Source organism: Anser brachyrhynchus, assembly GCF_964034855.1.
Source record: "Anser brachyrhynchus genome assembly, chromosome: 12".
Lineage (NCBI taxonomy): Eukaryota > Metazoa > Chordata > Aves > Anseriformes > Anatidae > Anser > Anser brachyrhynchus.
In genome coordinates, this window is record NC_137707.1 from 4,896,688 (window position 1) to 4,966,661 (window position 69,974).

At 43.5% G+C, this 69,974-nt stretch overlaps 5 protein-coding genes across 12 annotated transcripts; 1 reads left to right on the forward strand and 4 right to left on the reverse strand.

Moving 5' to 3' along the window:
- The first annotated feature begins 261 nt into the window (after positions 1 to 261).
- MPHOSPH6 (M-phase phosphoprotein 6) lies at positions 262 to 8,197 on the forward strand. The gene is made up of 5 exons (XM_080552497.1): positions 262 to 450; positions 3,946 to 4,058; positions 5,602 to 5,692; positions 6,730 to 6,827; positions 7,250 to 8,197. Exons 1-5 carry the CDS (start codon positions 400 to 402, stop codon positions 7,389 to 7,391), a joined length of 495 nt encoding a protein of 164 aa, XP_080408623.1. The 5' UTR covers positions 262 to 399; the 3' UTR covers positions 7,392 to 8,197.
- Positions 8,198 to 11,846: 3,649 nt separating this feature from the next.
- LOC308176565 (arylamine N-acetyltransferase, pineal gland isozyme NAT-10) lies at positions 11,847 to 14,079 on the reverse strand (the record flags this gene model as incomplete). The annotated part of the gene is made up of 1 exon (XM_080552494.1): positions 11,847 to 14,079. The coding sequence occupies one exon, from the start codon at positions 14,077 to 14,079 to the stop codon at positions 13,207 to 13,209; it is 873 nt and encodes a 290-aa protein (XP_080408620.1). The 3' UTR covers positions 11,847 to 13,206.
- LOC308176564 (arylamine N-acetyltransferase, liver isozyme-like) lies at positions 11,847 to 27,944 on the reverse strand. 4 transcript variants are annotated; one of them, XM_080552492.1, is made up of 3 exons: positions 27,862 to 27,944; positions 16,509 to 19,296; positions 11,847 to 14,084 (listed from the first exon to the last, which is right to left on the reverse strand). In XM_080552492.1, exon 2 carries the CDS (start codon positions 19,289 to 19,291, stop codon positions 18,404 to 18,406), a length of 888 nt encoding a protein of 295 aa, XP_080408618.1. In that variant the 5' UTR covers positions 19,292 to 19,296; positions 27,862 to 27,944; the 3' UTR covers positions 11,847 to 14,084; positions 16,509 to 18,403. The 4 variants fall into 4 exon arrangements, with proteins under 4 accessions (XP_080408618.1, XP_080408616.1, XP_080408617.1 ...); XM_080552490.1 differs by having other exon boundaries at positions 27,778 to 27,905; XM_080552491.1 differs by lacking the exon at positions 27,862 to 27,944 and adding an exon at positions 22,206 to 23,669.
- On the reverse strand, positions 23,809 to 31,679 carry LOC308176561 (arylamine N-acetyltransferase, pineal gland isozyme NAT-3). 4 transcript variants are annotated; one of them, XM_080552485.1, is made up of 3 exons: positions 31,576 to 31,679; positions 27,862 to 27,960; positions 23,809 to 25,834 (listed from the first exon to the last, which is right to left on the reverse strand). In XM_080552485.1, exons 1-3 carry the CDS (start codon positions 31,611 to 31,613, stop codon positions 24,955 to 24,957), a joined length of 1,017 nt encoding a protein of 338 aa, XP_080408611.1. In that variant the 5' UTR covers positions 31,614 to 31,679; the 3' UTR covers positions 23,809 to 24,954. The 4 variants fall into 4 exon arrangements, with proteins under 4 accessions (XP_080408611.1, XP_080408613.1, XP_080408610.1 ...); XM_080552487.1 differs by lacking the exon at positions 31,576 to 31,679 and adding an exon at positions 28,092 to 28,106; XM_080552484.1 differs by lacking the exon at positions 31,576 to 31,679 and having other exon boundaries at positions 27,862 to 28,064.
- Positions 31,680 to 58,841: 27,162 nt separating this feature from the next.
- HSD17B2 (hydroxysteroid 17-beta dehydrogenase 2) lies at positions 58,842 to 69,372 on the reverse strand. 2 transcript variants are annotated; one of them, XM_080552483.1, is made up of 5 exons: positions 69,143 to 69,372; positions 64,131 to 64,343; positions 63,645 to 63,830; positions 61,272 to 61,409; positions 58,842 to 60,227 (listed from the first exon to the last, which is right to left on the reverse strand). In XM_080552483.1, exons 1-5 carry the CDS (start codon positions 69,222 to 69,224, stop codon positions 59,869 to 59,871), a joined length of 978 nt encoding a protein of 325 aa, XP_080408609.1. In that variant the 5' UTR covers positions 69,225 to 69,372; the 3' UTR covers positions 58,842 to 59,868. The 2 variants fall into 2 exon arrangements, with proteins under 2 accessions (XP_080408609.1, XP_080408608.1); XM_080552482.1 differs by lacking the exon at positions 69,143 to 69,372 and adding an exon at positions 68,672 to 69,012.
- Positions 69,373 to 69,974: the final 602 nt, after the last annotated feature.

Consider the following 69,974-nt stretch of genomic DNA (forward strand, 5'->3'; position numbering starts at 1 on the left):
TAATCTCTCTCCTTTTCTGTTATAAACATCAGAAAAGCATGGATAAACCCATAAGCCTCCAGAGCGCACAAACACTGATAAGAAATCTAAGCTTCCCCTACTAATTTGCCATTTCATATCGCTTTATACCCTGCTCACGAAGGCACTCCCCCTCACCCCATACACCCAGCTCTATACAGCAAAGCTGCTGGTTTTTAATTGCAGGTTTTGCACCGGCCGTGCCCCCCTGACGGCTCCCGCAGGCCGCGCCGCTCCTCGGCCCGGGGCCCGGCCCCGTTCCCGGAGGGTGGAGCCGAGCCGCCGCCGCCTCCTCCCCCGGCTCCCCCCCCGGCCTGCGCGGCCGCGGCGCTACTCGAGCTCGGGGATCCAGCGCGGCCTAGTGCCAGCGCCGCGGCCGCCATGGCCGGGGAGGTGAAGACGAAGCTGTCAAAGAACCTGCTGCGCATGAAGGTGAGGCGGGGGGCGGCGGGCGGGGAGGGGAAAGGGAGGCATGAGGCTTGAGCCGCGGGGGGGCGAGGAGATGGCGGCCGGGCCGGGCAGGGCCGGGCCTGAGCTATGGGGCCGCCCTCCGGGCAGCCAGCCGCCGTGGCCGTCCCTCCGGGGTGCTCCGGGCCCCGCATTTGGGTCCCCCTTGCAGGGTTTGGGGATGTTTTCCCTTCCTGCACGTGGACACGCAGCTTCTGCCCTGTTCTGACACAGGCACGAGCGTCTCTCCTGTGTCTCGTACTTTGCACGTGGCTTTGTTTGCTTTTTCTTTACAGCTTTTTGCTCAAAATTCACTAGCAAGAGGCTGTTTTAATGAGCTGCTCCAGACAGGGTTTCATTTTTTGTCTGTGTCCACTAATAGCCAACAAAGTACCCAAGCACAACGTCAGTCCATTTACCACCTTCCTCCATCTTTTCCCAGTCACAAACACAAGGGCCATCTGCTTACTGGGTTCCGGTTCACGTTGCATAACACAACACCTAATTCAGTAAAGTACATTCTCCTGTGAGGGATGAGTCTTTATTGTTGGAAAACACACTAGAAAGTTGGATTGCCTTTTTTTTTTTTTAGTGTTAGTATTCATTAATTTTTTATAAGTGATTATCATGGGCCTTTGTGGCTTCTTGCTTGTGGTGTTTTATTTAACGTGTGGGGTTTTTTTCACCTATTTATGTGGGTCCATGTTTCAGATACTGTCTGAAAGGTGTTTAGCTGACCAGTTCAATCCTCATGTAAAGTGGACTCTGTTACAGTAAGATTGTGGAATATTTACCACAATTAATAGGTACTGCTAATGAAAGGCTAACTTGTACACAGGGGAAACAAAACGCATCCTGCCTCACTCTCAAAGGTAAGTAAATGATGGGCTTAGTTAGCCAGCAGTACAGGGCAGAGTTAAGTTAAAAGTTAAGACTCCCTTAACCTAGATTGCAGTATGATTGACTTTTGTTGTATGACTTTTTTATGTAATGCTCTCTTCTTAGGTGAAACTTATGCTGCAGGTTTTTGCCAGTTTATTAACCCTCCAGAGATTTCAAAGGCTAGTTTTCAGATTTTTTTCTTTGAAAGTCTGTGGGGAACCAGACTGAATGTGGTGCTGTGACATTTGCAAATTTAGAGCCCAAGCAGTAGTAACCAGCTTAGAAGAGATGAGTAGGTTTTGAAAAGGTCAGACACAGATCTTGTGCTTAGCACTTTGATTCTGCAGAACCTGTTTACAAATGTTTTAATTAATCTTTTAGGAGCTGCCTCCACAGGTAAGATGTATCATAACAATTCAGTAGGCAGGTGAAGGGGCACCCAAAGGTGGCATGTGGTCGGTGGTGGTGTTGTGAAAACCCTTTTCACCAAGATCCAGACTACGCACACCTCTTGATGTCAAACGGTGGCTCATGCTTTCAGTTCTTGCACCATTTGATCCAGGTCCCGTTGCTTGGGGGAACTTTTAAATAACCACGCAGTTACTGGCTTACATACTGTGTGTCTTCCACAGTTGGTATATTTTTAATTCATTCACGTGTGTTTACATTTCTGGTAAATACAATCATGTTTTTTTCATCTAACTATTCCTGTAGTAATCTTGAGGAACATAATCTTTAAAATGTAATGTGGAATGATTATTTAATTGCGTGCTTGTAGCAAAATTTCTCCTGTTGAGTTTTCTGACTGGCTAACCAATTTCCTTGAGCAATATGGTTTTCCACATGATAGATTCCCTTATTTTCCTCAAGTAGATACTGTAATTTTAATTGGAAAGCTTTGACATATTTTGGGTCGACTCAGAAAACAAAAGTCAATTTTTCTTTCGTTAAAGATCTTGTACAAATGGATGCAAATAGGAATATAAAAGGAAAATGAGACACTGTATTGGCTTATATGTCAGGGTTTGGTTTGTTTTGCCTGGGCATTTTGTAAAGACTGAGAAGATGTGGGTGTGTACACGTAATATATATTACATACATGTATTACCTATATTCTTTAAATAATCTCAGTAATGCGGGATTTTTGTGGGAGGGAAGTGTGCTGTGATGCCTTCTTGGGCTTTATCCCCAAGCCAAGCCCACTGTAGCTCGGACCAAAGCTATGACCGAGTCTCTGCTAATGTTTGAAAGACAGAAGAGCCCCACTGGTGTGTTATCTGTCAGCCTGCAGGCTTATCTAAACACAGAAATGATGCTGCTTTAAATGAAAGGGGTACGATTCGTTGATATAAAACTTCTCCGCAGTGTTGTGCCTGCAGGTTTGCTTTGATTGCCACAAGGCAATTTTTGTACAGAAATGTGTATAAACAGTGCTGGTAGCCTTGTCTCTTGCTGTGAATTATATCGGTATAAATGTGCACCTCTGTCAGAGGCAGTTACTGAAACACTTTCTGTAGGCCCAAAGGAAGGTCCCAGCTCCTAGGGACGTGAGAATGTAAGGATCGCTACTGTAAAGTCCTGAAGAGTTCTGTTTTCTCCCATGTATGTGCCTGGAGAAGTGAGTTAACTTTGTCGATACTTTTAAATTGTCAGTCAGTTCAGGCACCAGACTTGATACAAACGGAAGTATAAGGGACGTTGCACGTATCTCAGATCTGTAGTTTTGCACGCTCAGGAATTTGTCATGGGCCGTGACAAATGCCCTCTTCTATTCCCAGCTGCAAGAGAGGTTACAGCTCCTATCTGCCTGTTCCCATTCCCTGCCAAAGGCTATAACAGACAAAGCAATTGGCAGGAACGTCCTTGTATTAGGCAGAATTAGCTGTCTTACCCTAAAGTAATTTATTGATCTCAACTACCTCGGCAGGCTGTTCCTGAAGTGAGTTAGCAGGTGTTTACCATACTGCTTGACCAGTAGTTTGGTGGGTCATCAATGAGAAGTTAAGAGTTGGTAAAATCTTCCTTTAACACAGCTGGATGCAGAGGATTTCTTTTCGTAGCCTCAGTTACTTATTTCAAAGGCAGGTTCTAGCCTTCTGGGTTACAAACACAAACTAGTTTGTAACACGAAATATGAGAAAAGAAGATGGTTGAAAATACAGAAGTTTCAAAAAGTCACCAACCTGCTATGACCAACGTTTAGGTCACAGCTCCAATGCTGGTTTTGTGGGTGGTTTCTGACATACAGCAAAATCTTTAATTAACGTTACATTCTCTCTGGCCTTTGCTGAAACAGTAGAAATGTTTTAGCTAAATTGTGGATTTGTGACAACTCAGATCCATCAAAACTTTCTTTGTATCTAAGTACGGACGTGGCTGACTGTTGACTTCCAGTCAGTCCAGATGGTTGTGATCCACCGATGTTTACTTTTCCTTTGTCCATTTGCCCAAACTCAGATTAAGCCCAGAGAAGATCACAAAAAGCATTTACTTCTTAAATCAACTGTTAAGTATGTAATGGATAATTATGATTATGTAATTATTGCTTGTACAGAAGATACTCAGACTGAAGCTGTGTGTTTTTGTCTTTATTTTCAGTTCATGCAAAGGGGTTTGGATTCACAAACTAAAAAACAACTAGAAGAGGAAGAAAAGAAGATAATTAGTGAAGAACACTGGTATCTTGATTTACCAGATCTAAAGGAGAAAGAGTAAGCGTGTACTCTTGTGTCACCATTGCATTGTTGTGGGGTGGGGACAGAATTTGTTTTTTTCCCTTTAGCAAAAATATTACTAATAACTATTAAAAAAAAAAAGTAGTGACAGGCTAGCATTACAGCTTTTTACTTTCAGGGACATTCTTAAGGTTGCCAAGTCCGGAGTTTGACCTACTTTCATTTCTTGCACGCTTTGTCTTCTTTCACTCACATTTTCTTCTAGATGCATGTAATTACTTTCTTTCAGGCAGGGACCAATTCATTCATTGCTGCTTTTGCCATTCATTTGAAAAAAAAAAAGTTTGAAACTTTGTGTTAGTAAATTGAGCTCCAGTCACATGTGTAGGTCCATTCAGGACCATGTCTTCTTGAGTCCAGCGCACTTCAAATCCTGTTTTTGAAATAGAAAAGATAATGGATGAAGCACAAATAAAGGAAGGCTTAGCTAATAGGGAAGCAAGTGTCCATTCCCACTACTTAGAAAGGCGCTTTAAATAACGAGGGAACTACTTTAAAAATAGTTTGACTTTTGTCCTTTAAAAAAAGAACAAAAATTCTATTGAGTGAGAATGTATATAATTTATAAAAGCTGGGATCCAGAGAATTAACTGTAGTTGAATAAGGTCATTCATAAACTATTTTCCGTGACTGTTAGTAGATATGGCAAAAAGGTATTTGAGCTTCAGTTGCAGCAATGAAGGTTCAAGTTTGATATTGGAAGATTTTTTTTAACAATGAGGGTATTGAAGCATGCGAACAGATGGCCTAAGGAGACTGGTTTCTTCATCACTGGAAGTCTTTTGAGGCCAGATAGACTTCTGCTGTTCGTAGTTCATGTTTAGCTGATCCTACCTTGAGGTAGGAGAATGAGCTTGGTCTCTTCAGCATGATTTTCTATGCCTGTAGGAGTTTGTTTTAAATGAGAGATGAAGAGGTAAAGGGAAGGGATGCATGTGTGTGAGAGGAAAAGAAGGATGGAACAGTTCAAGGAAGTACTTTTATCTGACACAAGTGTTATGAACGCCTCAGGGTCATGTTTCTTTTCTTTCCAGGCTCATTGAAAGGAGGAAGAAAGGGGAAATCTTTCTCTGCTTGAACACAGAATTACACAGTGGTTTATATCCTGACAGACTCAACTAATTCCAGGTCTAACATCACAATGAAAAATTAATTAGAAGCTTTTGCTGGTATAGTAATGCCACCTGGAGAGTGATATTTATGTGGTATTTTTATTCTGGCAAAAGCATTAATGTAGGTGGAATCTTACCAGCAAAGAGTGCTTTCTGTCAGGAGAGTTAATTTTGCTTGTGGAACTGGCACAGCTTTGCTGGCAAACAGTATTCCTTTGCACTCCAAGCTCCTTGCATTGAAAGATTTATCAGAGCAATTAAGCTTCAGAAAGTAGTTGATGGTATAAAATACACTGTGGTTTTGTTTATTTGTGTGGGGGAAGACAGCAAATGCTTTTTGCATTTGTTTAATTTGATTATATTAAAGTGCACTGTTTGACAAATGCTGGGTTTGGGGTTTCATGCAGGAGCTTTATAATAGAAGAGAGAAGCTTTATGCCATGTGAGGATCTACTTTATGGCAGAATGTCCTTCAAAGGATTCAATCCGGAAATTGAGGTACTATTTAAATGTTCTCTCTTGAGGTGGTCTCACATTAGGATTAAAACCCTTGGGAACAGGGATTTTAGTGTTCACCCCCCGTGCTGTCTGGCCTTTGCAGCACCTTCAGTAAATTCTCTCATGTGCAGGAAAACTGCAATTCTAACCAAAATGTTGATCAATGTAGCATCTGGTAAGTAGAAACCTTTTATCTCCATGGGTTGATGGTCTGTAATTACATAACTCCTGCAGATTTTTCCTTCCTTGAGCTGAGAAGACTGTCCCACATACAGCTTATCAAAACAATAGCTCTCTGTTACTCCTGCCATTTAATTCAGAGCCCAGTCTTACAAATATTCAACCCTGTTTATTCAGCACTTACTCATATAAGTAGGGTCTTGAAATTCCAAAGTAAAAATTCTGGGCAAGAGAGTCTTTCATTTCTTTCTGGCATGATTCATGCTGATAGAACTAGTAATTACTGAAATAGTAATAAAAATGTTACTGCTGAACTGAAACAAGAGGATGAAAGTACAAAGACAAAGAGATGTGAGGAAGGCTATGCAAGGTGATTTAATGGGGCATTCTTTTAGTTATTTTGAACTTGCTTTCGCCGTGACTTGGCATATAATTGCTTCATGGTTTTTATTATAGTTTATTGTAAATTCTTGCAGATATTTTTCAACTGTAACAAAACCATTCGAAAGACTATGTGCTGACATCACAATAAAAAAATAATCAGGATCTAACTGTCTGGTCTCCTCAAGATGTCTGCCGTGCATTTGAGGGTGCTTGGATAGAACAGTTCACTGAAAACCCTGTTTATATCTTGTCTTTTTTCTCAAAGGCAAACTCTAAACTCAGCTTAGCATCAAGGAGGCACGTTACCTTTTCTTATAGCCCTGTGTTTTAGCCTGAGCAGAATACAGCAAATGAGGAAAATCGGGATTAAAACTGATCCTTAACTTTTATGCACTTTTCCTGCCAGTGAATTTCAGCATAGTTGACATTGTGTCAGGGTTATATGTTTAAGCTATTTCTTACTTCATTTTCAGAAGTTAATGGTCCAAATGAACTCTAAAAGCAAGAAAGAAGAAATTGAAGTGGATGATAAAATGGAGGCTGATGTGTCAGATGAAGAAATGGCCAGAAGGTACATTATTCCTAGCCAGTATTGATCATGTCTTAAAATATGTGATATATTAGGTATTACGTGCAGGAGAAGAAACACAAAAAGCAACAACAAAAAGCATTTAATACTTCAGTGATTTCTCAGGAATTTTGGTGTTTGTTCAGTGAAATCTCTATCACTTTGGGGGTTAAAATCTTGTAGATATTTTCTGCCTTTTGATACCCGTATATTCCATTCTAATACCTCCTAGCTCCAGATTACTAACAAACCTAAACTGTCAAAATGAGCAGTAATTTAATCCGTGATCACGTAGTACTTGTGCTTCGTAAAAGTCTAATGACAGGCTTTTTATACTAGTTGAATTGTTGATTAGATTTGTGGTTTTCTGCATTGAACTTGCACTGATTTCAGTAAAAGCTGACCATTTTTAATTATCTTTACAGATATGAAACATTAGTGGGAACGATAGGGAAGAAATTCTTGAAAAAAAGAGACCAGCGTGTTCTCCATGATGAAGATGAAGATGAGAATAGTAACACAAGACCTAAGAAAGCCAAGAAAATGTTCTTAAAACCTCAGGATTAATGTCAGCTGCACAACTGGAGCTAATAGAAATGTTATCTACCAAATATAGTACCATGAACTGAAGATTGTTTTGAGTTTTTGCTATTTAATGTAAAGGATAAAATTGTAAATCTGAGTCTGTTCTCATGGAAATTTCTGCCATCCACATGACGAACATTTTTAAAAGTGGATGTGTATATAATGGATGTCATACATCCTTTCCTCTCTGAGCAGCTTTTAACGTGTGGGGCATTAAGCCCATCAGTCATTTTTAATGTTGTGTATAACGAGGATGAGTGTCAACGTGCAATCAAGAGCAACAGTATTTACATTTTATGATAACATCTAAAAGAAATATTTGCAGTAAAGACTAGCTTTGTCCAATCCAGTAAGGCAGTTCAGCTTTCACTGCTATTTTTATTATGAAAATGAAAACCTTTGCTCTCTGCAATTTGAAAAAAAAGTCAGCAGAAACACGTATCTCTTTTTTTTAACTGTTCTACAAATAAGCTGGGAAAAGAACAGATATAAAATCCATTTTGTTGAATTTTCTGTTTTCTATAAAGCTTATTTAAAAATAGAGGGGTTTGTAGCGAAAAATCTTTTTTTCTAGAGCAAGCCAAATATTGGGCAACGTTTACAGTTTGACACTTGAGCAGATTGTGAGTCTTAATTTCTGTCTTCCAAAACAAGTTTGCTAATCTTGTCTCTTTTTCAGCCAAAAAATTCCAATCTTATAATTATCTAGGTCTTGTCATAAAAGCATAATAACAGCTTCAAAAACATGTTTGAAAAGTGAATAAAAACTGATTTTTTTGTGCATTTAATGATTGTGGTTTAGCTAATTTAATGTGAAAAAATGATACTTAATCCAATCGGATAGAAGAAATCCTGTTTTGTGCTGGCCACAGATGTCCCCACATACTAGTTGACTGAGCTGACTTTTTCTGTTCAGCATGTAATGAAGCCATCTGAAGCAGTGTTTGGACAGAAACACCATGGCCTTTAGTCACCTAGTGCCCTGAACTTACTGAAAAAGGTGACTGTGGTCTTGTCTAAAATCATAGCAGTTCTTTGTATTCTAGCTTTCAACAAGAAGTTCTTCTTTCTATTAATTTTCGCAGCTAGATATCTAAATTACTCATCCTTAATGCTGACTCTCTGAAGAAAGATTTTGTTAAACTGAAGCACGACATGAAACTCAACATAAAGAAAGAGGCAGTGTCTGCTGTAATGCATGTATGCTATATGAACTATAATTCATATACCAAGAGCACCTCATTAGATATTCAAGATGGATCACACATGGAAGGAAATACACTTTTAACCTAGTAAGAGAGCCTTGTTCAGGTAGAAAGTCTGATTCATGATCTGAGATAGTTTTTCAGAGCTAATTAAATGCTACTGGTTCAATTACTTAAAATTTGATCATATATTATCACTAGTTGAAAAGAAGTTAATGACGGCGAGACGTTTCTTTTCCCATGGAAGATGTGACCTGAGCTAAGAAATGATTTATTATTGGTCATCACAAGAAAAACTCAGAATATATCCCATTATTCTTTCTTGCTTATTAATAGGAAAATCATTCTCCTCTATATGAATACATTTCTTCAATGGAGGGAGAATTTCTGCATAGCTGTGCTGGACGGTTAAGGGAGGAAACCACCAGTAACCACGAGGTGTCACTACACTTGCACTTCCCTGAGAGAAAGTGGATTGGAGAAGGTTTCAGTGACATCATGTACAGAGATTTGGGGTAATTTCAGTTAACTACTAGCAGCTCAGATGACCTCTGTGAAGTCTTGCCTGATCAAGGCTCTATGCAGAGAGTTCTGTTGTATTGCAGAGTTTTGTTCAATCCGACGGGGTAATTTTGTGCAGCTGAAGTGTGTTCTGCCATATGCTGGTCCTTACATTTTAAAGGTACCCAAGTACCCAAAGTTACAAGGATTTAGAGTTGTGATAGGGTCTTTTGAAATGCCTGTCTGTATTTTCAGCTTTGGTGTGTGTGTGTGTTTAAGTTAGGCTCTAGCTTCCTAGCCAAGGTAGAAACATTCTGCTGTATAAAATTAGTGTTTAAACTACTCTTGACAGAGATACAAGTGTAGCGGTGAAATATTCATAATGCGAACCTACATTAATTCAAACTTTCTTGGCTCTGATAAGTCTCAAATGCAGATCTGTTTTCATGGACAACTTCCTAAGCGGTAGAATTTTAAAAGCCACATGTTTTTAAATGAAAAGCATTTTTTTTCTCAGAGCACAAAAGCAAGTTGGGATTTTTGTTCAAGTTTAAAAAATAAAATACCACCTGCAAAATTTAGTGGATAAAGAGTTGCCAGCCACCAGAAGTGTTTGTGTCTGTTACACTAAGGTAGCTATTAGAGCGAACAAGCAGTGCATTGTAGTTTGTGCTCGCTGACAGCTCGGTGTTAAGTCTAAGCATGCCTCCTGACAGGTGGAATCTTTGTCCCTCCCTTTGACAGGCTGACAGTGCTTGTTTCTGTAATGACTGCTGATGTTGGAAATGTGTGAATGGAACAACATCTTTGTTGTTGATGCTTCTTCTTTTGTTACTTTTATCCTGCTTTGAATTGGATCTTGAAAACTACTGGACCAGAGTCCAACCGCAGTGAGACATGCTGTATCTTCCCTTTAGTAATGCATGAGCTGCTTAAACTTTGATTCTTTAGGGAGGGGGAAGGCTGTGCAGTAGTGCCATGGAGTTTGAACTGCGTTTCTTCCGTTGTGTGTCGTGTTTTCTAATAAGACTCCCCATTATACAATTACACAATTGTGGATGGCTGTCGTTGCCATTGGGCATTGTGTGTATGTAATGGGCAGCTGGGCTGGGATTCTGGGAGTTGGTCCAGAATTCAGACTTAAAAAGAAATTCTCTGCTCTTTCTGTTAATTGGAATGCCGTACTTGTAAATTTTATTTGGAATTATAAAGGTCCTGGGTGGGGGGTTCTATATGTGCGTTCTGCTTCATTTGAACAACAATCTGCAACTAAAACTGCACGATAGCTTAGGCTCTCATTAAACCTTTCTTAAAGAGAGATCATTAATAAATAAGGCATAGTGGTGGTGAAGGATGTCAAACTGCCTTGCAGCTGTGAGATCCCGTGTTTCACTTCTGCATGTGGATGCAAGTTTCTCGAAGAGCTGATGCTTTAAGGACTTGGTTGTTGTTTTTTTTTATTATTATTATTTTTAGTCTAGGAGAGCATCTCTCTTCTCCAATAATGCCTTGCTAATGGAACCCCAGTATGAGGCCTCTGGGTTTGATTTTGTTTGCTGTTTACGCCATTCTCATCTCAAACCTCTGAGACGTTTTGGGTCTAACATTCACACCTTAATATCTTTGGGCTTTCATCAGCAGCTTTTGGGGAGCTTTAGTTAAACTGTGAAACTGTTCTTGTACGTGTTAACACTTCTTTGTGTGATTTGATGCTGCACAATGAGGAGCTGGTTATAACTGTTGCACAGAGAGGAAAAGCCCATCTCGGGGAGTAATTACCAACAGACGGAGTCAGAGAGAAGGTTAAAGGTTCAGTTGTTGGCAGCCCCATAGATCTTTGGTAAGAATGGAACACTAGAAAGGGGTACCTGGGTTGAGTCCCATCTTTCCAGGCACAGTTAAAAATGTGGTTATGAATCCATAGAGCTCTGCTCCAAGAACCTTTACACACCACAACCTGAGCAATTACCTGGGAGCAATAGCAGGACCATCTCTAGAGAAATACAGAGGCAAAATAACCTGTTCATGGCTGTACTCAAGGCAAGAAGCAGCAGCACCAGGAAACAGCTGTAGTTCATTGCATATGAATGGTGACCTGCGTTGAATGCAGATGGGAATTTCTGTCAGCTAAAATGGAGGTGGTAAGTGTCTCCAAGCTCAGAGTGTTCCTTGGGGTCCTGAGGAACGGCTTATTTTGATCAATCATTTAGAAAGAAATAAAAATCCTTAAAGAGACCTTAATAAGTACAGTAATAAGAACACATTATAGAACAAAGTCCTTAGTTCCATCGTTTATAGAAAAACTGTATTCCCACCTCAGTAAGATCTTTAAGCATCCTCTGTCACCTCCCACTTGGTCCTTGGTTCCTTGTCCCTGCGCAGGCACATGTGCACCCAGGCCATCAGCTGCCGCCACCACCGATGAGCAGGGAAGAGCCAGCACACCCCATGGCCAGCCCAGAGCTGTTGGCTGCTCAGCCCAGCAGTGGAGGAGTTGGCTACGGGACCTCCTCTTCAACCTACAAGTTCTTTTTCCTGGAACTTGTAGGAATTTACCATCTCCAACTCCGTTGTAAAATTTGTTCAGTATCGGTGTGTTTGGTTCAAGAAGTTTGTGGTGGGGAAGGCTGACCAGCAGATGATAGCACAATTGCACAGACCTCACTTACTCAGCTAATGGTGCGTAAAAGAATCGTGCAGTTTCTTGGGGAAAGGCTCAATTTACAGCAACTTTTTATTTTCCTTTATTTCCAAATACACGCTTACAGTATTTGTGAGATTTTTGATCAGATAATGTCTTTGAGCAAAAAGATACACTATCAGTGAAAGGAATCCACATTTCACCAATACTGAGTATTATCGTAGATGGGGGAGAAAAAGTAGAGAAAGGGTGTTTTTCAGTATTGCTGCTACTCTTGAGAGCATTTCCCCTTTCTCAGTGGTTTTCTTGGTCAGGCTTTTTGCAGAAAAGTATGGTGGAGGAAACTTTTTTTTTTTTTTTAATGTGGAAATGCAATTCTACAATAACTTTTAAAGGAAGGAGCTCCTTTAGATTTGGTCAGCTCCTGGATATATATATTTTTTTCAATTTAATAGAGATGAAGAAACTAACTTGTGACACTAAAGATCTTGTGCTAAGTGTTAATCATTTAGTATAGTCATATGGACCCTCATATTTGCTATACACAAAGAGGTAGCAGGGTAGAATTAAGGCTAAAGTGGGGTTAGCTTCATTGTTCTTTCACCTTTGTTATACAAATACCTTACAATACTAAAAATACGAAATTTCTACCCCATTTGGAATAGAAGTAAATCTAAGCTAGTTGAGACACTTAAGCACCATTCACCCCTTTATACGGTGATTACTTATAAGAAGCAAAGAGTGTTGGGTACATCCTCAGAATCCATCAGCCACAATAATGCTGCAATACATACAGTTTGCATCAACTGAAAAATACCTACATACCAAAAATTACTTCGGGCAGTTTACTGCAGTAATGACAAAAGGGATGCACATGACGATAATTTTCATTTCGTACTATATTTTCACCTAAGGATGATGGTGAAAGAATTACACCTAATGTTCCTTTCAAAGATGGCAATATTGTTCAACCTATATTAAAGGTAATGAGATGAGCAGTGAGTGGTTAGATCTTGTGAAAAATGAAGTTTTAAATGCATACTTCATTGTCTAAAAGCTCACAGATGACTTTTTTCCTGTAATGACCATAGAAAATGTGTTGGCAGCATATCACAATGAATAATCCTTACTCCTATTTATGTGCTATAGGCACTCCAAAATTACCCAGACATATTTCTTACCCAAGTTTATAACCAGATTCAAATCAGTCTCTACATTTGTGCCAAAAATTGAACTGCAGTCATCTCACAGAAAATAATTCTATCTACCTGACAGACGAGTCTTAAATCCCTGATTTTCTCCTTTCCCCAGAGTGAAATTCACTTTAATCCGGTATTAATGTATTTTTCCTTCAGTTGCCTGCAAGAGGATCCCAAAATCTCACAGTAGTGATTGCGCAGGCCATGGAAGACACAGTACACGTAGCATTATCGTAGGTTTTTCCAGTCGTCTAGATTGTGTAAAATCCTTTGACGTTAATTGGGATAAGTTTTCTCTCTAAAGTGATGTTGAACTTCTCTTTCAGTGTCTTCTCCACCTCTTCATCTTTAAGGGTTATAAATTCCACCAGATCCATGTTTTCCTTGTAATTGTATCTGGTCTCCGTGAGCGTCCACCCGATGAGTGCTCGAAAGCCATCGGTGGTCTGGAGTGTGCAGATAGACTTCTTCGTAAAGAGGGAATCTGGAGACGTCTGAAGGTACGTACACTGGAAACGGAAATCTTCCACTGTCCGTGGTTCAAGACTGAACATATACACTTTCCGACACTCTTTCTTCTCTAGAAGATCAGAATTTGAGAAATTTTGATTGGGGATATATTGTTTCCGTCTCATTTTCTCAAGGTACCAGGTGGCATTTTTTTCCGTGAAACGGAAGACACCAGGCGCCTGGGGCTGGTCTTTCCCCGACACAAGCTCCATCGGCTGCCACATTTGATAGGATACACCAAAGCCTCCATCAACAATGTAGGCTTTCCCGTCAATAACTACCTTGACTAGGAGATGGGTCATGATGGTGGCGTATGCATTTTCGTGCGGATTGAACACGTACGCTCCCAGAAAGCTGGCGTCGTACCCCAGGCATTTCAGGACCCAGCCTAACAGCTGGTTGTTTTCCATACACCAGCCACCACGCTTCCTCTGCACGATTTTGTTATAAACGTGCTCCAGCTCCAAAGTAATTTTCTCCCCACAATGGATGCTGAGGTTTTCAAATGGAACAGCACGGATGTGGTGCTGAAATATATCAGTTAAGGTTTCCAGATCTTGATTTTCAAGGGAACCTTTATACCCAGTTCTTGCAAAATATTCTTCAAGGTTCATGTCTCCTGTAAAGGAAGGAAATGTGTTTTGGTTTTGTTTCTTTACATCAATGACTTACAGTGCTGTGAAGAACTGCCCAGGCTGCTGCCAGCAAAGATGCTTTAATCTACTGAACCTCATCAGAGCGCTTTTTAAAGGTAACAAGTATTCATATCAAACAGTTCCCAGCGCACAGAAGAACAGTGCATGTCGGGGTTTGCTTTTTGTCTTAGTCATCCCTATGGCAAACAGCTGATGCAATTGCAGCTTATATATGCAATGGCTGTGAAACAGGGATTTGCTGTATTTGCCGGGTTAAGAAGCAATGTAAGATCACGCTAGGGAGCGTTCAGAACATTTCATGAAAATCAGTCCAAATCCACTGTTCAATGAAAGGAATGCCAGTAGGTGAAGCAGTGTTGTCTGCCAGTTGGAGGCAGAATAATTTGAGCCAGGATTCACATGTTCTTTTCATGACTGTGCCACTGGCCTGTGATCATAAACGAATGGCTTGTTCACCACATGTCTCTTTTGCCTCTGACAAAAAGTGAAAATGATACTCCCTGCACATTTTGTAAAGTGTCAAGTTTTATTCGGATAATTACAGCTGAAAAAAGCCTCTGACCTATTCAAGAGTTGTGGACCACTGTGTCTCTTGTCTACTCTGAGTGTTGCTAAAACTCATTTTGGTGTTGGAATAACAAAGGTGAGTGACCTAAAAGACAAAGAGCACATCTTCTATTCCCCGCTGTGCCCACATCTCTCAGGGTGTCATAAAAGTGGACGGTGGGTGCCTTACAGCTCTCTAGTCCTGGCCTTTCCCAAAACTCACATTATTCCTACAAAAGCAGGCATAACCAAGCATTTACTGAAGCCTGATACAGTGCATCCCTGGTCTGTCCTGCCTGTAGCAATGCCTGCCTCCTGGCCTGGCTTGGTAGGACTCCTCATGAGCAAAATTGCTGATGAGAAACTATTCAGCATGCTTTCTGCCTTCTAATACCATGGAAAGTCATGCCGGTGATCTGGTTTTCACGATGGCCCATCGCAGTCTGCCAGCCGTCATTATGAGTTGGCTGCTCTGTAGGTATCTGATAAAATACTGTTTGTAAAATATGTTGTAGATTGTCTGCTTGGATATAGAGCTGGAGATAAAATGTTTTGAAGGCTTCAACCTTTACAAAGAAAGCACTAAGTATTTCAGCAATCCAGAGTTACTGCAAATATTTAGCTTCTTGACAGCCCGCAAAGCTACTTGAAAATCTTTTGTGCATACAGTAAGCTGAGGTTTAGACACTTAATATTAGTGACTCAGGAAGTCTATTGTATTCAGATAAATTCAGCAGTGAACCACCGAACATTTAGTGCAAGCTAGAATTTCTCAAGGTGATTTTCAGTGACAGATTTATGATGTGCATATGGATGTTATAGAAGCAGCTGTCCAAAGTGAATGGAGAGCCCCATCAAAAACTGCATGTTATCTTCTACAGAGGGAATTTAGCTTCCAGTGATATTTAAGTGCATTGTTGGAGGATATTCCAACGTAATCCTTGTTAAGTAGAACATAAACTTTTGGGACTTTCTCCTTTTGATTTTCAGAATCTAAGTCTATCTGATCCTACCTGGTCAGATTGTGAACATGAAGTAGATCACAGCAGCATAAAGTTGTATCTTGAGTTTATAATATTTGTAATTTCTCTCTGCAGTTCCATAATACGATTGATCTATGTTAGATCTTAAGTGTAAGAGATGAAAGTTACAGTTCTTTTGAATTGTGAACAGATCAGATGAAAAGCTAGCTTTTAAAAAGGTAATCCTACAAATGTGGCTATGATTTATGCATTGAAAAGCGTCAGCGAAAGAACTTCCAAGGATTATTTCTAAATGTCCAAATGAAGGTGTTCATGCAAAAAATATTTCTTACTAGGACTATGCACATAATCAGCATTTCTGCTGTTAATACGTGTCTGCCTACTTCTGTCTTAATGCATCAGCACACGGGCTTTCTGGGGTAGGTAAAACACAGTCTGTAACTTCATTTTTTTCTTATTTGTTTTTTAAAGGCCTGTAATTTTATTTCCAAAAAGCAGAATCTATTAATTATTAAATTGCTTTTTTCTTCCTTTGCATGTGCAATATTTTTTAAATGAATTAAAAATCTAAAGAAAAGGCTATAGTTCTAAATTTATATCTACTACTGCATCTAAACAAAAGTAAATCTCGTAGTCAAGTGAATAGTCACCTGAAGAGCAGTAAGACATAAGAATTGAAATTACATTTTTGTTTTGTCCTCTTCAAGAGTCCATGTTCAGCAGGCAATATTTTAGCTCTATATCTACACTTTTTAAAATATTTATCCTAAAGCGAATTCTGCTTGTGTTATTCCCGATGACCTTTACCATCATAAAGAAACCATTTTTTGTTTGTTCGTTTTAACAAAATAGACTTACCTCTTAAAATAACCTTATTTGTTTATGTTTGGAGCTTCTGGGTTGCTTACTACTGGGGCAGCAGTCGGTACAGCCAGGAGTGGGTACAAATTTCGAGGGCTGTCTTCCTCTTTAAGCTCTGTTATCCCTCACTCCTGAAGCTTAAATGCCAAGAAAGGGCAGAGTCCACCCAAACTGAATGCACATTTTTGGACTTCACTGATCCATGAGCAAATTAAACTTTGTTTCCTCTCTGTTAGTAGAAGTTTATGTTTTCCGCTGGTTGAGACCAGACCGAACTCGTCTTCCATGTAACATAAGTTCTGTAGATATTCACAATGGCTGCAATTTTTTTATAATTGCATTATTGTTAGTTGCTGAGTCAGCACTTTGTGGGGAAGTATAGTCTTCTGCTTCCTTCTGGGTGCACTGCATTGCCGAAGACCTGCATGCTCCATTTTTCCAAGCTCTGCAGATGTACGAAATGACCTGTCTTTGCTCACAAAGGAACTTTCTGATCTGTTCAAAGCCTCCACTGGAGCAGGTAGTTGCTTTGGAGCTGCCATGCCTAATGAATACCATGACAAATATTTATTTGAACAGTGTTGTGTGAGAACAAAGTAATCCATTGCTTCTCCAAAACTTGGCCTTCTGCATCCTCTCGTTGTGTAGCTGTTTGATTCTCTCCTTGTCAAGCATGTCTCCTTCACTTGATGTAGGTGGAAAGCTGGGTGTCCCTTTTGGGAAGACAGAGAGCATGTTGGGCTGTAACCGGGGAAGCACCTGAGTTTTAGGCACATCAACTGCCCCATCAGTTGGTATTGTTGACTGACGTAAGTGTCAAAGTCTTTTTCCTGGCTGAAGACCAATGTCGTTCTGTCACCCTCTCATTACGCATCCTGTGCAGTACCTGCCACAAGACTCAGCCTCATATAGGTAAAAAGTCTGTCATGTTACACCCAACGTGCTGTGAAACCACGCGGCTGGCATGTCCTAACTTCCCAGTGCTCTCTTTTGCATCTCCAGGATTTCTTCTTTAATGTAACTTTTGTGCAGAAAACTACTTGTAATAAATATAAAGCAGTTTAGCTATAATACTGTCATGCCTGTTTGATGTCAAGTTGTCAAGGAGAGTTAGGCCCCAAAAGTTTAGGTTATATTTTTCAAAGGTTGATCTAATTTTGATTGTTTCAACTTCTGATACAAAAAGCCTGATTTTTAAGAACTGTTGAAGCGTCTCAGCTCCTATTGATTCTAAAAGCTAAAATTGGGCACTCAGCTAAAATTGGGCACTCAGGACTGGAGAGGTTGGGTTCGGTTTGTTTGTTTGTTTGTTTTTAAGTGTCCTTGCATAAATAGCTGACTTCAAGCCAATTTCTAGTAACGGAACAGGACTCAAGTCTTTCAAGTTATTTCATCAGCAGTTAATCAGTACCTAATAGTGCCTTGTTTTGAGAAAGTCTTAACCTTTTTATTTTTAGGAAGTCTTTGATGTCCAAATTCAGCTCGAGTCTCTATTTCACACTGTTAAAGAAACTCAATAATTTGTAAAACTGTGTCGAGAAGATTGGAAATAATACCAAAAAATGTTACTAATCTCTTGTGTAAAATGGTAATACAGCTTTTTTTTTTCCTTTGTGGCACATGAGATCCAGAGAGGTGGAACAAAATTTAAGGGAGACAAAATGCAATTTCCATATGAGAAGATTAAAGGTGGTGAGATGTTTCAGTTTCTAAAGGAGAAGTTTAAGAAAAAGTACAAAATCAGTATAGGCAGTTAATTAACAATATACTTGAATTTACCAAGCTTTGTGTTCATCTGATTAACTCAACTTTAGAATCAGATTAATTCTATTAATGTTAATTTTAGAAGGTTTATATTGGAAATTTAAAGACCCATCTAGCAGTATTTAGAATTAGATCATATCCACTATATTAGGTGGCAAGCCACGAACGTTTACTGGTACCAGTTTGTTTTCTAGCACTATATTGAATTTTTCTTTCAGTGTCTTCTCAACCTCTTCGTCTGTAAGAGTTGTGATCTGCAGGAGGTCCGTGTCCTCCATGTAGTTGTACTTCATCTCAGTGAAGGTCCACCCGACTAAGGCATAAATCCCTTCAGTGGTCTGGAGGCTGCAGATTGACTTCTTCCGAAGTATGTTATCCGGAGACACTTGTAGGTATGTGTTTAGCTCCTGGAAGTCATCTATATGGCGTGGCTTAAGAGTGAATGAATATATTTTTCTGATATTGCCCATTTCTGTTGTATTAGTGGGAGGGACGCTTTGCTCAGAAATATAATGCTTCCTCTTGACTTTCTCAAAGTACCAGATGCCGTTGTCTTCCCTGAAGCAGAAGATGCCAGGGATCTGGGGTTGATCCTTCCCAGAAATCAGCATCATTGGCTGCCATGCCTGATAGGCACCACCAAAGCCAGCATCTACAATGTAGGGGCTTCCCTTGATCTCCACCTTCAGCAGGATATGATTTATGTGAGCAGTGTATGCCTCCTCTGCTGGATCATAACAATTTCCTCCAAGAATACAAACGTCATACCCTATTTCTTTCAAGGCCCAAAATAAAAGGTAGTTGCTTTCCAGGCACCATCCACCACGTTTCTTTCTCACAATCTTATTGTAAATAGATTGTAAATCCAGGTCAATGGTCTCCCCACAATGCATGCTGAGGTTTTCAAAAGGAATCGTCTGGATGTGATGCTGGAAGATGACTGTTAAGGTTTGCAAGTCTGCATCCTTATGGGAGCCATCGTAGGAAATTCTTGCGAAATACTCTTGAATGTTCATTTTGCCTGTGTGAGTAGGAAAACAGCCAGTTACTGTTGTGCAGCTCTCAAGGGGTTCGCTCCTATTTTATTTCTGCAGCACAGGTTAACCAGCCTGTAAATGTAGCTGAGGCCATTTCAGTGAAGATTTGAAAGAAACCTGTGCCTTTGGTAGGAGATCAAGCAGGTCTAACCTGCATTCTGTCATCTCTATTTCTTAAGAAAGAGGTGAGGATAGGAGCAGGTGACAGTAAAGCTTTATCTCTCAGATACTGTCTTCAACCCAGGTGGGTAACTTTGCTATAGGAAAACACAGACATGGCACATAATAATCTCTGGCCCCAGATGAGGGTCCGCATGGCAAAAAATTTATAAAACTCGCAAACAACAGGTTTGCAAACAGCTGTTAGCCCAAATCAGCATAAAAGTCACAGTTTTTTTTTTCCTGTTTCTTTTATAGTAACAGGCAAGCAATTCTTTATCACAGAAAATTTAACTGGAAATTTTTACATTCATGGTTTCAGCTAACTGGGATTAACTTCTCAGCATGTCAGCGTTTCAACCAAGCTTCCATGTGAAGTAGGTTGTTGTTTTCTTAATCTCTTTAGTTTCCCTGTGGAGTTCAGACAGTGCTTTGACCCTGGCTGTTGAAAGGAAGAGATTGTTAATTTTTCTAACCTACGGGTCAAGGGAATTGATAATTATTAAGAATGCCTTCAAGGCATATTCAGTGGCTTTTGGTTTCTTCTACTATCTCTTACAAATCAAAGACCTTAGCCTCAGCTCAAATTATTGTATGTATTTTGTGTCTTCATGTCGGTGATCCCCTTTCTTTTCATTAGCAGAAAGAGACTGTCATTGGTACTGGCTGCATGGCCGAGATGCAAAAGGTTCCCTGTAACACTTCTAATCCACTGACTCATACAGTATCTGCAAGGATTTGTTTTGCCTTTAATTTAGATTTAATTTGGCTTTTTTTTTCCATGCAAGGAGATATATATTTTTATTATTATTATTATTATTTTTATTTTTTAACCAAAACGATTCACGATCTGCTAAGGACTGTATGAAGTTCCGAAAGGTCTGTGGATTTTTTTCTCCTTGAAATTAGTCACGCATTCCCTGGGAGGATTTCCCAAAAATGTGTTGATGTAGATGATGCAGGAGCCACAACTATTCTCAGCTTTGGTCCACCTGCTCCCCTAGCAGTGACAGCAGCTCGGTCCGGTGTCTGGGAGTGCAAGGAGCTTTTAAAAATCCCATCTCAGATATATAAGTGGAAATACCCTTGTCCAGGAAGGTAAGCACATCAGAAGACCTAATCTCTAGACTTTAACCCCAACTTTGATGCCAGCAGCATAACTCACTTGACTTAGTTGTATTGCTGCTGATTTGTACTAGTACCAACAGTCAGAATGTGTGACACGGGAAAATATGCTAAAATTGAGTACTATCATAAGGGAATAAGAAATAAACCTTTTAATTTCAAAAAGACCCAGCAAAGCTACATGAAAAAGCAGTAATGTTATTTGATATTGCATTTTTTTTGTGTGTGTGTGTTTTGTTTTTTTTTCTACCCCTTTATAAGGACAAGGGCACTCATCTCTGGCAAGATCTCCTTGGAAACGCTGTTTGTAGAAAGCCATGCCCCCCTACAGACATGGACCCACGTACATGTATGCTACCAAGGCCATCCTGTGGTGCTCTGCCCTGTTTTTCTCTCTATTCCCATATTCAGCCATTCTGCATAGCCAGATAGAAACATCTCTTTCTCACAATGGTGCCAAGCTTTACCTCTTGGCCCAGGAGGGGCCCAAGCGAGTGCCTTGCAAGCCTTGCGAGCCTGGTGGGTCTCATAAGCTTGACATTTTCTTTTGGGCAAGTGCCCATCCGTCCGTGCTCCAGGCCAGCAGCCAAAGCCCTGGTGCACTCCCTGTAGCTCATCTCCTGGGTCCAGGTCCCCAAGGGCCCTGGTGCGGGGACAGCACGGTGTATGAGCTGCCCCTCTGCCAGCCGTGGGCGCCTCCCTGGGCACTGTACACAGCAAAGCTTTGAGAAAATGGGTTTGGGGAAATGCATAGCCCGTGCCTCAGTTTCCCCAGCTTGGAACCTCATCAATTTAATAGAGGTTGTGTAATAGAAATAGGCCTGTGGTTGCTGCTAAAATAGGCTCTGATCTCTGTTAATACTGAAATAGGTGTAAGAAGAATAAGGCTGCAGTACAAAACCACCAGTGCTAGTGAATATAGGCAGGTAACAGCCGTGTAAACCGCTGTTCGCTCTCTTGGCTTCCCAGAGGCAGCTTTTCTTCCCAGCACAACAGTGACCACCCCAGCAGGACTGTAACACAGCACGAGCCCTTGCCCAGGGGATGGTTTGCATCCCGAACCGGGCTGCAAAATAAATCTCTTTGCCCCAGTTCAGACCTGGGTCTGGTTTACTTTTGCTCCCGCAGCAGCCGAGCTCCATTTGTGCACGTTCACAGGAGCAGCTCGGTGGGCAGCAGGATGCAGGCAGGAGTTGTGCCTGTTTGCAAGCCTCCCCCGGGATCACTGAATCCTTTCATAATTCACCTCAGTGGTAGGAACAGTTCTTCACTGCTAAAATTCAAGAGAGACTTCCAAGGTAGGATCCTTTTGCACATGCCTCTACGATTTATTTGATTTTAAGCTGCATTGCAAGACAGGAGCCGGCTTTTTCATACACTCAGGCTCAGCATAAAACAAGTCAGTCTCGAGTGCTTGATCTTTGTACTTTGACAATGGCTTCACAATGCTACGCGTGGTGTCGACCCCGGGGTTGCTGTAATTTATACCTTGCTAACATGCCTATAGTGCCCAAGCACATGGTATGCAGACACGCAGGGGTGGGCTTTTCCAGCCAGGCTGACCCGCAGCTACGCACTGGAGTTAGAGCTCAGACGCACGGGTGCTTACCTCTATGCCAGGAGCCGCAGGCTTTCTGGGCTGGCTTGCTCCAAAGTTCCCAGGAACGATTGCACCAGGCACTGCTGCCCTTAAAGATCCAGGCTGCCTTTTGCTGCCTGGCAGGGGCAGGATTTTCCTCCAGCAGAACCGGGACAGGATGGCAGATGGTTTTGTCATATTTTATGTTCTGGTGGCCTTATCGCTTTTGTTGTTTTGACATGTGCATAGAAAGCCCTGTCATGCAATTAACTGCGGTAAGAGCTATACAAAGAGCCAGAACATGATGCATTCCCCAAATTGCTTACAATGTTGAGTAGGTTTAAACCTCCCACGTTACTGATTGAGAGCCAAAGCCTTCCAGGAACACAAAGGAGCAGCACGTCACAGGTAGCACCTCGGGCAAGTGGCTGTCACCCCGTACGCAACCCCTCAGATCACCCCGATGCTTCAATCTCCGGGGCACCTTGCCGGCTGCACCCACGCCGAAGCTGCAAAGCAAGAGTGCAAATTTTGGTACAGCTGTAACATCAGTGACACTGACATGGCCTGGCTCCCTGTAGGAAGCGATTTAGGACTAAGAGCTACTAATCCAAGCCAAGCAAGTCACTGATCAGTTGGCGGGGGGTGGCCACTATAGGATTAATCGCAGAGCACCGAGTCATTCTTGGCAGCTGGTGCCGGCCCCCCAAGCAGCAAGGCCAGGTTTGCCAAGGCCTTCAGCTGCCCAAGACCCTGCAAGCCCTGTCCTCAGTCAGCGAGGATGCTACTGCCCGAGCACAGCACTCCCGGAGCCCGCTATGCCTTTAAGGATTTGCCTCTGAAGTCTGTGATAAGGAAAAAAGCAAGCTAGTGAAATCTGAGCTGAAGAGCCTCTATTTTTTTCCCCCTGGCAGAGCCGCATGTGATTTCTCAGGGCCGGAGGTGCTGAGCTGTGCCAATGGGCCGCAGCCAGGGCACGCACCCTGGGGGCTGAGTCAGCTGAAAGGACAGCGCTCTTTTTCCTATTACTGCTTGCCCTTTGCGTGCTGCATCTCTGCAGCGATGAGCTAAGCCCCCTACCCCTTCCCCTGAGACAACGAAACAGCCCGAAGCGCAAGAAGAGGCCAGGCACGGGGTGCTTCCCAGGCCTGGGTTTCCACAGACGCCTTGCAGCTGCTGCCCGCGCCTCCACGCGAGCTGCCTGTGCTGCCAGGCTGCCTCCATCCCACAGCTCTGCCCCAGCCACCAGGCACTGTGGGGGTAAATACGTCGGCTTTGGGCAGCTTCCAGACCAGCTAGATCCTGGAACAGGTCCTGCTGGCCCTGGGCACTAACATTTCATTTCCCCATAGGCTGGGGGAGGCCCGTGTGGCGTAAGGGACCAACACGTGCGGCCAGTCACACACAGATGAGTTTTGGGAAGCCGCGGATTTGGGGAACTACCTGTGTCACTAAGAAATACATTTTGAAGGTGCAGAATAGCAGCTGCTTTTATTAACTGTAAATTTCTAGTTGTAGGAAGCTGCACACGTTGCATAACAAACAAAAATGAAGGGACGGCGAGTCCTTGCATTCTTAAAAGCCTTGGCTGCAAAACATCTGCATATGCAAACAATCAGGACAACTGCAGTGATTAATGATTTTTTTTTTACTTTTTTTTACTTTGGGAATAAAGGTTGCAATATGGGCAGGAAAAAAAATGAAAATTTCACAATTTTTTTTTTTATGTAGTTCTAATTCACTTACATGATTTACTTAGTTGTAAGTACATAGTTGTAATGCTTCTGTGATTTGTACATAAAGGAACGTCAAGCATCATCTCAAAGGGCAAAGTGATTACATTTGTGTAATTTCTCATACTAACAATCTTAGCCTTTAGGTATCTGATTAAGATTCATCGTTTTTCCTTATATCAATATAATTAGTACCACTGCAAACATATTCTCAGTCAAGCAGATATGTTTTGGAAAAATAACTCTGTGCACTTGTTTGAATTCGGTCAAAATAACTGACGTGCGATAACATTTGGAGTAGGAGCAATGCTCTTGTGCAAGGAGAGTGCATTCTCAGCAGTCCTCTGCTGGGTGGTCACAAACAAAATCCATGGGAGATGCTTTCAGTTTGAAGAAATTCTGCTTTTTGGTTATGTCACTGAGAGAACAGGAGTCATGTAAAGTCTGAAACAAGGCAGAATTGTCTCCTAGCATTTCTCATCACTGGTTTTAGGCCATAAAAAGCCCCTCGGTACTGGAGGGACTGTCCGACTGCTATGTGAGAGGGTGCTAGGAGTGCAAGAGCATAATGGAGAGGCTTATGACTTACTGTAGCAAATGGCACTGGATGTCTTTATTTTTCTGGCTATTACATTTCAAAAAAATAGCATTCATTTAAGATGTGGGTATGATTTTCCCCAGGTGGCAGACCAAAGTAATAAGGAAAGGGACATAGTGCTCCATCGCCCTGCCCTGCTGCTCTGGTATCGTGGGAAAAGCTTTTAAGAGGTGAAAGGAGCAGGGAATGGGCAGCGTCTGCTGCCAGCTAAGCACAAACAGAAGGGGAGCAATTTGATTGAGTGAGGAAGAAACAATTTGTACCCAAACCAAGGAGAGATGCAGGAACAGTTGTGAAAATCAATTTATTTTCCAGATTCATGCTAATCTGTTCTGCCTTACACTGGGGTAGATGGAAAGAGAAAACTTAACCTTTAGATGCTTGTCAGAAAAGAGGGGGGAGAATTGCATGTAATGCCACTAGATTGAATTATAATTCAGACAGTGAGTTAAAACAGAGACAACCTGCTTGTATTGATGGGTACAAACTTCTTATCTAGTGTTATACTGAATTTCTCTTTCAGTGTTTTCTCCATTTCTTCGTCTGCAAGGATTCTGATTTCCACCAGATCCATGTTATCCTTATAATTGTACTTTATCTCAGTAAGTTTCCAGCCAACCAGTGCCCGGACGCCGTCGGCTGTCTGCAGGCTGCAGATGGACTTCGTAACGAAGAGCGAGTCCGGCGCAGTCTGCAGGTGCAGGTTGCGGGCTCTGAACTCTTCTATGTCTCGTGGCTGGAGGGTGAAGAGATAAACTCGCCGGCAAACTTCTTTGTCCACATTATGAGAAGTGGAGACGCTTTGGTTGGGAACACACTGCTTCCTTTTCACCTTCTCAAGGTACCAAGTCCCATCCTCTTCCAGGAAGCGGAAGATGCCGGGAGTCTGAGGCTGATCTTTCCCCGAAATCAGCTCCATTGGCTGCCACATCTGGTAGGCCATCCCAAAACCGCTGTCCACAATGTAGGATTTGTCACAAAGCACCACTTTTAGCAGCAGATGGTCAATGTCATCAGCGTATGCATCATACTCCGGGACATAAACTTTCGATCCCAGAAGGGTGACATCATACCCTAGGGTTTTCAGGGCCCAAGATAAGAGGTGGTTGTTCTCCATGCACCAGCCCCCACGTTTCCTCTTCACTATCTTGTCGTAAGTGGCTGCCAGGTCCAGCTCAATGCTTTCCCCGCAGTGGATGCTGAGGTTCTCGAAAGGGACTGCTTGGATGTGGTGCTGGAATATTTCCGTCAAGGTCTCCAGGTCCGGTTTGTCGTAGGAGCCCCGATAAGAAATTCTGGCAAAATACTCTTTGATGTCCATACTGCCTCTGAGAGAAGGGTGAAGAAAATACCATAGCTTGGGTCAGAAGTAATGGAAGGATCTTCCCCATCTGTTATAACGGGGCTGTCATCAGAATGAGCAACCTGCTCAGAAGAGGAGCAGGGTTTGACAAATGGTCCTATCAAAGGCAGCTGAGTGCAAGTATTAGCACTGAGGGAAGCCAATGGGGCACTGCTGATGAGCACAAATGTTATTTTTAATTGTTTCTTTTACAGCTGTGACAAGAGGCTCCGGCTGTGCTAAGCACATTTCAGCAGAGAGTTCCTGCCCAGCAAAGCTACAAATCTCGGTAGGAAGGAACAAAAACAGTAACAGCTCTGTTTCCTCACTAGAAATTACGGGAACTGAGACTCTCCAGCTCTGAACTGCTTTACTTGTGGTTTGACTCAGCAAAGCAGAAGCAGAAAGCCAACCCTCCCGCCACTGCAGAGCAATCTAGAGCCTCCTCTGCAACTGCATCTGAAATAAACCCCCCCGTCCATGGTGTTTCCTCCGTTATTTGGGCAGGCTGGCAGAGGCCAGTCACACCTGCGTCTGCTCTCGGTGCTGGAGGTAGCAGATGTGATCTGGAGCCCAGAATTGTTTTTACAGCCACAGAGGCAGAACAGGCTGTGGGAGATTTTTGGTTCGTCCGCTGGGAGCCACTCCCTGAGCAGGACTCATCTTCCTGGCCCTGCTCCTCCGCCCTGCACCAGCAGTGGGAGGAAACCAAGGTTTGGGCCAAAAATACAAATTTCAGGGGCCCCACATTTTCTGACATCAGTCTCTTTGGGGGTGTATTTGCACTCATAGTCGTGTTTCGGGGAGGCAGCTGTCTCCCAGGCAGCAGGCATTGCCCTCCCTGTCCCATCTGCAGCAGGTTTAGCAGGATGCTGTGTTACATGAGCACGAGGGAAGAAAGCAGCCCAAAGACCTGAGCCCTTGGTGTAGGGTGGCAAGAAATGGGATTTTAATGTGGCCAAATACCTTTCTTATTCCACCCTGGGCACCAGTGAGTTTCAGATGGCTCTGAGCACAGAGCACTGTTGTTCAGATCATTGACCTGAAACGTCCCAAAATGTTCTCAAAGTACCTGTGTGTGGTTCTTAAGATAAAACCATAAGAAAAAACTCTGACTGTTCCAACAGGATTCAGTTCTTAATATGATGAAAAATAGTGTCCACCGAGTTGTATGGAAATTTTATATAGTTTCAGTATATAAAGAAAGCAATGAAAATACAAGTTCTCCATTTCTCGTAATGTCCTGGCAGGAGCAGAGGGTGTTCCCAGGGTGGCTACCCACATTTAGGATGCAAATGGTCAAAGACCTGTAACTATTGCATCATGCCACCACCACATCTAAGAGATTTAAAGAGCAGGCCTGAATTATCAAACATCAGGTAAAGAGTATCTGATCATTATTCTGGGCCTTCTCTTTCTTCAGCTTCCACCTTGTTCCCAAGCTTTTCCCCAAAGCATCGCAACTACAACTCTATTAATTTTTGGAGATGGACTTTGCAGAAACTTAGTTCTTGCAGTGGGAACAGAAAGCTAGCTTCACCAGCAATGAGCATCCCTTCCCCCTCCCTTTTTCTTCCTTTCCTTCACTTTGCCAAAGTAGGTGAAACCTCTGTATTGTATGAAACCTTTGTGTTTTTTTTTTTTTGTCTTTCTGTGTTTCATGTAGTTGTTTACAAGTCCCTTTCAATAGCTGTAACTGAAATATGTCAGATGGCACCAATGCCCGAGCTGTTTGAGGCTGATAACCAAGTAAATAAAGCAGCGTATCTGGTACACTGACGTAAAAGGAGGCATCTGTAGCTGAACGTTTCTCTCTCTGCCGTTACACAACCTAGCCATTTTCTGATGTGTTTTGTCCTCAGTCGTATTTAACTTCCTGGTTATGAAGTGCTCAGCTGCCAAAATTGAGGGTTGAAAAAAAGGTCTTACCTGGAAAATCAGTTCAACCACGAACGGACCTCCTGGGGGGATTTGTTTAAGGTAAAGCGAGCAGTGCGGTCCTCTGTCCTTTACCTGGTGCAGGCAGGGGTCAAAGACTGTCCTCCAGCTGCTTTCCAGGGGAATGTCTTTTCTCTCAACTTGCTTCCACCCGCTTCTGTCAGATTGCAAAAGCTGAAAGAAAAAAAAAAAAGAAAAAAAAAAGAAAAGGGTGGAGCACAAGAGCCGTAGTGAGCGAACAAAACCAACAGCACTGACTCAACCCGCATTCAAAACCTGGTTGTTATTAGAGTGTTTTCACTCACTTTGTACTGCCTGCAGTGGCTAGTTTGAGCTGTAACAGAAAACGACAAAAAGCTAGCCGGATGCACGTGGGCGATATAGAGCTTCCCCAGGTGTTGGGTTACTGGTTGTTCAGAAACTTGGGGAATATTTCTTGCAGGCATTGAGCCTGGGAAGTTTTTTCCACTCTGAAAAGCAGCAAGATTTCTGCACAGCACCGCTCTCCTCTGTCAGCATGCACAGGAACTTCAGCCTTTTCTTAACTGACGCTTTATAATTTATATGCTTGGTTTTGTTTTGGTTTGGTTGTTTGTTTTTTCAGTAAATTTCATGGAGTGTGAGGATAGGGTGGGCCAGCAGTGCGTCTGCCTTGATCCTGGCCCAGAAGTAGCACCTGAGGATGCCATCCATGGTGGTGAAGATGCCTCTGGCAAAGTGATGATATGAAGTGCCAGCACACAGGTAGCTCTCAGTGTGATTCATACTGCTTTTCTCTCTGCATGTTTTGCTTACCCTTTCCCAAGCTAAATCTTATTAATTCTCTGATATAAACAGATAGATTCCTCCATGTTAATTCCCTAACAGTCCTTCACATTTAGCATCACCAGCGAGTTTCATTCAAACACTGATTTATTGGGATAATTAGCAGAGATAATAAATCAGACCAAACAGAGAGGCCTGTGGTAACCCATTACACAGCTCCACTGCCATATCAAAATTTGGCTCTTTATCATACCATCGGCGTCCGGTGTTTGACCCCACGAGACAGAACTGATGCCCAAGGCGAGAGACACTCGAGGGAATGGATTACTTGCCTTTCTTGGGCTCCTCTGGGCAGGTCCAACTTGGTGAACAGAGAAAGCCTATGTTCCTAGCCAGATCTTGCTGTGCGTGGAATAATCCATTCTCTTCTCACAGGCTTCATTTTGACAAAGAGGGGCCAAAAGCCAGGTAGGCAGACCCGTGGTGCCTGTGGGACCCACACCGAGAAGAAGCCCACACTCCCCAGAGCCACTTGGGACCCCAGACGATGCCAAAACCACCTCGTTCCCTTGGGCAAATGTGGGAGTAAGGTATTGGTAGCAGCTAACACTGAGTTCCTGAGAAGACACAAGTGTTTCCTACCCAAGTAGGAGCAAAACCCATTTCTCCTCATACTTTGATACCCAGTTTTCCTCAGCCACCCCCCTACAATGTAGCCCTGATGGAACAGTTTCTTCCTGTGTCTTCCAGATTCTCATCTAAGCTCACTGTCCCATGCCTTTGTTCCTGAATCACTCCTTTTTGCTCCCCACTCTCCACCATTTGCTCCTCAAGCCATTAAAGCCAAGAAGTCTTGTCCTCCCCAGGTGCACCCAAGGCTGCCAGAGGGCAAAGCTCGCTCAGCGAGAGCTGAAGGGGAAGGGAAAGCTCGTCTTGACCCAGAAGCCCTGCCAGAGTCTGTTTGCATTTCAGCTCTGTGCCAAATCATAGCGGCTCATTTCAGGCTTGGCAGGGCAATAAACTGCAATAACTGCTGATGGGCAAGGTGCCTGGATGTGCCGCACATTCCCACCTGAGCCCATCCCAAAAAGAGGCAAAGGGCAAAGCCCAGCCCGGGGCAGGGGGAGCACTTGGCCAGCAGCGACCTGTAACACATTGTCCCGGACCTGGCAGGAGGCGAAGCTTGCTGAGCTTCTTCCAGAAGAACATCAATGTAATTGCACTTGGCTTTTATTTATTTATTCATTTAAACTGCCGACAGCATTTAATTTATTACTGAAATCCTTCTCTCCTCCTGACTCTCCTTAGAGGCTGCATCAAATATTCCTCCCTCCCCCCTTTAGCAGAGCATTATGTGCTGCAGTGTTTGCTTGGAGAAATAAAAGCATATGGTGCCCTGTTTGGGGGAACGGTGTGCAGTCGAGTGTCTGCTCAGTGTTAAACAGCTCCCACTACAGTGCCCTCTGTGATGGGCTGCATAACAGAGCGGGGGTTGTTATCTCCTATTAGCTGGATGCTTAACATAGAAATTATGAGGTGTTCTATTTAGCTGGTTGCTTTTGGTGGGAAGAAGGGGCGAGATGTTTAAAAGAGATTAGTTTTTAAACTAATAAAACATTTGACATGTTTTAAATGAAATAAAATCTTAAATTCTTGCACAAGTTCCGATTCTTCCATCCTGCTGAACTCTGGTGGCTGGAAAAGAAAACGCTGCACACCCTGAGCGGAGCAGCAGGCCCCATCCTACCATTTCCAAAGGAATTTTAATAGATGTAAGCCGCTCTAATACACACGTAGTAAATAATATTCATGGCCTATAAACATATTCGTAACGGTAGGACTCTTGTGCTTTATATTCATTGCCTTCCTTATGTAATTATAGATATCAAGCAGCTGTGGCTACATATCTTTCCGATTTGCGTCCACAGCATCCATCACGTGCAGTTTGGGGGATGTAATAAGTCCTCCTCCCCAGCAAAAGGATGGGTCCGATGAGAGCGGCGCCTTCTGCCCATGGGATTAGGGAAGGGAGTAGCTCTGTGGACGCGGCGTGGCTTTTTCTCAGCAAGGAAAAGACCAGATCTCAGGTTTAGTGTTCCCACTATCCAAGGCATCTTTCTGAGGGCTGTTGAGAGTAAAAAATTATCTCTTCTCTTTATCTTTACCCTGCCAATATGAGGTTTTTCACACAAGCCAACACCAAGTATGCTAATGCAGACCGAGGAGACCGCTTCGGTCTGTGGGGCCTTTCAGTCCAGAGGGTTTCAGCATAAATCTCTTAAATGTAAGTGGTCGTAATTCAGTTAAATTCCATTAGAAGGGGAACAATCAGCTTTTCTACATGAATGGCTTTATCTCATGGAGGGTTTGAAACAACAACAAAAAAACACGTATTTTAAGTAGCTGCTTTGATGAAAAATATGTCCATACATCTGGCTTTTATTTTCCTGTGAATTGTGACTGCTGTGGTGGACAGGTCAGAGTGGGTCCTTGTCCACGTGTGTTCCCAGCACCGCAGGGACACCATTCGGTTCCACGTGCTTCTGCCACCCCAGCGCCAGGCTGCAGGAAGGATACTGGGAAGCACACGTTGTCCTCTTCCATTTCACAAGCAGTAATCACACCCTCAGTGCTCCACTATCTTCTCCATCTTGTGGTCCACCTCCCTCAGAGTTGCCAGTGTCATCGTCAAACTGCAAATTTTGGGGAGAATATGGAAATGAGGAGTAGTGGAGAGTGCTGAAGGGAGGATGAAGAAGACAAGGAGAGTGAGATGGTGTGAATGCACAAATGCTGCTTATCCTGGAAGCTGGAGAAAGGGGCTGGAGGAGCAGCCAACAGCCAGGTTAGCCACCTGGGAGCTTTCTGTGTCTGATGCTTCACTGCCTGCCTTGCACGAGGCTGCTGTGTCCGGTGACCTCTTTACCAGACATCTGGGGTAACCTTTGCAGCGCCTCTTTGAGCTCAGTGGCCCTGTCCCCACTACCTCCTCCATGAGATGCTGTCCTACCTGGGCTCACATACCGGTCCTTTTGTACACCTGGTACATCCACAATCCCCATGGCCACCAACCCCTCTGGTTTTTCCTTCTGAATGGTCTGGTCGAAGAGGAGCTGATCAGCAGTTAGCGCTGGCCTTCTCGGGGGTCTGGGCTGTGCAGGTCCTCATCCTGCAACCAAAATAACCAAAGCTCACTCTGCCAGTCTCGGACACGTGGTACTCATGCAGCTTTCCTGCCAAGGCTGAGCAGAGGGACGCTGGGTCTGATGGAGGAGGTTGTGCTGAAGGCTGTTGGCCATCCAGAGATGTCTTTGGTGGCCATGATGTGGGACGGAGCAGCGAGCTTGTGTTTCGCTTGGGCAGAACCAGGCTGCTTGCGCTCACCTTCCCACAGCAGTGAGACTCCTAGCTCCGGCCGGGAGCTGCTGAGCATCCTGAGCTGGTGCAGCGGCCACGCTGGTGGAAAAGCAGGTGGTCACACCTCAGTGGGCTGCTACTGCAATCCTGCTGCCCTGCGGTGCCAGGCGGGTGGGAAGGAGCTCGGGCAAGGCCAGGCAGACCCCAGCGCTTTCCCTGCTGCGTTTTTGGAGCAAGCTTGCATCCCTCTCCTCCATGCCAGCTTTTCCCTCACCACAGTCCCCAAAAGCACTGCTGAAAATGCTCCTTACCGTTAGGGAGGCAAGTCAGCACCAGCAGGGTCACGTGTGAGCAGTTTCAGAGAAGAAACACATCTCAGCAGGATGTGAAACCAGTTCTGCTCCCAGCATGGGGCACCGCCGGCTGCAGCCACCCAACACAGGCACCCTGCCGGCAGGTGGGATGTGAGCCATCCCCGCCACCACTCTCAGCAAAATGGTGGGAGGCTTTTCCCCTCCCTTCCTTAATGCTCAAACCACGGCGTTATCACGCAGCAGCACTGCTTCCGGCTCCGCTTGGCAGAGCTGAGCTAAAAGCAGCAGGACCTCCCCAAAACCATCAGGAGGTCGGGGCTGCCCCTGGGCTGCAGGTACCGAGATGTTAGTTCTGCAACTTCAGCTTTGCAAGAAGTGCACGAGCTCCCTCTCTCCCTCTCTACACATCTGAACACTGCATCCGCTGCCTTGAAAATATTCCAAAATCAATATGCAATATGCACCCTGAGCACTTTTGGAGACCCAGGGTGTTAATCTTTCTCTCTTCATTTCAACTTCCCATCAAGAAACTGGATATATTCCATTTTCCTGGCTTTTTGTCCAGACATATACTCCAAAGATTAACCAGATAATAATTGCCGTCACGTTAAGCTGTGTCTGCCCAAGGGAAGTGTGACAGTGTAATGTGTAATGGGCCTCAGCATCGCAGGCTGGACCCCGAGACGGTTTCATTTCACATTTTCTAACGGGAGCCTCCGGTCACGCTGTCAAAGCCCACGTGGGACATTTCCTCATGCACCCCTCTGTTACAGAGGTGCCGCCAGGCAAAATGGGCATCACAGCAGAGCCTGCGAGCAAAGGAGATGGTATATGGGGCAATACTCAGCCCCTAGGGACAGCCTTATAATTCTGTTTAATTTCACCCCATTTTCATGGTTATCAATAGCTGCTCGGCAATAGCAAGGCAATGCATTTTCCTGTGTAGGGTCAGAAAGGCCTTGTGAAAATAAACACGTTACATTGGTCTTAATATAAAAACCAACATAGGACATCCTTTTAGACTTAATCAGCTGATCACCTGCAAAAATCCCATACTGCTGCTAAACAAGTATAGAAATGTGCTGTGGTAAGGGCACGTGTAGTTCCAGCTGCTTAGGCATGGCCCACCTGCACAAAGAGGATCTGCAAGTCAACAGCCTCGATCATTATCAGGTACATGAATAACTGGCTATTCAAACCTGTGTACCATATGCAAAGAATATTTTTGCAAGGTATTTCAAGAGGAAAATATTGGCAGCTAATCCACAAGTACACTGACTAAAGGAGAGGCATTTACCTGAAGGAATACTGTGGGGAAAAACATTTCCGTGAGTGGGATAAAGCAACATGAAGAACATCTCAAAGGGAAATATTCCTTAATTTGCCTAAACAGAAAATATCTTGGCTTTATAATGTATATGTTCATATAATGTATATGATCATATAATGATCTGATTTATATTACAGGAAAATTAATATCTCTCTATATGCATACACACATACATAGATATATTAAATCTGAAAATCTTTCTCCATGTGCCTAAATGCAGCAGCAGCCACCATTTACGAGCAGTTATTTATCTTCTGGCAACAAAACTACCAAGCCCTGTCCTCAGCAGGGTAAAACTGGCATTATTCTGCTGGAGCCCACATAGCAATGCTGCTTGCCTTCACCTGACTTCGAGCCTGCTCCCCACAAAGCTTCTCCAAAATAAAGCTGTTGTTTCAGTGAAAAAGCTCTCATTGACTTCAGTGGGATTGAGGATCAGCCCTATTTCAGGCAATCAGCCTGGAAACAAGCAATTTGAGGAACAATTACAAGAGTTCTGTCATTCCTGCTACTCAGATATTTTATTTTTTGGAGAGGTAGGTGGGAGGGAAACCTTTTATCTCAGTGAAGAGCAGGAAACAGACAGGTACAGTGACAGCAAAGAAGAAAAAATAAAAATAAAACATCTGCACCTTCAGAAAACACATACTCATCACAACGCACTAACACGAATCACAGAAATCACACGCGTTCGCGATGACAATGCCTTCCCTCTGCCCCGCAGCTGAATCAGGAGTACGAGCAGGGAAAAATAGGAGAGATGCTTGGGGTTGGCAGCACTCCCCCAGACTCACCCGTGCTGTTTTGGCTGTGTCAAGGAGAGTCTGGAAGTTGGGGGAAGATTCAGAAGCAAGGAGCTGGTCCTGCAGGGCCCCTCCGCACCGATCCTTGGCATTCAGCAGTCCCACCATGAACACGATCAGTGTAAGTCATGTGCACGGCGCTGGGTGTTTGCAGAGAGACAGATTTTTCCTGGAATAAAAGCAAAAGGTGGTGGAGTGGAGGTTACTGTGGCAACCTGCAGCTCCTGCCTTTTCTCCCTGCTATGCTCGGGAGCCATGCTGGGGGACACTGGTGTCACGGGCTCAGCAGCTTTGGGTGGCACAGACACATCCCTGGCACCAGCTCTGGCTCTGCTCCGCTGCCCCAGGCCCCTTACCCACAACAGCATTATGTTTTTCCAGCAAGGACCAGTTTGATCCTTGACCATCTGAACTGGTGAGTGGCCTTTCCTATGGGATGATGGACATGATTTAAGTGGCATCCACCCTGTACATTTTCAGACCATAAGGTAAAAGGCAGCCAATTTCTGGTGCTGTCACCCACAACTCCTGGAGGCAGCCAAAACCTCCGCTGCACCTGAATTTGTCTCTCCGTTACACATACACCTAAGGCACATTCTCCAGTGGCACCTGAGGTGGGTGGGAAGGTATATTAGGCTTTCAGCTAATAATTAATAGCCTGAACCTGCCTGGCTGCTGGGGACTCATGGGAAGGCCTCTGAAATTGGCTGGGAGCTTCCTTCCCAACTTTTATTAAAAGCTCTCCTGAATGTTTCATCAGAAGAAATTTGACTGCATATTTACGCGGCCACAAATCTACCTGGTTTAAAGCCGCAAAATCAATGCACTAAGTGCATTGCTTATCGCTCCGGGTGGCTGTTCCGCTAACCTGACCGTCGTGGTTTTCATCCCTTTGCACAGTGAAGGCACGGATGAGGAGCAGCCCAAGGATCAACAGGAAGCCTTTGCTTTACTCCCTTTCCTCCTTTTCTCGGTAACCTGTGGCGTAGTTGAGGTGGGACTGCAGAACTGCAGGCTACTGGTCAGGCTGCTCATCAGGCAGCCAAAACCAGCAGAAAACAGCTTAAAAAAAAAAAAAAAAAAAGATCATGTCATTGCTCTCCCTCCGTTTGCTTTCCTCCAGTGCTGGGCCGTTGCTCGGGAGGAGCTGTGGATGCGCTGCTTGCTCCTGCCGCTGACGAGGATTCATCTTGCTCTCCTCTCCCTGGGGAGCGGCATGTGCTTTTGGAAGCTACACACCATTTTATTAGTTCTATTCCCAGGCGTGAAAACGTCAAGCTGCTTTTATACGAACACGCTGCAATTTAGTACCAATGGCAAACTCTGCAGAAAGAGTGAGAAATGCAGACCTAGCACAGATCCCCGTGGAAACCCACCTGCAACCGTTCCCAGCGCTGGGAACTGGCTCTGCAGCATCCCTGCAACACTTTAATTCGCATCATCTCCCCCGTTTGTATCCCACCTCATTTCCTGCCCTTGGTTAATGATCTGATTTTGTGCGTTACGCGATCAGAATGCTCCCTGGCAATAAATGTTTTATTTTTTTGCTCATAGCACCTTTGTGAAATATTTATGAGCACTAGATGTCACTGTAATTTTACTCTGTCTCCAGCCCTACTGAACCAGTGTGATTCCCCACGCTCTTGTGTGCTCGCTTTAAAAACCTCTTGAAGAATATATTAGTGATGAGACAAACCCCCAGCTGCTATCCCAGTTTGGGGTTTCCTGTGGTGGAAGGCAGAGTGTGCCTTGCTTCGGGCTTTGCCTGCACTCACCCTGGCACTGCAGTTAATCACACACACGTTAGAAGCCCAGAAATGTCTATAAAAGCATTTTGCCTCTTTCATTTGCCTTTAAAGATTTTTACGGAATATATTTCTTCAAGGTCAACAAAAGTCCACGCTCCCTATTTCCCTAAACTGTTCCTTCTAAGATTTCTCTGTTGTACAGTATATGGCAATGTAATTATTATAGGCATAGACATGCAGGGGATTTTTATTTTTTTATAATTGGAAAAACCTCAGTGCTGAAATGAGCGGGAACACCTATGCATTAACCCTTTGTCTCCACCCAGTGAGGTTACCCAGCTCGGCAGGAGGACACGCTCATTCCGTATGCCAGGTCCCACTGGGAAACACACCAAAAGCAGGACTTTCAAGAAAAATCTGGTATCCAGTGTACAGCGGGAAGGCTCCTGATGCAGCGCTGGTTCCAAGGAACCGAAGCTCTTTGCTGGCATCTTTTGGTGAGCAAGGAGAAGAGACGCAAGGGTCAGGGTGTCCCAGCTGCAGCACGGGTCTCACCACCTCCAAGGCAGATAAATCTGGTTTTCTCTCTTTAGTTAACAAAGAAATGCGGGGAGGAGTGGGAGGAATTCAAATTCTGCTGGAGGAGGAATCTCTGCCACAGCTGCGAGGACTGGAGTGGATGAGCACCGGGCAGGGCAGCACAGGGAAGACTCACAGCAGGCAAAATTCCTGCCCTTTTGCCCAAATTGTGCTGCCTGTCCAGCAGCATTAATTCCCAACATTTCGGGCACCCTAATACATTGTGTTCTGCTACTGACTCTGTCTTGCTTTTGATGAACTTTTCTATTCAGGATTCATTAAAAACAGCTTAAATGAGCAATGAAGCTTCTGGACAAGCACTTTTTTTTTTTTTTTTCCTGTGGAGCCATCAGAGAAGCTTTCTTGATTCCCCCGAGGTCAAGTTCCTTTCATCTTCTCTGCCAGCCACAGCATAAAACCCTAAATTTCCTTTGAATTCTGTTGATGAGTTGGAGCGATGGAGTGCTCTCTTTAGAAACTCTCCACTGCAAATCTAGCCCAACATGATGGCCCGCATTCTGCCTAATGAGTAACAGCAGCACACAAACCAGGAGCTAAAGGGAGTTTTGAAAATATTGCCACTGAATTAAGACAAATGTTAGGGCTACGGTGCTAATCCTGAGAATGAGCTCATATCGATGTGTCTGTGTTAGGTGAGTGGCAGGTAGACAGAAGTAGCTCTTTATTAATTGGACACCTATTAGTCCTGGCTTAAACCTAATGCAGAGCCAGCAGTGCTTTGCCTGGGCAGGAGAAGTGTTTTTGGGGTGTGTTGAGTGCAGCACCCCAGTCTTGCAGTGGATGCTGGCAATGACACCAGCCCTCTCATGAGGTTCCTCTGCCAGGAACAGTGCTGGAAGGGTTTTCATCAAGATAACTGATATTAAAAAAAAAAAAAAGTGAGGAAGGATAGAGAAATAAAATGAGTAAAGTAGCTAACTAATGGAAATGACATCCTGGATCATTTTTTTTGTATTTATAGCCGTCTCTTCCTAAGGAATTGCATGAATTTCCTTATTTGTTTTGAAGGGTTATAAATTATCTAGGACCCTGACTGTGTGTACATAAAAAGTGTTGAAACAGTTCAATTAAAGGTGTGACAGCTTTAAGCCCCATTAAACATGGGCAGCTCCCTACACATAAAATCGCTCGCCAGGCCACTGGCTTACTTCTATGTAATTTGAGTCAATCAGGAGTTCTTTCAACATAACCCAACATAAATCATTATCAATACTAAGTGAGGGATTGCATATTAAGAGCTTACACCCATTTCTTTTTATCGGTTTAAAAACAGGTTAACATTACATGCAACACAGTTCCAAAACAGACTGAAGTTATGTGAAACACCCTTACGAAAGCATTAGTGTAAATCATATTTTTTAAACAGATTTAATCATTGTTTACCCAGCAGTACCCCAGAAGACTAACTCAAACAATACAGTGCTATGAATTCATAGCACAGATTAGTTAAAGCAGATGGTAAGCCCGTGTGGATGCACTCCGTCAGAGAAAATTCAGCCATAATTGGATTTATTTTAATTCACTTATACTTTGACAACAGGAGAAATGGTAGTAAAGTTCCTCATGCAGACAAGCCCTGAGGTTAGGGCTTTCAGGGAGCTGCTGCTTTCCTTGCTCTCAACCCTATTTTGAAAATTGGACTTTAATGCAAAAATAACATTTAGCCACTTTTAAATAATATTCAATCCCAGTCCAAAAACCTTTATTCACGGTTGGATCTTGGTGCCTCCATTCACTCCGAGTAGCACTCTATGAAAAGTGGCCCCAATGAGACGATGACACCCGTGGGCAGCACCTCACTTCTCCACGTGTCTCGCATGGGCTGGTGTGGGAGGGCACACTGTGTACCTCCAGCAGCCTAGATGCTACCTGGATGGCACTCGGTCTGTGCTTCTGACCTGGGTTCTTCTTCAAAAGGGCAGGACTTGTTTTTTCCTCTTAGGAAGGGGCTGGTGGTCTGAGTCCCGACTTGCTGGAGGATGCACACAGTGGCAGGGAGAGTTCTGCCCCAGCCACAGAGGGGGAAGGAACTCACTTCCCTCTGAGCTGAGCTGTTACAGGTGTAAATAGAGCCAGTAATTGACAGCATATTGCCTGCAAATACATAATAAACACAACTCTCACCTCCTTACAAATTATGTGTAAGGGGCACCCATGTTACTAGCTGGACCATGTGTTGCATCAACTGGCCATGCTGGAACCTGCCAACTGCATCATCACAAGCCTCAATTTCCCTCGTAATCTCCCCAGAGTTCTTGCTTTCAAGTTGTCCCAGCAAACCGCCAGGCCAGCTGGATGGCCGTGGAAGCACAGGGCTGCAGCAGCAGGAGGCGTGTGGGGAGGAGTGACCCAGCTCTGGATACGCCTCAGCTATCTGTTTATTCCACTGCATTTAATTGACATTAGCTCTTGTTTGGTTTTGTTTGTTTGTTTGGATTTTTGATGGTTGTGGTTATTCTGTGTGTTAATGGCAAGGATGAGACATAATGGTTGGGCAAGGCAGTTTCCTTTCTGAACTTGTTTTTTTTCCAAACATTTCCTCACCTACAGTTAACCACGCACCTCTGGTATGTATTGACAGTAGCTTGTTGTTCGTGCCAGCTGCACAACCTATATATTTAAATTTAAATCAGATTAGTATTTCTTGTCTCAATACCAGCTATACTTGGGATACCCCAACACCCTGCCTCCTATTCTCCAGCTACACAAAATATGTATTTTTGTATTTCCTCATTAACACACTACGACCTATTACTTTCTTTGCAATTAGCTTTTCAAAATATTTTGAACTGGTCTAAATTTCTGTCACGAGACATCCGCAAACTAGTCTTAAATTTCAGTAATATGCTGGGCAGATCTTCCTCTCATTGTCCCAAATGTCCCTGAAGACACAAAAGTTTGAGCGGTCTACAGCAGGCACATGGCTTTGGGGCCTAAACAAGTCCTGGTGTCAAAGGGACCAGGGTGTTATTTTTTTGCAGAAATATTTAAAATAGCCTTTATGATGAATAGCTCAGCTCTAAGCAGTTGACTGGATACTGAATAAAATGGTAGCCACGGAGATTCTCTGTATGAAAGCCCCAGTTTCTCCTCCAGCCATAAAACCTGTCAGGCAAATTCTCCTCTATTTCATCACAAACTAACGTGCCTTTTTGGAAATTAATTTGCTTTTGCTTGGTCTGATTGCAATCATTACTTGTGTTCTTGAGAGTTCGAAAACATGCTTGAATTAAATTATGGGACTGGTCACATAATTACATCCCGTACAGTTTTAATTCATTCTTTGCTCCATTTTAACATCCTCGTTTTGTGCACAGCATGCTTAAACGTCCAAAGCGATGGTATTCCCACCCCTTATGCCACCGTGAATTCCCAGCAGCCACTAGATGTCACCACGATTTTACTTGCTTTCTAGTCTTTACCCAAGTGGTAAGGTTAAGAACACGGGAAAATAATTACTCATTAATAACTACAACAACATCAACAAAAATAGTATGTTATAATGAACACAGAGTTTAGAAAGGGGGAAAAGCGACCCAGATTCCTGCTTTTGTGCATGCCTCCTGTGAGAGTACTCATTCTGTACACATGGATATGACTCTGTCTCTTGATGGCAGAGGAATAGTTTGATACCTTGATGATTGAATTTCTCAGCTAGGCATCAAGGTAAAATTACTTCTGTTAACACATTTACCGAATGTACCATTACCTATTTAATTCTTCAGCCTTGCTAGCTTTAAAATTATTGACCCCGAGAGAAGCAGCTAACAGAGAGCTGCATCACCTGGGCAGTGAAGGGGACAAGGGGAGACGTGGTAACAATATGAACCAAATGGCTCCACATGCAAACAAAAAAGCAAAGCCACTTCTGGGAATCTCTCTGTTTCCAAAAGACATAAAACTGCAGGAAAAAAAAAAAAGACTCTGGGGATCAGTGCAGCTGATACTCATTTTCATTAACATTCACTGGTTATTAACCCATAAGCATTCCATTCGTAATCTGGAGGATTAGAATTAGAAATCGTGTGCATAATCCCATGAAACTCCACTCTGTCTCTCACCTCACAGGCACAAAGTCACATAAAAGTGCAGGGTGAGATTTTGGCGGCCTACCTCAGGCTTGGTGAGGGCTGGAGCCTGACCGCGGTGTCCCAGCTTCAACGTGTAAAATGCAGAAAACCTCCCCAGCTGTGTGTTCAGCCACACGGTATGTGAAGCAAGTCGCCTGTGCAAATCCTGCCAGCCATGGGCTGCAGCCTCCCGTGGTGGCAGGCACAGCCCATGACAGAGGCCATCTAAAAATCCATCTTTGTGTTTGGTGATACTCTTTCTCTGTAACATTAAGGGACTTGTGCTAGCTTGTGTGTTGGTCCATTAGCAACTGAACTTAAGGTCTGCTTTGTAATATATTCAGCTACTGAATTGAGCAGAATTCTTTGCATTTTCCAAAATGCTGACAGGCATTTTCTTGAACTCCCTGGACTCCGACCGTTGTTTTTGCAGACACAGTTTTTTTATCAGTCCTACCTCTCTGGCCACACATCAGCACAGCCCCAGTGCCTCGTGCTTCTCTTTGGCTGTTAAACTCTCCTTTCAGCTCATGTCTTCAATCAGACCATCCTTGTCCTGTTCTGCTTCTTTAGGCCCACGAAGATATTGTGAAATCGCGTCCCCCTCACTTACCCAAAAGTCCAGCAACATAAAAGTCCTTCAGAAGGGCCCGAGGCTAATACCTCATCTCCTAAACCATGCAGTAATTTGGCAGACCCCTGTGAGACTGCTTGACTTTGGATAAGCCTTGAATGGCATAAATTACTGTAAATAACGGGTCCCTTTTTTAACACAATTCCTTCAGGTTTTCTGAAGTTAACCTTTAACAGGAATGACAGTGTCCTTCCCTCTGTCCACCCCAGTTACACCCTGTTTCTTCTCCCATAGCTAAAGGTATATCTCCCCATAGCAATAACGACTGGGGATGTCTATGTTTGCTTAAAGGATCATCCTGTGCCTCCTAGAGCACATATTCTTTCAATCTAAAGTCTTCTGTCTTCCAAGAAAAGTCAAACAAAACAGACTTTACAGAACTCTGTGAAGAGAGCTTTTTAAGTCCAGGGTTATTTTCATTTTTGCTTCAGGACACATGATGTATTTAATACAAAAGAAAATATGACGGGCTCAGAACTTCAGCCAAAGATGACAAGTCCAAAAATATCTCAGCTTGGAAATATTCCTGCCCAGGTTGTTAGTCTTAGGTTTGGTTTATGATCACTTCTTTCAGCCGTGCTGCTATACTTGGAATTAATTGCAGCTCGTGTTCTTTCTATAGAGAAAAGGATGAAACAGATTATGCATTTTATCACTACTTCTTGCACAAATATAAAAAGAGCAAAGGTTGCTTATTTTAATTTCTTTCACGCAAGTATGTCTGTAACTGTCACTTTGTTACTTGCTACTGATTATGAAGTTGATGCAGGTTATCTTTAATTTTGCATTTTCCTTAGGAAGTTTCCTTCTTCTAGGATTAAGTAATTCATTTAAATTTCAAATTACCTTCTTTACAAAATGTCTTCAGTTCACTCTGGTAGTAAAACACACGTAATAACCAGCAGAACTGGCCAGATCTCACTTCCACAAGAAACACAAAAAGAAGTGCACATCTATCTAGGTCAAAGTTTCTTATGCCTCATTTTCTGTAATTCTCTCTTCTCTTTTCTTGCTTCCCACAGAACCTGGCTCAACAGATAAAAGGTCCTCCTGGCAGGCAGGGGAGGTGATCCTGCACCCTGTATACCCTGCCCCTGGCTGCAGCTGGGGTAACCTCTACCTAAAACACCACTGTAAACTCCAGCAGATGGTCACTTCAGGAATCTGTCATGAAATCTAATTCACAACCAACGCTTCAAAAAAACACAACCGTAATGACCCAAAACAGGCATTTCCTTCTCTACTAGATCACCTAGTCAAAATCCCAGTGTCTCAATGCCAGGTAGATAAAAGCATTTGGGGGTCCAAATATCCATGAGGGCTCCAGTCCCTTTGACAATTTGGCAACCCTAAAGCAAGTGCCAACGTGACCGATGGATGTGGCGGAGGGAGCTGCTGCAGGGGAACTAATGCTGCCGTGAATAATGAGATGGAGCAATGGCATCTTGCTATTTCTCAGTCTTGTTAGCTTAATATCACTTCTTTAACTTGCCTATTTGCATTAAACCCAACACCTTGGATGCCTTGATGTATTTTATAATACTTTCTTGCTTTTGCATTTGATGGTCCTATTTGTGATTCAGCATATCATACCTAAGTAATCAATATTCTGTCTGGATGGACATTTTATTTATCAACAGAGCCACCGCATGAATTCAGTTTGTTTCTTGGAGGTCAGACACTTTTCATCGTCTCCATGAGCCAAAGAAAATTGAAAGATTTAAACTCCCTTTGAATTCCTTTGATTAACTCGGAGAAAATACCTCATGCTTTTTTCCACCTCAGAAGCAGAATTGTCTCCTTTAACAATCTACCTCATTTTGACACATTGATCTCAGCATAATGGCAAACACCAAGCATTCGGGTATAAACTAGAAGATGAAGGAAGCTGTAGAAGAGTTATGAATGATGCTGCTATCAGTTCTTATCAGCACATTCTCACCTTCTCTGGGTGGGATTTAAAACAAACAAGCAAACACGTAAAATCAATAAGATCTGTATAACTAGCTATGGGACAATTTGGGAATTGCACCTTGTGGCAAGAAGCACCGAGGCTGTATCAGTAAATGTTACATCAGTGTTATGTGCTTACAGCAGAATCGTCCTCTCAGATGGACCACATTCAGCCTGCATAAGTGCGTGCAATGCCACCACTTCCATCATGCTGCTTTAAAAAGCAAGAGGAAGCCCATTACTCTTCAGACACGAGGAGGAAAAGAGAAGATGAAGACCAGATTTCAGGTCCTCGGCACCTCCTATGCGCTCTGTGGTGCCCCGGCTTGCAGGGCTGACAGAGACAGAGAAACCCAATGACTAAACCAACAATTAATGAAACTAATATCCCAGATCACTCTCATGTAGTATTTCTGTTGACTTCTATGAGCTTTTTTTAATTTGTAAAGTTTTAGTCATGTTTTTAAAAGCATTTAAGTGATCCAAGCATCTCCCACATAAAGTTGTACCATATAAAATAAAAGCATGGCTTTAAAAGTATTTAGTTAAAGAGGGATACCCCTATACAGATACAGTTATATTAGTTTTGGTGACTTGTTCCTAGTTATTGAATTTGATTCAGAATCAGTTTAAGATTAATTAAAGTAAGCCACTCCTTCAGGATGTTGCAGCTTGCACTTTAACTAAACCAACTTAAATTGGAAAGTGGCGTGAGGTTGGGAAAGTAAAGAGGTAAGAAAGATGTGAAGGGACAGCAAGAGCTGCTGTGCTCTCAGTACGCGAGGGCAGATCCAAGCAGACCTCACCTGTGCTGTGTAGGAGAGGAATTTAAGAAACCCATCGCATTGCAGCCCCTGCAGCAGCCCCGCTGCCCCCTCCTGCTCCCTGTGGCTCACTGCTCGTTCCAGTCGTCCTAGATGAACGTTTGCTCCCTCTCCTCAACTGTCTCCCTCGTGGACTAAACAAACCCCATTCAAGCCACAGTTTCTGATAAGGATTCTTTTGAAAACTTGACTTGTTTCTGTTGTTTTTCCTCTGGGCTCCTTGTGATGTGCAGCAGAGCTGGCCATGTCTTTACCTTTAAATCATTGCATTGCCTAAACCATTACTTGCTGCTCATTGAGAACAGTCTTTCAACTTTTAATACACTCACCTTACTGCAATTTTTTTTACCCTGTATTTGCTCTACTAGTTTATAGAAACATTATAGGCACGACATTGAAAGTCCTGTGAAGATAAAGACAGATGAATGCATTCTGCAACTCCACATAAGAAATAAATAAGATTGGCTTGAAATTACTTGTTCTCAGAATTCTGTTTAGCAATGCATGATCGTGTAGGCATTTATATATTGTTTAATAAGGCTTCTGATTCTTTCCAGGAGCATGGTTGGTACCGATGAGGGAGAAAAAAGGAATACAAGAGGAAAGCAATGCAGGTGAGCTCTCCAGCACAGCCAGGAGCTGCAGGGTGAGGAAATGCAGTGGATGACCCTCCGTGGTCCCCCCATGGTTGCAATGTTGTTCTTCAGTTCCTCTTCCATTCAGACTCAAGCAGCGCTTTCATGCACCCTGAGTGTATTTCTCCAGAGCACTGCTGTGTTTTGACCTTTGGACCCAGCAGGTGTGTGCATCGCCGAAATGCCATCCCGCATCACCCACCTCTGGGCTCCTTTCAGCTCTCTGCTTGCTCAAACCTTCGCATGCTTCATTGGCATCTCTAAATATTTACATGCGGCGCAGCGATTTTGGCGGCGGCTAACACGGCGACACACATTTGCAGCATCTGTTGGGGTGTTTGTTTTCATTCCTGTGCTGCAGTGGCTGAGTGAGACGGGGCTGGCAAAGAGCGAGCCGTTTCCTCATGGCCATCGCACACTGCTGTCATAGCACCTCAGAAAATAAGGGTGCTGGATCTTTCCTCAATGGGGAAGTGAAACCAGCTGTCGGCTTTCATGCCTCCATTGCAACAGTGCGTGACCCCACTGGCAAACGGTTCTGGTGGCTGAGAGGGGTCTCGCTGGAGGGTGGAAGCTGTAGCTATGAAATGCATTTGCCAGCACCGCAGCAGTAGCAGGAGGTTGCCGCAAGGTCAGGATGGAAGTGCCAAATGGGTGCAGCAGAGTGGCAGCCGGCAGCCAGAGATGCTGCAGGAACAGCAACTGCTGCACAGGAACCGGCCCCAGGCTCTCTGCAAGCAGCACCACTTTGCAAGGCTTTTTCTGTCCTTAGACAACTTGAGTGAACGGGTTCAACTCCTACATGATCACCAGGTAATAACAATGTGTTTACTACCAGCTGTCTGAGCCAGAGGTGCTTGGCAGCGTGGTGCAGGAGTAGCAGGGCTTTGCCTTCTGTCAGACCCCGAGCTAAAAGGAGGCAGCGTGCCTCGATCCAACTTGGCCAGGGAAAGGCTCGTGAGGCACTCACAGCAGCCCTGGCCGGTCAGCCACTTGGCTCTCGAGTCCTTCAATAGCTGCCTGGTTTCTGGCCACCTGGTTTTGTGCTGCTCAGATAAGAAGTCTGGCTTGTGATCAAGGAGGAGGGAAAAAAAACTAGAGAGGGCCACAGCTACTTGTGGGTGACGGTGAGTTGCATCCCAGCAAGCAGAGCTAGGTGACCTTCATCTTAGGAGTCTGAATGGTGCTCTGACAACGTTTAGGAATGTTTTTTTTAGGGGAAGATCTTTTACTGTTTTGAAATAAAGCCTTTCACTGAACACTTAAAAAACATCTCCTGGTGAGCTGACTCATGGCTCCATGAATCATCGTACATTCAACCAATCATTGACTTCTTTTTCTATTTATTTTTTTTTATTTTAAACAGCTATTGATGTTGTATGTTATTAGTTTCTTGGCACCTTTTTCTAGGCTTTCATCAAAGCAAAATGCTGATGCAATTAGCAAAGGACATCAATTTATGCAGCAATTCACATTATCCCTCAAAGCTTCATTAGCCTCAGAAGCTAAGGCACTGGAGAGAAAATTTGGGGAAGTGCTCCGCTACCTTCTGCAGCTCAGCCCATCTGCGCTGCTGCAGAGCTCCTGCACTATGCTGCCCTCCGTGGCTGGAGAAGGGAGACGTGGCAGCACCCAGCCCCACGGCGCAGGGCACTGGGGAGCACGACAGCGACCGGGTCCTGCTCCATCCACCCCAGCTCAACCTGAGGACCCACTCCTGTATTTTGCACAGGCCCAAACTATTCTGCAGGGCTGGGCATGCTTCTATACCCAGCCTCAGGGTCTCTGGGAGTGATTTTGGAAGGAAAAACAAAAAAAAAAAAAATCAGATTTTCTGTCCTACAGATACCCTGTAGCCTCTGCCCACAGGTGATGCTCTGCTGCTGTGATAGTGTGCCCTGACCTCCCCATGCTTCTCCTCTTGTTCCCTACAAACACTCCTGAGGTCAACAAGGCATCGTAATTGCCCCATTATTTCAAAGAAAAGCCAACGACGTCAGCGGGAAGCAGCTGCTGGTCGGATGGAAAACTCACTTAGCCACCCTTTTGCCGGGAAGGTAATTTGGTCTTTACCACTCCAAACACAGCCATCTCTTGATACCTGTTTCACTGCATTTGCCATCAAATATTTGATCTCCAGATTTCTATTTTTCCTTTTTTTTTTTTTAATTTCTGTTGAATAATTTTTATTATGTCGATCCACGTAGTCATCTGCCTCTCCACAGCTCTGAATACAAGCCTTGCCCTTGACTGCACAGCACAAAGAAAACCTTTAGGTCACAGCTTTTAGAACACTTGATACTGTTTCTTCTTTATAGAAAGAATAAATAATGTTGACCTCCCTGTTAGTGTACAACGAAAACAGAAAGGGAAAAAAAAGGCTATCAGCAGCTCCAGGTCCACGTCGAACCAACTGGTATTGGGCTTGTAGGATCCTAAACCCATTGACTACCTTGCATGGCTTGACAAAAAAAAAATTAACTCATCTCCCAATTAGCTGAATAATTAAATTGCTTCAGCAGATCTCCAGATATATCCCATAAACAGACTTACTGGTAAAGTAAGGTGAAAAAATTATTTTCATTTCCCTCTGCATCGGTGCTGGAGCTGGTCTATACAAATCCCAGCAGATACTTCCCGGGGCTGTCCTGGGAAGCAAAAGTTTTGGGGGCAGAGGCTGGGGCACGGCTCAGGCTGTGGCTGGCAGCAGAGCATCCTTCCTCCCTTGGCATCTTCAGGAGCTGTAAACATGTTTTAGTCACGCACAAGTCATTTGGCTCAATGAAAGGGAACCTCTGGAAGCCTATGCCAGCAGGCCACATCACACCGTCTAGTGATCTGTAGGAGGTGTAAGTATCTATGGGTTTGTAGAAAATTACAAAAAGGGACAGAATTCAAGTCAGCGACCTGTTCATGTTTGGTACAAATGCAGTACTGGATTGTCCCAGAGAGAAACTTGGCCGAATGCAGGATGGTCAGCAGCTCCTCACCTGCCCCAAGAGGCCTCCCTGTGGCACGGGAGCACAAACACGTTCGTGCTAGGTTGGCTCACTTTCTGGAAGCACCCCATCCTTCTCAGCAAAGGTCGTTTGCGTTTTACACAAACAGCTGTGCAGCTGGAGGTAAAAGAGAGTGCAGACACAGGATAAAGGTTAAGCAGCCTCGTTCTCCAGCTGCCTTCTGCTGGAGCTGCAGCCCATATGGCCAGAAGCTGGCAACAATATTCATTTGAAGATGACCTTATTGAATGGATGGGGATGGTGAATGCGTGCCTCTGAGAAGGAGCCATCTCATTTCCCAGAGCTCACATCATGGCCTGCAGGATAACAGTCGACTTCTTATGCCTTTCCAGGTTGGGAAGTCCAACTCGCAGCCAGCAAAAACTGTAACAGCCCTGGTCAGAGAAAAACGAACTGAGAATAACTTTGTTTTCTTACCCATTCTTTGACTAGTGGCCTCCCTTTCAAGGGATCCAAGGAAAACAGAAAGAAAATGGTATATATGCTCCCACATGGAGATGTCTCACATGTCCCATTGAAACAATAAATGCGTTCTGAGGCAAAGCCTACATCTTATTTATTATTCACTTCTACATCCTTGCAGCTAGTTTTATATGTTCTTGTAATTTTCCAAGACGAAAGAGGTTAAAAAAAAAAAAATTAAAATTCAATTATTTGTGCTATTTTACATGTCTACAACAGCACGAATTACTGTCTTTTTAAATTTTTTAACAGCTTGCAAAACAGCAGGAATTAACAGAGGGTTTTTTGACTGAAGCAGTCCATTCAAATTGACTGCATTACCCAGTTTTCTTCTGGCTTCATGCTTGAAAGTGCAGGCAAGCCTAAACAATAAAAATAAAAAATATTTTTTAAAAGATGTTATTACTAAGCTGGGGATGAGAACAGCATGGTGACAGAGGCATTAGCATGGGATTTTGGAGAAGTGCACACAGTTCCAGCTCTCGTGACAGGCGTATTATGTGAGCTCAGGTACGGCTCGTACAGCCAAACGTTAGATGCAGCCGCATGCCTACAGATGCAGATCAGCATCCCGTAGGGCTCATGGGCAGGAACTGGGCATTCACAGCTCGGAGACTCCGAATTGTAGGCTCGCAAGTCACCTTAACATATTTCCAATTGTTGGCATGTACAAACCTTTAATTTATGTAGATCTTACATTTAATTAGAAAACTATTTAGAGGAGCAGTCAGAAGGAACGCAGTGTGTTCTGATGGAAACGGTGGCCTCCACAACCATTTAATGTGTGGCATGGTCAGATCACCCCTTGATCTGCCTGGGATTAGTCCTACGGGACTGCCAAAGTCCCTATAAGAAAGTAAATCCCACTCCCAGCACCTTGCAGGGGAAACACTGGATCTGATGTTCACTTTTCTGAATCTTCACAGCCAGGATAGGTCTAAGGAGAGAAAAGCTTTCCCATACCCTTCATTAGCAAACAGATGGCCAGCCATCCTTCACTGACCACCACATGGCCATCTTTACAGACATCCCTCACTTCTGGCCAACCACACTTTTGCCTTGCTGAAGCCAAGTGGCATTTCTGAGGAAAGAAGAGGACACCAGGCACTGCAAGGATGTGATCATGCTGTCATTTCCACCCTATCTGCCTTTTCAGCTATTTTTCCATGACAGATGGCAGACTGCGACACAACTATAGCATCTCCTGCCTAACTGCAGAACAATTTGCCCTTCTGGCTGCATAAACTCTGTCATTGTGCAAGTCTTCTGTGGCAGCTGCTGTGAAGTCATGGGATATTAAGGGACTGTCATTCATATTTCTCCAAATCTCTGCAGAACTGATAAAAAATTATGTTTCTGGATAAGATCAAGTCACTTGAAAGAACAAAAGGCAGTGATGGGTAACCAGGGAACCACAGAGACAATGTGATGTCCTTACGAGAAACTCAGTGTCTTCCCAAAGTGCTTAACTGCCTTCAAAGAACAGGCTATATGTGAGAACATCTACAAGAAATGTATCTATTAATGACTGAACTCACAACAAAGTTCTGTGTAAGGGACAATTCTCACTGAGAAATGCAAAAGAGTCACCAGAGATGAGAGTTTCATGGTGGCAAGAAGGCATAGCTGAAGGGGTAATCCTGGTCTGACAAAGACCCCAGAGAAAATAAAGTTATGTTTCAGCTAATTAAAAGACATGGCTGGGCAGTCACCTAGATGAGCAGCCGATTAATCCAAATATCCTGTGAATTCCACTCTAGGTGTTTCTGGCAGTAAGCATTTACTCGGGGTGGGAATATCAGTTGGATCCACTCAGAGCGTTTAGGACTGCAGGTAAATTAAACAGTTGGCATTTCTTGCTTTCCTTAGCCCAGAAAGAAAACTTGCAGAGGTAATTTCTGTTGAAACCAATTAAAGCTTTAAGTTGGGACAGTGCGTACGGCACACCTGATTGCAAACCACCTCCACAGCTCATTCAAATCGGCTCCTGCTGCTTGTATCACCAGGTTTATGTTCATTGAGTGAACAAACACCAACTCTTTTAAAAAGAAAAAGAAACCCAGGCTTGTTTATTTCATGCTAGATCCTATAGAGCCATGCAGACTGCAAACTACTGCCAGTCTGTAACATCAGCAACTGGACACAAGTCCAGTCCCAAAAATGCATATGAAGGGGACAATGTTGTCCATATAAAAACTGCAAATTAATCTTGCTACAAAATGCATGACACCGAAGCAGCCAAGACAGGGACCTTCCTTGCTGTCAGGAGCTGGCAGATTATGCAGCACCTTACGTAAACCAGTTAAAACAGTTTTGCAGTGCCAAGTCGAGCTTTGGTGCCCCCTGCCCACCTGGGCTGAGCTCTCCAAGCATGGGCCACTGTGGGAAGGGAACACAGAGGAGAAGTCCTGAAGCTAATGTGCTTGCTGTGCTTGGCGTTCTCGGTGCCTCCATAGCTTCTGCAGCACATCGGGACGCATCCCCTCACTCCTCAACCCTGTTTTCACCTGTACCACTCACAGATGGAACCACCTCATCCCTCCCTCTCAGCAATTTACGTTGGGGTAACGACCCCACCAGTGTCCCCAGATGCAGCTCCATCATGGCAATCCCTGCTTTTCTCCTGGTGGTTATACCTCCACCCAGCTCCAGTCTGATTTTCCTCTTCATCCACCGCTATCATGGCAAAAAAGCTCCATCACCTGCTCATGTCCCAGTTAAATCTTACAGCAGTGATATTCTTGGAGCTAAAGAGACTGTAAGCTCAACATTAGAGGAAATGTTTGTGTCAGGCAAAACTGTGATTTTTTTTCTGGATTCTGGAGATATTTTTTTTCAGTATTCTGCATCTTTCCTCGCAGCCCAAAGACTCTTTGCATGTGAGAGGATTCGTTGTTGAAATTCAGGTTAAATACACTGTAAATATTTAGCAAAGTGTAGTAAGTTGTCTAGTCAATATGCTGGCAAAGAGCTGCTGGCTGTGATTGCTGCCTGAACAGAGTTATCTAAGCGTCTGGAGCCAAGCAGGCAGGAGCAGGTTTTGCTGCTGGAAGCAGTGTTTTTACCAAAGGGTGTTTGCCAGCAAGGACCCCCCATTCTCCCTGAGCACCAGCGCAGAGGTACCAGCTACACCACCCCATGTAGTCGAAACAAAAGACTATTTGGTTGTGCCCCAACAACTTAATTTTCACTTTTGCCACTGGTTCCAAGTCATCCCTGTCTATCAATAAACCAGATAAGGGACTAAGAGAAGGTTTGTCTGGTTTAGGCTGGAAGTGGGTAGAAAGCTGTGAGCAGGAAAAATTAGCAACCGTCTCTGCTGCCTAAAGGGACTTGGATTGTCAAAGTTGCCCTTTACACAAGCAGAGAACAAAGAGCTTGAAGGTATGAAGGGGTCACAGGAGAAACCAACAGGTATTGCAGCTTCCCAAAAGATACCAGGGATATTTGGCATGGAGAGACTTTTCAGTATTAAAAACTGAATTACCCTACCAGGAATTCGTTACATGCAGAAACTTTCATTAAGAACCAGAAACAACTCAGGTTACATCAGAGCTTCAAGAAGTTAAAGAAACCAAGCCTGAAAAGCTCTCATTTCTCTCTGGAGGCATTTGTTTTATCTCTAGGGGCTCTTGTAACAGTGGTGGGCATTGGACTTGGCTCCTGGCTGGCCTGGTGCACATGTCCAGGAACTCCGGAGGTGTTTCTGCCAAGCTGCATGGGTGCCTGCGACACACCAAAAGAATCCATCTAACTGTCCATTCCCCATGAGAGATCCAAGAGTCCTCTTCACTCCCAGTAACTCCTCTCCTGGAGAGAAATGCCCTCTGGTCCCGCTTCTGCCCTTCCCAGCTGCCACGAGCCGTGCCGGAGCCCCACCAGTCCCGCAGTGGCTGTCCATCCTTGCTAAGCAATAGCAGCACCACTTCCACTAGGTGCACCTCTGCACACCAAATAGATCTGGACTTTTCCAGATCTTCCTAGATTAAGACCATGCAGAGGCTCTGGGGAACCAGTTACCCCAGCAGCATACGTGACCCCAGGAACAGGAGCCCGTCGGACCTCAATGTACGAGCAACCACAGGCAAAGCCTATTTCGTCAGCCTTGTTTTCTCTCCTTACCCAGAGGTACCCAGAACAGGCTGTCCTCTTCAGCTAACCGGGCAGTATGGAGTAAGAAGAGAAAGCTGAAAGCGATCCTTATGCCTACTTCCAGGGTATAGCAGGATGTTGTGCAAATGTTTACAAGGAAGATTAAGAGGCACCTGGCACTCCTAAACCAATTCCCCTGAAGTGGTTGCCCCAACCATTTTCTGCAGGTGCTGGGTATTTGCATTGCAGTCAGATACACTAAAGGCTGCAAGAGATGCCTCTCAGCTCAGCCAGCCAGGAAACATCCCCACGATCCTTTCCTCATGAGCAAAAGGAAAGTCATCAATAATCTCTGATCATCAATACCCTAAAAGAAAGACGGTGGAATGCTGACACTGCATATTGCAAATAAAAGCATCAGGTAACTTACGGGAGAATGTCCACGTTTCCTCCCTTCTTCAGGGAGGAAATCTCCCTCATTTTGCAATCCTTTCAAGGGACTTCAAAATAAGCAAATAAAACCAAAACCAAAAAAACCCTCAGCATTGGTGAGGCCACAACCTCTCCCAGATCAGGAGTTGTCTTTGCATCCAGTGCATAAATCCAGCTTGCTAGAGTTGAGCTTTAAGCTCTACCTGGTACATGGCACATCCATCACATTGCCCTTGGTCGTGCTTAGGCACCCTTTGCTGCCTGATGCTTGGATTCAGCTGATGCAACTGGAGCTCGGCTGCTGTGTTGCTGTCCCTTGGACACAGCCATTCATTATGGAGCACATGGGTCTGTCACCACGTCCCATTTGCTTCTCCACTCCATATGTTAAACCAGTAGGCTGAGCAGAATCATTTGTCTTCTTGTTTTCTGCATCTACCCTTTTTTATTATTATCATTAGCCTTTTTCTGTCCTTGAGAATACTTGAAAAATGCAGAAGGAGCAATGGCATCGCCCAAAGGGATGTTTTCAAGTCACTGCTGGTAAATGGGTGTTGTTTTCTTTGGATCTGGGACTTGTTTTTTCCTCTTAAGAACTGTTCTCCACTCAGGCATCTAAGGCAACACATTTCCAATCAAAGTGACAACTTTTGGAGTGAAAGGATATACACAGCACTATATTATTGCATGAATATATAATACTGAATAGACTATGAAAAAGCCAACTCCTGATATTTCAACACAATTTTGCACAATAAAACATTCTTGAAAATGAAAAGTTTTTAAGCCTCTTATTCCCTTGATTCATCTATGCCCAGCGTGCAACATGATTACATTGTTGTATATACATTAAAATACAATAATTATATCATATTTGCTCGGTTTCCCCTATTCATCTTTTTAATTTAAAGAGATGTTTAAGGATTTCATCCTTCAGGCAGTGAATTGAGTTTGTTTGCAAAATTTAAGGCATTAAGATGCTTTCTAAGATAAGCAGAAGCAATAACAACGATTTCTAACCATTCTTCTGAAAAGGTAGGGTTCTCCCACACACAAACGGAATAAATCACCCCTGGGCCGCTATCAGTCAGATGTACATCTTCTTCTTCACCTTGTTTGCTTTGTTCTCTGCATCATACAGGCACCAGAGATTTCCACATATGCTGGTGGAACCGTGTCAGCACTTATTGCTGACTGTGCATGCCCACAGGAAACCTGGGAGAGACAATGCCTCCTACTCTCCCAGATTGCTGTAATGGAAATTACAATGGCCAAAGGGCAATGTATTTTTTTTTCTCCATTATAACAAGAATACAGTGTGATTTCTTTCCTGCAGACCGAAAGAGAGCAAATAAGCAGGCGCTGCCAGAGTTGTGTGGGCTTAGTGTGGGAGCACTGATGTGCGTTGTCCCACAGCCAACATCCCCTCCCTGCTCCCAGGCGTGCAGAAACAAAAGACCAGGTTCTCCCATTAGCACCCAAAGCCAACAAGACGTTGGGTGCTTCACGTCAAGCTCGGAGCATCGCTGAGCTGCTACCCTCTCCTTGCTGTCACCCCCCAGTGACAGACAGGTCACCCCAAACCAGGGTTTTGTGGGATGGCGTGCTACAAGACCAAGTAACACAAGAAAGGCTTTGAAGTAAGCCATTTTATGACTGTTCACAGTTTCTTAAATAACACTTTTTAAAGTCAAGTGTTGAAGGAGGTGGTGGAGAAGGTGTGGAAGAAGGTGGGTAGGTTACCATGACACATCAACAGAGCTGAACTTGCTTAAACCCATTTCCTGAGCCGTGCTTCCTTCCTTCCTGCTTTCACTCTGAATTTGTACTAATCGCTAACATTTTGTTTTCTTTAGATCTTTCCTTCTCACATCCCCTGATCTTTGCTTCATCTTTCACCTCTTATTTTTGAAGTTTGAAATGTGCTTTTAAGCCACGAGGACAAAGTCCCAAGCCCGGCTGGGCTGTTGGGGTGCGAGGAAACAAGGAAACATAGGTGGAAAGTGAAACTCAAACAGAAAACAGACAAATTAAGAGGCAACTTCTGAGAAGCTCTGTAGGAAGAGCTGTATACTTTTCTCACCCATGGTAGCTGGCAAGATCAAAATGCTCCTCTCACAGGATTAGTTTCCAGCTCATTCAGTGCTCTTTCCAAAGGTAAAGGCAACAAGATTAACAGGTATTTAGACTTGGATTTTTTAACCTACATACTCCAGGCATTAAACCTATAGAGACTGCCTACATTACTGTAATTACAGGATGTTAAATCCAGATTCATTAGTTTAGGTTACAGTGACCTATCAGCATGCTTAAAACCAACTTATCCTATTAAACATATTTAATATATGTCTTCTGTCATGGAATGCCAGTGATGTTTGATTTATGATATGGGCATGCTTTAAAAACAACTACATTTCTTACTACGGTAAAATCCCACTGTCCCAAGGTTGCCACAATACATGTATACATGAATAGAAACGGCCCTAATCCTCAGGTTGGATGACAAATTCAAAGGCTAGTGAAATACTGCCTACGAAGGTGTCTGCATACCAGGGAGCACTACGCTAGCTGACAAGTTTCTGCAGGAATGATTACACCTCAGGCATCTCAGGATTCAATGCGCTGGGTGTTTCCTGGCAGTGGCATTACTTTTCATTTATTTATCCTAATATTTTAAGCAATGGAAAAGGAGAAGGAAAAAAAAAAAAAGAAAAATAAAGTAAAGAAAAAGAACTCCTCCTGTTAATTTCCATGCCACTTTGCAAGAGCCAAGATCTTTTGTTTGAACATTTTTCTTTGAAGCCTGCATGAATTTTATTTCAAAGGAAGTCTTTCTGGGCATTCCTAGAAATACAATGACTCCATACTACTTAGTTGTTGCACACAGAACATCTGTGTGAACTTCTATAGTTTAAGCAATGTCATTACCAGCTCCTGTAATAGCAAATTATTTAGCACAGAGAAGCTCTGTTTATCCCTGCAAGACAGCTTGGGGACTCACACCAAGAATTAAGACATCTGCCTCAAAACACCTAAAATGCAAGCTTCGCTTGGGTGCTCAAAGAAAACAGAGATCTGTCCTCTGTCTCTGCTTGCAAGGGCTGATGGGCAGAGCAGTACCAGAATGGTCCCTCTCATAAGTCAGTCCTGAGTTTTTTAATTTTTTTAAAGTATTGGCAGTGAACCATAAACACATGTTGCATCATTTAGGGAATCCAGCTGGCTTCTAAAACCCAGCCATAAAAAAGGCTAAATAGGCTATATTTTTCCCAGAAAGGATCCCGGATCCAGTCTTTTTTAGGAGATACTGCCAAACTCATATTTTTATCCCAAACATGCTCTAAATATGGCTGGTGTTCCCAAGGACTCACCTACACAGATGGGTGCTGATAGCCAGGTGTAAACTCTGAATCAAGTGAAGGAAACGTGACCCATTCTAGTTGTATCTGCAATTCTGTGCCCAGACTAGCTGATTTACAGCAAAAATATTTTTTGTGTGTATGTTTTGATATTATATAGATCTCAGAGTTACCTGGGAGCACACTCTTGACACAAAGAATATGTACAAAAGTCATTTTGACTTTTCTTACACACCTGGTAGCAAAAACATCCTCATAAATGCCAGGGCACTCACTCATAGGAACATGGAAGTTTTCCCCTCTCCTCTCAGGATATCAGGGAGTCAAACTTGCAAAATCTGGAGAGTTCTCTAACGTTCACATGTCTTCTGGCATAAAGTCATTCTAGCAGTCACAAAGTCCAATTTTAAATCATTTGGTTTAAAAGAAACTAAGCTTTTGATCATGCTCATTAAATCAGAAAGAGCGACTGTTGCCTTTCTCCCCTCCTTGCCTGTGTTTGGCCTCTACTAATGAAAAATTGGCTTTATTACAGATAGATAGATAGATGCTATACTATATCAATGGCTTTGGCCTGAACAACAGTGTGTGCATAAATATTACCAAGGTACCCAGCATAAAATATGCAGATGTGTAGCAGCAGCAAGGTCTGCTCACCCTTATTCTGCAGTGCTTAAAAGTAGATTCAGGATTCACTCCTGTCCCTTTGTGACCCTTAGTGACCCAGAGCTTCCTGCTCTGGGCAATAAAACATCAGTTTTCTCCAACCCCAACCACCTTTTGGAACCCCCATTTGAACACCATAACCCCTTGATACTTTCACAGCTGCTTTCCTTACCTCCAGCCACGTGAACAGTCTTGCACATTAGAGGTGCTGAAGACTCAGAGATGGTCCTTCAGCAGGTGGCCACCACATCTTGTCCATCATGGCTTTCTCCCAGAACATAATCACAAAAATGCCTGGTATTTCACTGCTCTTCCCCAGCTTGCAATGCAAAGCTAGAAGCACACGTCAGATACATCTGTCATCAGGAGGCCCATAAAGAAGGCAAAGGGAATCAGAAAAAAAGAAGTTATAAAAACAAATGACTTTATAACCCACCTTTTGGTTCACCAAAGATACACATCTTAAAATCAATTGCTCACATTAAGCAAGAACAGATGTGAGCCAGAGTAATAAACACAGACTAAGAAAGTGGGAGCCAGGGATTTGCTTGCTAAGAAGTGTCAGACAGCATTCACTTCTCGGTCACAAGCTGCATTCCAGAGGCTGGAGCTGAGGGATGAGTATAAAATCTGCTCTTTAATCATGATTTCTGAAGCACATAACCCCTTTTAAACTGTGCACGTACGTGTCTTTAGTATATACACACTTGATTAGTAAGAGACATTTTAGAGTATTATTTATTAGCCCCTCTGTAGTGCTACGGCCAAATTCTTCAGTTTTCAGATGCTTTTCATTAGACTTGTCTTTGAAGATAGTTCCAAGTTATGGTGATTAATATTTTTTTAATACATCATCTTCTACTGCTAGAACTAGACATCCCCTCCTCCCACGCCAAATCTGTTTTGTGTTAGATCAGTCGTCTTAGGAAGTGAAGGTGAAACACCTAGGCACTGATCCTTGCTAGCAGGAGTTAGCATCAGCAGTAATATTGATAGAAGCATGTTGGCCACAAACTCCCATAATTTATTCTCCTGTTCTCCCAGCCATCAGACTTCTTCAGTTTGGAAGATTTGCAATGTAATTTATTAGCAAAAGAAACCCACCTCTAATACTATAACCCATTAAATGATGCATAATTCAATAATGTGTTACAACAGAATTGTCTTTAAAACACAAAGATCCCTATAGGAATGAAAAAAAGAACGATCTTTGATACTGTAATTATTTGAGATTTGCTGAAATATCTTCATGGTTAGGTGAAGAGGTGTAAAATGGCTATTTAGAATGTAAGTTTCCTGGGAAACAAAAGTTAACATAATTTTTAAAAATAAACAAATCTTCCATATAAATGCCTAGTTTAACATGTCTGCAACATGCAAGATAATATTCCTATTAAGGAAGCGAAAGGGAGAAAACTTCACATTTTATAATCACTGCCAAATAACATAGCAGTGATTAAAGATTGTTGCGAAGATTGCCACGTAAAACAGCAAACTGGCTGCTAAGAGGAATTCTGGTTGTATAATGCTTGTTAGCGCCTAAGGGCAAAATTCCAGCCCACCTAAGTTACAGCTAAGCTGGATATGAAGTGAAAAACAACCACCTCCATCCACAATCAAGACAACCTGTGAGGCAGTAGTTCCCTCACCTGAAGGCAGCCATACCACAGAAGTTGCCTCCCTGCATGCTGTGAGCAGCCCTGGAGGGCTCTCCACACCCAACACCCCCCTACCTCCACACCCATCTTTCCTTCCAGCTCACAACAAGCCTTCTTCGAACCCTTTGGGATTGCTTTCCATCCTAAAAAGTGGTACTGACTGCTGTGCTGTCACCTCTTCCCCAGAGAAGAGGCCCTGTGCTGCCATCCTCCTCACTGCTCTCCTGCAAGAAGAGGATCAGCCCCAGAAGGGAGGGGAGCAGCCTCGCTGGCTGTAGTGCTCATCCCCAAAAGGGCAAATTGTCAAAATCAGAACAACAGAAGTCAGAACAATCCAGCTTCTAAATATTTTTTTATTATGCAACTTTGCTGACAAATAAAAAGTTTTGTGAAGTAAATAAAGGAAGAAATGGGCAGGAAAATTGAAATAGTCTCAGACTTTCTGGGTGAAAAACATTTCTAGCCTCGTTTTCCTTAAAGGATGTCAAAATCTAATAGAGACTGCCTCAGCTGCAAAAACAACAACAATATACAGGACAGGAGGATTTCCAAAGTGGAATTCTCCATAAACCCAAAACTGAATACAGAATTGTACAAAAAACAGCAGTGAAATCAGAGTTCACTGGGGATTACAAATGAAGTACAAGCACATACAGACAAAACACAGAATGACCAAGACAATGATATCAGATTAGCAGCCAATAAACTTACTATCATTTTTTATAATACTGTAGGAAGGAAATGGTTGGCTGCTTGGTGAAGATCAGTCTTTGTTCATTTTTCCTCAACAAATTTATGTTGATTGGTACAGCAAAGAGGATACATCAGACGATTATACTTCACAAAAGTTGGGGTTAAAAAAGGATCAATTGTTTCTCAGGTCCAACAGGAACAGAACCAGGAAAAAAAAGGAGCATTAGGCTGAAGCTACGTTAAGAAGTATTCACATTAAACGTTTATAAAAGACGACGATGCATATTCCTATCAAATGTTTAAGAAGGTTGTGGATTCAAAGATCTGCTTAGAAAAACACACAGGTTAGACATCTGTCCATGTGTCGGTAGTGCCTTTTGAAGCAGACAGGATCTATACAACCTCATGAGATCTCACACTGAAGGCAGGATACCAGGACATCAGGGAAACATTGCAGCTCCTCCACATAGGCCATGCCTGGGAATAATTTCCCATTTCTGTTTATTTACCACTTTTCCTGAACACTATTCTTAACACAAAATATTTCCCTCCACTCACAGGGCAGCACAAATTCAATTTACCAAAGACAGTACAATAAATAATAGTGTCTTAAAATAGAGTTTTCCCCCATTTATCTCATCAAGCGCGATAAATGCTGATGGATACCTTAGAGATCCTTGTTTTCAGCCTCCAGTGTTCTCAGTGCCCTTGGGACAGACTCAACGCTCATCAACTTACTAATGAAAAAGTCATATAACCAGAGAGGGAAGTAGCAGAAAATGCAGAGGAGCACGTAAGCCCCTCTGCCAGGGGTGTACAAGCTGTGGGGCCGCCTGGCCAGCAAGGCGTGCAGGATGGAGCTCAGCACCGGGGAGAGGTCGGCGTCGCAGTACGCAGGTATCTGCGGGAGGTAGCTCTTCAGCCCCAGCAGGTAGTCCTCGCCATAGTCCTGCCTCACGTCCGCTGGGAGGTGCTCCACCAGCTCCTTTTCTTGCTTGACCCACAGCTCGGATGTGCCTTGTATACCTGCGGCAGCAATGGCATGGGATAGCAAGTGAGTTTGAGGTTAAGTGAAATTAATCCATGAGTAGTAGCTGATAAGCTGGTCCCACCACCAAGCCCCGACTCAGTTGTTCTAAACTGGAGGAACGAAGAACATACAAAGCTCCTGGTTAGTTACAACTGCTCTTACCAAGAAAAGAAAAATAATGAAGCACAGACTAGACAAAGGGCATGGGGTTCTGTTACCAACCCTACTGAAAAAGGCATCGGTATCTTTTTTCCCCTCCCTTTCCATTCTGTCCTCACTCATTTTATGGGTATTTCTAATCAGTATTTGTTAACAGATGTCATTGACAGAAGAAAGAAGTGGGCAAACTAAGACAAGGTTAACTTGGATTGGTCAAATGCCCCTCTCATGAGGGATACATTGATATTTCAACAAGCAGTTTCATGAAGGATGAGGCTTGTACTGGGCCTGTTAAAAAGAAAATCAAAATTTCCCCCCCATTTTCATCATGGCCCTACAGGAACTATGCAGGGAGGCACTCAAGGGAGAGAGGTTTTATGGAAAAGGTATCTATTTTGCTTTTCGCTGACATAGGAATTGTCTCTGAATTAACAGGACTTTAAGTAAGCAGCGCTGGGACTTTGTTGTCCTCAGGTTGCTGCCAGACACATCCACAGAACGGGGACCTGTGTGACACCCACCTTGCTACTGGGTGGGCACAGGCAGTGGGTGTTGGAGGAGATGAGTAACATGGACAGGCTCTACAGAAAAGGTTCAGAGCAATGGGGGAAGGAAAAGGAGGATTTGGAAGAGTAAGCAGCAGGAGGGGAGCAAGGGAAGGAGCAGAGAGGAAATCTCAGGAATTATGTAGAGTAACGTCAAGAGCAAGTAAGTGACCTGGAGGGGAGCAACATTCAATTAAAAAAAAAAACAGATCTTAATTTCCATAGTCAACATGAGGAATGGAAAAGAGTTTGAGAATCATTCAGGGCTCTGTTTGAGGATCCTGGAATTCAGGAAAAGAGAGAAAGCATAAACAATCCAAAATGTCAAACACCAACCTGTTCTGAAGCCTGATGGATGAATGGCAGCAACTTTGATTCCCCATTTGGAAAGCTCCTGCCTCATTACTCCAGAAAACATGGACAGAGCTGCCTTTGACGCACCGTACGCAGCATACCTCGGTAGCGGAATGCCTCCTGCAGGAGCAATATAAACATGATAAAGCTCAATGTCTGCTCTTTTCAAGCCTTTATTTTGGTGATTTAGATAGAAGATTATAACGCAACCAGAATTATGTGGCTCTCACTGAGGTTAGAGACAAGTCAGTGAGGGAATCATTTCTTCCTAGAGGTTAAAAAAAGTGTGAGTTGTAAATTAGCACTTGCTTATAGCAGTTATGATCAGTAACACCTTGTAAGATACTTTCTATGGCAGAAAATATGTAGTGTATTGCATCCAAGGGTAAAAACTGCTGCAACTTACCAAGTTCCCATTTCAAAATAACACTTTCATCTTAATGTACATGAAACTTGAAAGAAAACATTTCAATATAGGGGAATTTTCTGGTAAGCCACTGGTGCCATTTGTTGGGTTTTGTACTGCAGCAACGCATTTACCACAGGAGCTTCACACACAGAATCTTCCCTTTGAAGATGTCAGGCCAACCATATGTTAATTTTTCTTCTGTATGCATCTGAAAAGTTTGAGTTTCAATTGGTTTGAGCCAATTGAATCACATATGCTTTCCCTCTGAGGTCAGACTAACCTCCTGTCCAGTTAAATTAGTTCTACACAGGCAGGAATAGGTTCAGCACAACAAGACCAACTTTTCTGCTAATGTTTTACCAAAGGACCCTCAGACCCCACATTAAGAGGAAGCTATTTACTCAATTCAGAACATCTGTGTGAACTTCTATAGTTTAAGCAATGTCATTACCAGCTCCTGTAATAGCAAATTATTTAGCACAGAGAAGCTCTGTTTATCCCTGCAAGACAGCTTGGGGACTCACACCAAGAATTAAGACATCTGCCTCAAAACACCTAAAATGCAAGCTTCGCTTGGGTGCTCAAAGAAAACAGAGATCTGTCCTCTGTCTCTGCTTGCAAGGGCTGATGGGCAGAGCAGTACCAGAATGGTCCCTCTCATAAGTCAGTCCTGAGTTTTTTAATTTTTTTTAAAGTATTGGCAGTGAACCATAAACACAGGTGTACAGGTACAAAAACCTTCTTGGGACTTAAAGACTGAAGACGGCAGTGTCAAAACTAGGCTGAGACTACATCCTCAACATAAGCCATGAGCACAAAGTAACACCTGTACAAGTCACCTCAGCAATACAGCAGGATTCGAGTGGACACCACCTGCACAGAAAAGAGGGTCCAAACAGACAGGGAAGAGAGATCTGGGAAGCAGATGATATAGTAACTCCTTAAGAGGTCTTTCAAAAAAAAAAAAACCTTCCAGCATCACAACATCCTGCTTCTAGTAGGTCTCATTTTCAAAGGAGCATTTTTGCTCCTCGGCTGTTGTCTAACAGATACTGTCATTACTTTTTTCCTATGTCTCAGTCTCTCAGCTGTCCTCCTAGAATAGAAGGCTATGTCACGAAGGCATACATATTTAGTAAATACAGGATCCAATTTATAGGGTAAAACTGAAAAGCATATTAAACACTTAATATTTTCATTAATAAAATCAATTCTTAGCAAAATGATAATCCTAAAAACATTAGGATAAAGTATTTTTAATAAGATTACCAAAATATTTTTAAAGAAATATAAATAGACATTCTTTGCTGCCCAAATGAAACTTCTAATACTTGTTGTTAACAGTTACAAATGGTCTCTGCTTACAAATGGCAAATATCATGAACTTACAGAAAACACATTTACACTCCAATTTTTAACTCAATGTATGGGGGGGCGGGGGGGGGGGGGGGGGGGGGGGAATAGTTGAATTGAGCCTTTAGCTGTAACCAACCCAAATGGAAGAATACCTGGTTTTACATAAATCAGATTGTGTTCAGACATCTCCACAGTATGGTTCAGTGATGTGCAAACTGAGGTGTTTGCAAATTTCTGCTGGAATGTGTTCTACAAACAACTGTGTTGGTTTGTGGTTTGTTTTTTTTTTTTAACCACCTATGTGTTTGGAAAAATCAGAGCTATCCCTCACTGCACGTAGAATACAAGATCTGAATTTTATGTTCTTTACAGAGCAGTGTATTTTTAACCATATTAAACTCTTCTTTTTTTAAGGACTGATTTCTGGAAACAGCCTCCCAAAGCAAAACCTACACTTATTAGCTAGATCCTAACTCCATAGGCATATGTACAAACAAGACTGACCACACCTTCCCTAGCATTTATGCCAAGAAAGTTGATTGCTTTTCCTTTTGCACCAGAAACTTACCTGGTGCTTTAGCTCAGCTCACCTGCCATGCTGGACATGTTAACCAGCCTCCCCTGGGACTTCCGAAGTAATGGTAAGAAGGTCTTGGACACCTCCACGGCCCCGAAGAAGTTCACCTCCATGCACTGCCTGTACACACTCATGGGGAGCAGCTCACCATCAGCAGGGAAGCCCAGGATGCCTGCATTGTTCACAACTCCCCAGAGCCCTGGGAAGAGGAGAAAGCACGTGGCTGTTATGACAGCAGGATACCAGCTCCATTAAGGTTAAAGTGATGAGCTGGATGGTGCCTCCAGATCAAAGCAGAGATGATCTGTAACTATAGATACACGGTACCCCCTCCCCAAGCAGTCATCACTGTTTTTCCTGTGTCTACAAAAGCAGGAGCCATCAAAGCAAATTCCCTGGCTGCCCACAGACATACACAGGACAGAATGGGGCCAACAGGTAAGAGATGTCTTGTAAATAGGTACATTAGTACCCCCATATATCAGCGTAAAAGCTGTACCTGTATTTTGCACCTTCTCCGAGACTTGTAGATAGGCTTCCTTGACTTGGGTGGGATTGGTTACATCCAGCTGCAGGAGAGAAAGCCTCTGAGAACAGGTCTGCCTCAGGTCCTCAGCTCCAGGGCCGTCCTTATTCAAAACCCCAGCAAACACAACAAAACCTAAGTTATCCAGGTACTTAGCCAGCGCGTGTCCAATCCCAGTGTCGCTTCCTGAAAGAATCAAAAAGACACGTGAAAAGTCAGTCTGCCCCAAACCATCATCACCACTAAAACAGAGGGACAGAGAGGCACTCATTGGAAACACACGCATGTAACCAAAAAGAGGATGAAAGGAAGTCACTGAAATATATAAGGGTAGGAAGGAAGGTTGGGATTCATAGGTGTGAGGAGCTGGTCCTTTGCCTGTTTAGCAAAAGCTAGCAGACCTCCTCTGCTCAGAGCTGGGGGCATCAGCTCATGCTCCCACTGAGAGATCTTAAGACTTACTCCATGCATACAAAAGAAATAAAACCGCAGACTGGTTTAATACAAATATTCAGGCTGAAACCTGAAAATAAAAGTATCTAGGAAAAATATAAAAGGAAAAAAATATATCTTAACATAAGATTTCAGCTGGACAAAGCAATTATATGGCATTGGAATTGACAGAAATTCACTTGCATCAGACTTATTCCCAACCTTTATCTTGCAAATTTTTATATTTACCTATAAAGCAATGAACTGCCAAACACATGAAGCACCACTAAAGCAAGTGCACAGCAATAACCATGATCACCCAACTTCTCCCACCAGGGAAAAATTATAAATATTTAACAAGTAAGTCTGTTGATTCACAGGTTTTCATGTCACCTTTGATGAGATATTTTGCTGCCACTATCTTAAGAAACTTCTAAGGTTTCCTGATGTATTTCTTAACTATATTTTCCATTCTACCCATCTACAGAGAAGATTCTTACCAAGGGAGGAAGCAACTCATCCATCTTCCTACCAAGACTCCCAGTGAAGTGACATAAGACTCTGAAGACGGGAAGGGAATTTATAGGGACACTGCTGCAACAGTTTTGCAGGAGACAAGGTCCGGAGGGAAATGAAGAGGTTAAGGAATGGATGTGATTTTCACATCATGAAGAGGAGATGTAACAGCATGTCCCACAGTACCGCACTGTACCCTCCTCTGCTGCAAAAAAGCTCCTGTGTGCTGACATGCAATATCTGTGGAATTATACCAGGGTTTGGCTACCTCCTGTAATAGCCATTTCTTACATAAATGCTCAACTTCCAAACTCATCTGCAGCATGGGTGGAAACCTGACTGTGGGACAAAGGGATGGGACTTTTATCAGCTTTTTTTTTTTAAGCCATTTCTTCATTTGTGGAAGGGCCACAAGACTCCCTATGTAACCTCACCAGAAAGGTAAAGGGTTAATTTATGATTCCAGCACACGTAGAGGGATATTATAATCATTATTGGCAGGCCAGCTCCTACACCCAAAATCCTTAGTCAGTAGAATTTGATTGCCAAAGAGACTCATCTTAATTCATGCTAGATCTTCACTTCTGGGTTTTGTCTTCTATCTAGGACTTCAGTCCCGATAGATGAAAAAATTAATTCCAGGTGACTTGAGAGAAATATGTACTAAATGCCTCAATCAATAAGTGCAAGATGTTGAAACAAATTACTCATGCTCTGTTTAATCCCTTCTTAAAAAAAATTGCTCTGGGGCATTTTTGAAATCTACAGTTCGTTGAAGATGCACCAGACTGCAGTATACATCATGCCTCACTTCTTACAGCCCTGGCCTGGAAGAGAAGAGACGAACAATCCTACATTCTTGGAATTCCCTAGAAAACATGAGGAGGCCTGCAGAGATCCTAAAGACATGATGGATTTCTGGGCATGGGGGTGGAATGTCTTCCCCTTTTAGTGAGAAGCGAATTTCTGGATCAAATCCTTCCCCTTTTGTGCTTCCCAGTAAGTATTCAGACATGAAACTATATATTCCATAAGGAAAAGCCCTACAACACAGCTTTAACTGAGAAAGCGGCAGAGTGCTTAAGAACCAGGGACAGGTGTAGCAGCCCTGAGGAGAGAAAATCAATGTTTATTTGTGCCTGCTGCTGGGTTCATCCCCAGCTTTTATCAAAATCAAATCTGATTTGAGTTCCAGACCTGTTATTGATGTCCAGAGAAACTACCTTTCAACTCAAAGTTCAAACAGCATCAGCTCCTTTCAGCTTTAGTTAGGTCCCCCTGTACAGAAGGATTAGATTTCCTCCCCACATATAAAATGACCATTTGCGAACCATTTGAAGATTTATTGAAGAAAGGCAAATCAGTACGGACTGCAACTGAGTCATCGCTGAGAATCCATTGGCAACTCAGCACCGAGCATCAGAGACACCAAGTCACACACCAGGAATGGAAACTCCAAGGTAACTGGAGGAGTTTGCCCACTGAACACAGAATAACTGAAGCAAGAATTTTATAGTCCCTGCTACTTTGCATCTGCATGATGTTTTTGTTTTTAGAGATGCTGGCTGTCAAGACCATCAAGGCATAGAAAGCATAACGCACCTGCACGCTCAAGACCGCATTTGAGGACAATGAAGCACTCACTCCCACCAAGAAGATTAATGAAACTATTCATCAACAACTTTCAGACTGCTCACACACCCAGAGTTACTCATGCGAAAAAGCTTTTTGACAATTGGGCAGTTTTTCCTAGTTGTGGTGCTCCGTTGAATTAAAAAAAAAAATAACGCGTAGCAGCAGCTGTACAAGGGCCATCCAGAGAGGACCAGAAAAAAGTTTGACAAAGCCCAGACAGATGAGCACAGAGGTTGCTCCATCCCCTGGCCATAGGCAGCCGTCTCATGAGTGATAGATATGTGGCAGCTGCTCTGAGCACAGCAGCATTCCTCAACCATGCAGGGCTGAAACGGGGGGGGGGGGGCGCAGAGGGGAGGAAAAAAATCACCATTTCCCATGAAATAGCTGCCTCAAGACTTGTCTAAATTGGAGACAAATGACAAAAAAAATTGATGGAAAGGCGCCCTGCACCTGTGTGCACGCTGCCACACACACCTTGCTGTCAGTAAGAGGATGAGCACTGCAGACAGAGCAATTTAACAGAGAAATGTGTTGAGTAAAACCTTCATTTCAATTGATGGAGTGTTTGATTGACTGCATACCAGCCTGGAATCAAAGAAAGACTGAGATGAGCCTCTTCAGTTGTGTCAGCTGCCAGAGGTGTCCAAACTTGCATTTCTTCAGGACAGTTGCAGCACAGGTACAAAGAAAACATTCACTTGCTGCAATGTAACTTAGTGTTCTTCACTCCCTGGTATTGCCCTAACTCCAGTTCTCTGGAATAAATAAGCTCCAAAAGAAGAGCTTATTTGGGTTTTTGTGTTCTCCCAAAGAACCACTGAAGAGCAGGCTTGCACTCAGGCATCCTCCTGCCTTTTTTAAGCGTGAGCCCGGTGCCTGCCCAGTGGAGAGGCACAGAGGCTCTCCCTTCCCACGCGTGATGCCCATCTTTGTCCCAGCCACCTGCACAGAAAAACCCCGCTGACTGCGAGGGGAGAGCTTGCTGCTCATCCTCTCCTCCCTTAAGTTTTGTGTTTAATCCCCATAGCAATGCCTGCTGGGGAGATTTAAATCATTTCCATAAAGCAAAATGAGATACTGCAATAAATAGCTATATAATCCAAAGCAACTTAACTCAGCTTTTCAGAGGGGAAAATGGAAAATAAAACAACAAAAAAAAAAAAGAACAAGTTAGTGCAAGAACGAGTAGGTAGGCACTCCAATTCAAAGGTTTGATTAACACAGCAACATTTAAAGTTTCAGAAGAAGCAGGAGGAAAGCCATAAAACTACAAAAATGCCATCCCTGCAAACCAAAAGTGGGTTTTGAGTAGATCAGGGTGTTAATACAGAGAGTGAATTCATTAGCTCTGAACTTTCATTTCCAGTGAGAAAAATTACTCACTCCCAAACGATTTCATACCTCATTTCAAAGAGATGGCACCAACCTGGTGTCTTGAAATATAGGCATGATATACACAGCGTGTACTATGTAAATGCGCACATCAAAAGATAACTGTACGCCAGTACCTATTGCAGTAAATTCAAGTAAACAAAAGTAACGTATGAGTGTAGTATGCTGAGGGCTTCCAGAAATTAATGTCTCTCCTAAAAAATTAGACCATCATAAGTATTCTTGTGCTTTTTTTTTTTTTCAACCAGTTATTTTCACAAGCATATCTAAAAAGCTACTTGTAAAGATTAAATGAGACACTTAAAAAAAATGGCATCTATTAAGATGCTTTTCTACTTAATTTCAGAGCACTTCTTCACCAGGGAAAGGGAAAAAAAAAGTTTTTTTAAGACATTTCTGGAAAAGCAAATAAATCAAGAGAAGAAAAAAGCAAAACCCCCGGGAGCACACGTTTCATAGATTCCTGACCCGAGAACGCAAAGTTTTCCAACGCACCTCTGAGAAAAGCCCGGTCTTCGCTTCCCGCAGCGCCTTACCTGTGACGAGCACGGCTTTGTCACCCACGGGCAGTGGCGCCGTGCCACCCAGGTATGCGGAGGAGACGAGGCACGCGCCGCAGAATGCCAGCAGCCCCCCGCAAGCCCCCAGCGCAGCCCCGCACAGCAGCCCCAGCGAGGCAGGCAGCAGGCTCCAGACCAGCACGCTGCCTTTCTCCACCAGGCTCCTCTTGACCATGCGGAGCACGGTGGCCCCAAAAATCACAGCGACGCCCATGCAGAGCCATCCCAAAGGGCTGGCAGCGAGAGCATGCATCGCCTGGGCAAGAAGCAGGCACGAGCAGCCCACCTCACCTCCACAGGGCAAAGCAGGTGCTGCTCGCTGCAGCCCGGTAATATAGGAGCAGGGCCAGGGGGTGGGGCGAGAGAGGGGACTCGGTTTAAAGGTTTGACATAATCTCACTTACCCTTGGCATCTGCAAGGAGCAGGAGCCTTCTGCTTTTCCTTACCTTTTATTCCTTCTGCCTGACAGCTCCACCTTCCGAATAACGTGCCAGCTGGGTAATGATTGACAGCAGCGGGAATGGACATGATGTAGGAATGAAGCACTGGCTTTAGGAAAAAATGCAACCGCTGTATGCTTTAAATACATTTCCCCAGAGAGGTTACAAAAACAAACAAACAAAAAAATGCTTCCTTTGTGGGAACTGTTGGAATGCCCTGCCTAAAAACTTTGGGTGTAGTTTCAGGGGACTTGGTTTTGATGGGCAGTGACAAAAACGAGCACCCGGCTCAGGCGGCAGGGGAAATGGGAACGGTGGGTGCTGGCCTGCCACGGAAGGCAGTTTGTTAAACAATGACATTTAACACACCTGAGGTGGACTCCTCAGCTGACCACTAGTGGTGACATTAACCTCTGCTTAGGCAGGAATCACCGGTTCGATACCCAGAGCAAATTGAAAACAAACATGCGATCAAATAACTATATTTGAGAGACCTAACACCTCCCCGGTGTACCCTGAGGATTATTTAAACAAGAAGGAAAGAGTGCTTTAACATCCAGCTGGCTAAAAGGCTCGAAATGCATTTTAGGCATGTTTAATTCTTTAAAAATCCCTGCTAATTGGCTTGAGACCACAACAAGCTAACGTGCTGTAGCTGTTTTTCAGCCAGGAAATATACTGCTGCCTACTTCTGTTTAGAAAGTAATGGGGAGATTAAAGTACAGGGTGCATGCCTAGCACGAGGTACAGGCATATTTCCATTCCAGTCTTCCTTTTGGGTTTTATGGGGTGGTAAATCTGTTGACTCTGAATTTTTACAGACAGTAAAAATGTTTAC

Bases quoted from the DNA above. Each gene is read 5' to 3' on its own strand.
- MPHOSPH6 (XM_080552497.1), top strand. From the start codon at position 400: ATGGCCGGGGAGGTGAAGACGAAGCTGTCAAAGAACCTGCTGCGCATG. The intron at 5,693-6,729 runs GTACTATTTAAA...CTTCATTTTCAG, and splicing joins GATTCAATCCGGAAATTGAG to AAGTTAATGGTCCAAATGAA. The intron at 6,828-7,249 runs GTACATTATTCC...TTATCTTTACAG, and splicing joins GATGAAGAAATGGCCAGAAG to ATATGAAACATTAGTGGGAA.
- HSD17B2 (XM_080552482.1), bottom strand. From the start codon at position 68,948: ATGCATGCTCTCGCTGCCAGCCCTTTGGGATGGCTCTGCATGGGCGTC. The intron at 64,344-68,671 runs GTAAGGCGCTGC...TGATTCTTTCAG, and splicing joins CAAAGCCGTGCTCGTCACAG to GAAGCGACACTGGGATTGGA. The intron at 63,831-64,130 runs GTACAGCTTTTA...TCCTCTTCCCAG, and splicing joins GGAGAAGGTGCAAAATACAG to GGCTCTGGGGAGTTGTGAAC.
- LOC308176564 (XM_080552492.1), bottom strand. From the start codon at position 19,291: ATGAACATTCAAGAGTATTTCGCAAGAATTTCCTACGATGGCTCCCAT.
- LOC308176561 (XM_080552484.1), bottom strand. From the start codon at position 28,055: ATGCGGGTTGAGTCAGTGCTGTTGGTTTTGTTCGCTCACTACGGCTCT. The intron at 25,835-27,861 runs GTAAAGGACAGA...CCCTTCTCTCAG, and splicing joins TTGACCCCTGCCTGCACCAG to AGGCAGTATGGACATCAAAG.